Below are 71,933 nucleotides of genomic sequence, written 5' to 3'. Positions count from 1 at the left end.
ACATCTATGACATTCAAATCTTGATAGTCATACCTCCTGCCACATAAAAGTTATAAATGCTTCTAATGCATTTACTATGTGCAGAGGTTGTGGTTGTGAACAAGAGGCAAGCCCTGGCCCTCTGAGAGCTTACATTCCAGCAGAATGTGAAACCATGGTAAAGATATAAAAATATGAAAATAATAAGGTACTTGTTGATTAAGGAGTTATAGTCTAGAAGGGCAAATAAAATATGCTGTGGTATTAGGATTCTCCAGAGAGAACTGATAGGATGTACATATATACATGTGTATATATACTACGTCTACATGTGTATATATATATATATATATATATATATATATATATATAGAGAGAGAGAGAGAGAGAGAGAGAGAGAGAGAGAGAGAAAGGGAGGCAGGGAGACAGGCACATAGAAAGAGAGAGAGGGATTACTTATGGGAATTGGCTCATGTGATTGTGGAAGCTGAGCTGTCCACCATCTGCAATCTGTAAGCTCAAGACCCAGGCAACTGGCGGTGTAATTCAGCTGGGAAAGGAGGAGTTCTGAGTCCTGAGGGCAGGAGAAGATGGATGTCCTAGCTTAAGAGAAGAGAGAATGTGCCCTTCCTCCACCTTTTTGTTCTATCCATATCTTCAACAGATTGGATGATGCCTGCCCACATTGGCTGAGGGCAAACCTTCTTTACTCATCTGCTCATTTAAATGCTGATCTCTTCCAGAAACATCCTTATGGACACACCTAGAAATAATGTTTTTGTCAGCTCTCTGGGTATCTCTTGGTTCAAATTGACACATAAAATTAACCATCAGAGGGATCGGTCAATGATAGTTTATCTAAATGCCATGACCAATGTTGCCGGCCAGCCAGCCCTCTGTTGTGGGGAGGAACAATGGTCCCCAGTTCCCTCCTCTACTCCAACAAGGACATGTGAAGGAGATAGCTCACAAGCTCAGGGCCCACATTATGATTCTAAGCTCTGCCATGTGCTGGCATGAGGCTTGAGCAAATTCCTCAACTTTTGGGGTCTTGGGCTCTTCTTTTTTCATGTTTCCTTCACCCAATTGTTGTGAGAACAGATAATATTCACAAAACAGTTGGCAAATTATAAATAGAACCAAAGTATAGTGATTACTTTTGAAACAAAAGGTCAGTGTTTTAAAACATAAATTTTTCCAAGCATGATGCTAGTTCTTTTTGGATTCCTAGGGACTAAAGAGTTTGTTCATACAGTGACAAAAAAGGTATACTCAAATGCATCCACGTAAAAAGTATTGGGCCAATTGTCCTGCCATGACCTTCAACCAGACCAGGGGAAATTTTAAATAAAACTTGCCACCAGTTACATGGGAGTGATATCCAAACTGGTTACTGGCATTTGATATTTATAATGAGAATATTAACACTAAGTTAGGTGGGGTTTTATCACTTGCTGAATGAAAATACCTCATCTCAGTAAGAATGAGTTTGTAGACTTGGGCATAAGTTTTGGCAAAGTCATTGATTCACTCAACAAGCACCTGATTGGCATGAGGTCCTGGGAAGGCAAGGTGATGGAGATGGGTGTGTCTGCCATGCCTAAGAAGCTACTGTCCTGTGGAGACCCGAGGCATCAAATCAGTACCTCCAACAGAGAGATTTAGTACCAGGGTAAGGGGTACCAGGGTTGGGGGCTCATGGATAAATTAAGAACAACATCTCACTCAAATTTGGGGGGCTAACGTGGGGGTTTGGAAATGCTTTAGATAGGAAGGGGTGTTGAGGCTGGTAGCTCCAAGGTGAGTTCAAGTCAGCTGTAGGGTTGGGGCTGCAGAGGTTCCAGGCAGAAGGAACAACATATTGAAAGATACCCAGGTAGAAAGGCAGAAACTGAAACTAATATGGGGTATGGATGGTGGAAGGCAGGAGATGAAGCTCGCTATTGGCAGTATCGGATTATGGAGGATCCCAGGGGCCATGGTAAGTCTTCCTTCTTAGGTAAGGTGACCCTATACCCCACTTTGCCAGGGACAGTCATGGTTTGTGCCTCTTGCCTCAGTGTAATGATTAATAGCCCTGTCTCCTTTCACTCTTCAAAGCCTCCTGGGTTGGATGATAAATTATATGGTCTCCTATCCTTAAGGCAACAGGAAGGCAGTGAAGCAAGGCAGAGGTTGGAGTGGGAGAGAATTGTAGTCCCTTTCTAGGATATGGGTGTGTGTGGGCACAGACAGCCACGTCTCAAGACCTGAATGGAATCATTTCTGCCTTCAACTGTGCCTTAAAAACTAACACAAGTGGCTGAGTGCTTAGCCTCACAGATTCTTTGTGAATTCTTAGCCTCACCACCCACTCTGCTGGTTTACTCAAAGAAGTTTGAAGAGGGCCTCTTTGGGTGGAATATTGTGTATGGAACCCTCTGAAGGTTCTAGGGTTAGTTTTAAAGTAGCAGAGCCAGGAGAGGCCAGAAGCACACGGCAGCACTTCCTTCCAGAGAAGAAGCAGGAAGCAGAAAGAACTTTCCTTTAGTGCAGGTTGGGGAAGGATGGGCAGCTAAAGTTCCCTAACCTAGTGAGGTACCAACTCCAACCCTTACCCTCGTACCCCAACTCTTGTAAGAACAGAGGCTAGTACTTTGGGGTACATTTGAGCCTGCCTCCCCACCTTGGAAAATGGTGGTCTCCTGCCTCTGCACCTTGGAAAATGCCCAGAGCTAAGTTACCCTGAGAATCAAGGGCTTCCTGGGAGCTCAGCTCCCTGAACCCTTCTCCAGCAGAGGAGGCCTGTTATCAGCGTTAATGAGGGTTACTCATGGCTTAAGTGCTGTTTCCAGCCTGGAGTTGGCATATCTGCTCTGGGTTCTGCCTCTCCCACGGTAATTAACTAATTAACTATCAACAAAGGGATGATGCAATTATGACACAGCCAAGCTCCTTATCCTCCTACCAAGAACCCCCTGATGGCTCAGAATCTAGAGAGTTCCGCCTGCATTAGACAGGATTTCCTGGGCCCGGGATGGTCATTCAGCTGTGTTTCAGGCCTTTGCCCCACACCCGCCTCCATGGTCTCCAAGGCCGGGCTGGGGCTCTGCTGGCTCCAAGAACAAACAGTGGACACTGGAAAAACTTACTTAAAGACCGACTGCACTGTGTCCTTATGAAGTGCCCCAAGCTGCAGCCTGGAGTCAATCAGGAGGCTCCCCGAGCCTCTGTTTTCTTCTCAGTAACTAGACCTAACAAACACTGTCCCATGAGTGATTATAGAGTATTCTATGGAACACATTGCAACCCTTCCTTGAACACGGTTACACACCAAGGCCCTCGACATTTAAGGACTTGCAGGGAATGCCAGGTGGCAAGTGGAACTGGGGTCAGAATCCAGGGCATGTGAGCCCACGTAGCCTTGCCCACCACAGCTCATGAAGAAGGCTCTTGGCTTATGGGAGCTCTCCCGACACGGAGCATCTCTGGCGTATCTCCATTACTCTGCCTGCCCTGGCTTCCCAAGGTGGAGGCCCAAGAACTCCAAGGGGCAGAGAGCTGGAGACTTGGAAGCTGCGGATGGCCCAACTGGGGGACCCTTAGTCTAGTAATTCTTAGTGCTGAGGCCCATCATAGGGTCCCAGGATCCTCAGGGACCCAAGGACATTGATCCTGGGCTGGGGCCTGAGCAGCCCGCGGGGTGCAATTTGGTCCCCAGCTTTGTTTTTGCCATGTGCCTTACCAGCTTTCTCCCTTGTCCCTGAGATGCCTGATGGGGATGTTGTGTGAAAGCTCTTCCACACTAGGCTCTTGATACTCTGCCTTGGAATCTTGAGACAGAATAATTATGGAAGCAGCCATAGCCTTTGCCAGAATATTCTTTTTTTTTTTCCTTCTGTTTGGTGATGTATCCCCAGCTCTGCTGTGTGTCCTCCCAGGATAAGCTTCAAGCCATGTTCACTTCTTAATCCCCAAAGCATTTAGCACAAGACCTTGACTGAGCAATTGCTCAATCAAGCTCATATTATCAATCATAGCCTCTGTTTGCATTACTTCTAATTTCTATCCAAATCCTGTCAATGTGATTTCTAAACATGTTAGCATTGCTGCAATGGTATTCAAGTGTTATTTGATTCTCAAATTTTTTTATTTGACATTCTTTTATCTATTATACACTTCAATGCATAACCTACATACTTGTCATTGTTAATAGCTACACTGGATTCCATAGACCCAATGTCCCATGCTTTGTTTAAGCATTCCCGATTGTTGGGCATCTGGGTTGCATCCAATGTTTGAGCACTATAAATAGTGCTTCAGGGCCACCTGGCTTTTCTCTCTTTCACCTGGACATGAGGAAGTGGAATGGGATGGGGGAGGGAAACTCTTCTTTGCATTTCCAGAAAGGCCTATCTCCAAGTGTCTTTCTTGGGTTGGGGGAAGCAGAGGCCAATGCCGGCTGTTTCTGTCAGACAGGCTAGTATCTCAGACTGTCATTGGAAGCCTTCTTATCTGGCCTGTGGTGCCCCAGCAATGAGAGAGGGTGCTCAGCTGGCTGAGGCCTCTCATCCTGACTTGGCGGGGCTCCACAGTGAACTGTTTGCTCTGGAGCTGGCTTCTCAGGTATGGTGGCTCTGTTGGAACATCTTGTTAGACAGGCCCTGAGGGTAGACCTGATAGCATAGCTTATGGTTCCAGGCAGGTCATTTCAAGGTTACACTGGGAATCACACCTTATTCAAAAGTGAGCTAAAAATAGATCATAGCAGTGAGTGTGAAATGGGTAACTGTAAAACTCTTAGAAGAAAACATAGGAGAAAATCTTTGTGATCTTGGGTTAGGGAAAAAGCTCTTAGCTATGACAACTAAAGCATGATCTTTATAGTGTCAGGATTGTTCTTTGTCTTGTTGGTGGTGGTAATTCAAGAATCTGTGCATGTATTAAAACTCAGGACCATACATCCAAAACAAGTAACTTCTGTTGCATGTGAGTTCAAGACACAAAAAGCTGTCAAAGTACTTTTGTATCATTAACTATCTAAGTCTCCTAAATATCCACTAGTGAGTCCAAGCGTCACTTTGAAGAAAGCAGTCTTGATGTAAGAGACTTCCAGTTCCAGTAGGAAATTCTACTTCAGACTCAGGATGGTGACAATGAAACTGGACAGGAAAGGGCTGCTGTCCCAGACACCATTGTAGGGAAAGCACTGACATAACTAAGGCGTGGGTTCATGAGCAGCACTTTGAATGGGAAAAGATTCTGAGTGCACCACTTTCTAGCCCTGGGTGGGACCTTGAACAATTTGCTTCATTGTATCTGTTTCCTTACCTCGAAAATCAAGATAATTGTACCTTAGGGTTGTTGTGGGGTGTTGTAAAGTTTGCATGAGTCAATCAATCTGTAAAGGACTTAGAAGCGCACCTAATAAAATGCAAATACTCCAAAATGTTGGTTCTTACTATGTACTAAGCTCTTAAGATACATCCTCTCAGTTGTTAAAAGATTGTTCAAGGTTAATATTCTTATTTCATAGAGGAGGAAATGCAAGCTCAGAAGATAGGTGTACCACACAATTAGGATCTGAACCCAGGTCTCCAGGCTCCATAGTTTGGACCAGAAAGTCTCAACTGCTTCCTTCCTGTTCCCTTGGCTTTAAACTTTAAATCCTGGCACTGAGTGGGCCATCACTGCAGAGAGTGGCCGAGCTGGGTGCTCAGATAATGGGAGAGACAAGGAAGAGGTTAGGGAGGATGCTTGTGTGAGAACCTGGCACAGAAGTCACTCAGGATGCAAAGAGTGGGCAATTTTGTTGTTCAGAGGACAGACATGCAAGGTGACTCAATGTTTTGCCCACCCATTCCCTCTTTTATCTTGGCTGCCTCAACTGATTGATGTCATCAGTTAATGATGTGGCAGGTGCAAATGTATCACCCACTGATGGTTTGCACAGCCCTGGAAGATCCCCCTCCTTTCTGCCTAATATGGACAGAAAATCCAGCCACTGGACTTCAGCATTCAGCAAACACTCTCACACTGTGGATGATGAATCAGAGCACCCCCTTGCCCACATGGACTGCAATCTTCCACCCACCAACAGGAAGGATCCAGGGCAGCAGCACCACTTAGGGTAGGTGGGGAGTCTTTGTATTCATTCTAGTTGCAATCAGTTTCAATCATCATGTGCTTATGAACAAGGGCGGAAGAGTATACGTGGTGAAACCAAAGAGAAAACTCAGACACATATTTGGCCTTTGATGGGTTTATAGATTGACACCTGCCGCTCTGTATTTGCAGCCTGAATTCCAGCCTCTTTTGTCCCCTGGTCTAGATGTATCCACCTGGGTGTTCCCCACACTCCCTGTACTCACCATGTCCAAACCTCCCCTCAATATCCTCTTACCTCAGTTTGCACTTTCTCACATCCCCACTGTCTCAGTTGGTGGTAGCATCGACTGAGCACCCAAGCCCGAGTCTCTGAGAGGACTTAACATGCACTTTTAAATTTTAATTAGTTGATTGTATCTTTTTAGAGAAATTTTAGATTTACAGAAAATCGAGAAGGTATAAATAAATAGCTACCATGGGTCCTCTTTCTCCTCAGATCCCCCTCTTACTAACATCCTGCATTTAATGTGATAGTTGGTGAACCAATATTGTACGTTACTACTAACTACAGTCCAGGTTAACATTAGGGCTCACTCTTGGTTTGGGACATGCTATGTATTTTGACAAATGGGTTCTGTATAGTGCTGTAACAGGGGGAATATGCTCCAAGGTGCACGTTTGAATGCAAAGCTCATTCCTAGAGCTGACAGTGGGGTCCACGTAGAGCGTCCCCCAGAAGAGCATCAGACCATCCCTGAAGCACCTCACTGACCTTCACCTCCCCCACCCAGCCCACGAATACCCACTACTTCTGATTGGTTCCAGGTGGGGCCTGGCCCCGCCCTCTCTCAGAAGAAAGCTGCTGGTGGTTTGTAGATTGACCCTTATGGTCAATGAAGGTTGCACACACACTTTGGGATGACTGATGGATACTGTGTGTAGAGCACATACAATAGATCGACTGGGTTGAACCTGATCAATTTTTTTCCACTCATGGACTTCATTTCTATAGTGAGGGTCACCACCACAGCCCTAGATGATCACAAAAAGTGGGGAGGCAGAGGACTAGAACATGTGCAAGTCCTAAAAAAAAAAAAAAAAAAAAAAAAAGCTTCATCCTGATTTTTATTAATCATGTCTGTTTCCGTTGCTGGTTTGCTGAGAGGAAACTCAGCACTTTCTTCTCCTTCCATAGAGTCCAGGTGCTGTCTCAGGTGACCGTGGGATAGAGGGGAAGATGGGGAAAGTAGAAATAGGGCAAGAAACCGAGGAATTCAGCTGTCTTCCTCCTCTTCATGTTCCCACAACCAAAGACTTTTGTTAGCCTTTCAGTTCTTAGGTACGGAAACAGTTCACTTTATAAGAAACAATGGAATGATCTGGAATACCCCCACTGTTACAGGGTAATTCATCCAGGGAAAAGGAATGCATTGTTCAAATTTCTTAGCCTTTTTTTTTTCCTTTGAGTTTGAGTGATGTGGACTATTAAGCATTCCCCATGGCGGTGGGGGGAGCCTTCAAAGAGTTCTATGAAGGTAGTCATTTCAGTTATGCTTATACCTAGATTTAGGTGTGTTTATTGTGCTGTGGGGAATGATGGAGAGGCTAGGTCATCTTTGTGAGGAACATTCTTAACCCATCTCCAGAAAAATGCACTTTGATTAGGCACAGATATTGTGCATAGTTTGCGGGGGTGGGTGCATCTTGGATCCTCTGTGGGCCCCTCATAGTAGCTATTGGGATTAGAAATTTAGGCACAGATGAGTGAATCAATCCTATCCAGTCCCAGGCGGGTCCCAGATCTCTCATCTGTGAGATGTTGGCCTTAGACTAGAAGATTGGTCAGGACACCACTTGTGATGCCACATCTATGTTTTGGGGTGTGTGTTTGTGAAGCGATGGACTTTAATAAAGTTACTAGGCTATGCCTGCTGCTTTCTAACCTGTAGAAGTCCCAACAATATCCCTACTCTGCTTCTTTATGAACTTTAATCTTCCCATGACATTGAACTCTCTGGGAAGGGGGAGTCCCCCCCACCCCCGCAGAGAAACTGACTTCCCCTTAACAATCTTTTATGAATATTGTACAAAAGTTTTTGTGTTTCAGTGGAAAATGATGTACCGTCTATAGCACAGTCTTCTGGGTTATCAGATTCTACTGTCCACTGCCTTCAGGCTATTTTGCAAGGCTCTATAAATTCTTAGTGACAGATTGTAAATTCTGTCCTGAGAGTGATTTAATTGACTTCCTCCCCCTTTGGAAAAATCCAGTTTTGTCTCCATTTGCAATGCACCCCAGACAATTCCTTTACTCAATATAAATGTGTGTGTTTCTGACTTTTCCTTTGAACATCTGCCTGGTTTGCTGGTATCAAGAGTAAATTAAATTCTTTAAGATGTGTATTTTTATAACTATATGTGAATCATGATTTTATCTTTTTCTGAAAATTATCTTTTAATAATGTGTCTGTCTCTGCTGAGGCTTTCGGGAGATTGTTTCTATTTTCAGGCCGTGATTTGAATTGTGTTATACTTCATCTCTCTCTGATCCTCACCAGTGGCCCCGCTCGCCCCCTCCCTACCCACCCACACATGTCTCCTCCTAGATTCCTCTTCTCTTTTACCCCAGACTTGGGCAAAATCAGGCTTGCACACATCCGGACACTGCTGGAAACCAAATGTTTTGAGGTTTGTTGTGTTGGAAATTTCAGCTTCAGCGCTTAAGAAATACAGCCTGGGCATGTTTTGGTATTTAGGTTCACTTAAGTGCTGCCTCCCCAGTGCCAGGAGACACAGACCATAGTTAGCATTTTCCTGGTTTTGGAAGGCAGACTTGGGGCCTGCATCTTTTCAGATCATTGGTATGATGTTAAATATGCGAATAATTTAACCCTTAGCTTCAGAGTTTTTTTTTTTTTAATTTTAAAATAGAGGCAGTTTCATAGCAAGGTGAGTCTCTGTTTGTTTTTGTTTTTATTTTCAGTGGCTGTCATTAAGAACTACAACAAACCCCAGTGTGATTTTGCCAGTATATTTAGGCCGGCTTATTTGGGTGTGCACGCATGTGTGAAACACACACAGAAAATAGAGGAAATGAGACACAGCCCCACCAATTTGCAAAGTGTATGAACTGTGAGGCTTGCCATCATGATTTCCTTTTCTGCAGCTGTTCAGGTTTGGGTCCAAACATTTCTTATCCCAAGGAAACAATTGCCCCATGCAGGTAGCAAGTTCCATGGCTTTCCTGGGCCCCTGGCGGGTAGGAGGAAGATTTTTATTTGGACAAGTTAATAAGAGACAGTTTCCTCTTGGTCAAGTTCCTAGCCAAGGGAGGTAGAAGAGAGAGGAAGTGAATAAGCCTCACTTGTTGAACTTTCTTTCTTTCTTTCTTTCTTTCTTTCTTTCTTTCTTTCTTTCTTTCTTTTTTTTCCTCTTTAATTTAACTCTTTCTTTACACTGGTGTGGGAAAAGTACATTTTAATCCCAAAGGCCCCATGGTTCCAACTAAACACTTATTAATTGATGTCCTTGAATCTTCTATCAGAAAGCCTGTTGTTGCATCAGAGAAAGGAGGGAATTTCATGGGATGTAGTTTGGGGAGGAAGATTTTTTTCTAAAAATGAGGGTGAAGGATGGATCGCAGATCGGGATTAAGCATAGACTGTGTGGGCCTTGATGACGTTTATCTGGATTGCTCAGTAAGAACCCAGGAGGCCATTTCAACGTTTTATGAATGAAATTCTTCATTAACATTTTTTTTCATCAGAGACAGACTTGATCCTAGACTAATAGACTTCAGCACTAGAGCTATTAATGTGATTTTGAGGCATCATGTCGCATTATAAAAGCACAGTACTAGAGAAGATTCTAATTTGCCCCACTCTCTGAGCACCAGATGGTATGTGCACACAGAAAACACTGTTCTGCGAACAGGAGAAAAATCTGTGATGTCATAGGCTGGAGAAGTCATGGATGGTCAGGGTCTCAAATTGGACTCTGTCCAAGGACAATACCACAGCAATTTCGTTTAAAGATCTTAATTGGCTTTACTTTCAATTCTAGAATCAGGCAATATTTCATTACATAAAACAGAATAAGAGTACCAATAGGCTGAACTGAAGAGGTTGGTTTTACAGACAGAGGAGAGCAGAAGAAAGCAGAAACAAAGAACAGGAGGGGTCCCGATCATTCCAAAGTTACCTTCCTTACAAGGCAGGGACAAGGACCCAATAATAGAAAAATAACTAGTTAACATTAGGTTACTTCAGGTTACTTTTTTTTTTTTTCCTGGTGAGGAATAATTCAGAGATAACTTCATTATCTTGTTTTCCTGCCAATTGAAACAGCCTGTTTGGGAAGTTTGGCTAGCTCTCTCTTATTTTCCTAGAAGGTCAGATAACAGTTTAGTTTGGGTTTGATAACATAGAACGTTAGCCTGAGTGACTCCATTTTGATTTTCAGTTTGGTCTGTTCAAGCCCAGTACAGGAGCTAAGTCCAAAACAATGACCACCTATCATGCTAATTTAAAAGCACTGATATTCTTCTGAGATGGCAGAAGATAAAGCCCAGCAGACACAAAAACAAAGGGGAAGTGCTAAGTTGTGTGGTCCTGGCTCTGCCCTTTTCTGCCATCAGTAACCTGGTATTGATAAAAGACTCAAGAAGGGGTGATTGGAAACTCCCGGAGTCTGACATCACTGGAATCACAGGGGATCTTACTTTCTCAGAACCCACCAAAGGCCCATGTAAGAAAGTTCAGATCATCTCAGACTTACCCTTCTCCCTCTTGCTCTGCCCATAACAAGCCCCATAGATTCCAGCTCAGGTGTCCCAGATTCTGTCACTGGCTGCTGCCTGAGCTCCAGGCTTCTTCACTCCTTTGGCTCGATTAACAGTGAAGCCTGCCTTGGGTCTCTCCCCTCCGCACCTCTTCCACCCGTCTTCCTCCTGCTGCCAGAGTGGTTTTCTTACGTGCAAATCCTATCATGTTCCTTAATTGCTTGAAAATAATTGATGGCACCTCACTGCTGGCCCCAGTGATGGCAGAAATTGGCCCTAGATTAAAGGTTGCTTTGGCCCCACCTAAAACACTTGAAAGCAAATCTTGAAAGATCAAACTGTTTCCAAGTAGTTTAATTGAGTCCTAATCAAAAGTATTTTTTTAAAAAACTCTGACATTCAACAATATGAAATTCACATTACCTGCACCCGATAGGAAATGATCAGGCATCAAAGAACCGGAAACATAAAATCACAATAAGAAAGCAACTATATTAATGGAAACAAATGCAGGTATAACACAGATGACAGAAATAATAGACATGAACCTTCAAAATATGATACATTCTCTACATGTTCAAGAAGATAGAGACAAAATGAGTATATTAAGGAGAAACATGAAAAATCTGTACATATTAAAAAATCAAACTTTTAGAAATAAAAAAATGCTAGAGACATAATATCTGAGATGAAAAATCCACTAGATAAGAATTAGATAAGAAAACAAGCAAATAGCTTCAGTGAGCTATAGGAGAACTTCAAATAACTTGATGTATAAATAATTGTGCAGATCGCAAAGGAGAGTAGGAGAGTAGAAAAATAAAGGGAAGAAATAATAGCTGGACCATTTTCGCAATTTGATAGAAGTATCCAGAAAGCTCAATAGTCCCAACCACAAGAAACATACAGAAATTTTAAGAATTTACATAATCAAATTGCTTAAAAATAACAGAGACAAATCTTAAAAGCAGCCAGGGAAAGGGCATGAAGAACACAGAAAACAAAAGCAGATTTAACTGTTGAAGATGGTGGAATGCAAAAGATGGTCGACTTTTTTAATGAACTGAAGAAAAATGTTGTGAACCTAGATTTCTACACATGGCAAAAACTATCTTGCAAAAATGCAGATGAAATGAAGATTTTTGTTTTCAGACTGCAAAAGATAAAAAAATTGATCACCAATCCTACAAAAAAGGAGGACTTTTGAAAAGGAAGAAAAATGTAATCCAATAGGAGTCTTGATCTACACAAAAGAATGAAGAGAATTTAAGTGCAAAACACTGGGTAAATATTTTTTAAATTCCAATTTATTTTTCAAATCTCTTTAAACAATGGAGAAAAGATAGGCTTTTAAACAAACGGTGTTGGGAAAACTGGTTTTCCATGTGTGGAAGAATGAGGACAGATCCTTATCTCTCTCCCTGTATACAAAAGTCAATTCAAAATGGATCAAAGATTTAAGAGTGAGACCAGGAACCATGCAACACCTAGAAGAAAACATAGGGTCAACAGTCCAAAATATGGGAGCAGGCAACAATTTTCTCAATAGGATTCCTAAAGCTCAGGAAATAATACCAAGAATTAATAAATGGGACAGTATCAAATTTAAAAGCTGCTGTACAGCAAAGGAAATAAGAATGTGAAGACAGCACCTAAAGAATGGAAGAAAATTTTGCCAGCTACTCTTCTGATGGAGGATTAATTTCCAGAATATATAAAGAACTCAAAAAACTTAACACACACACACACACACCAAATAACCCAATTAGTAAATGGGCAAATGAACTAAATGGACACTTCTCCAAATAAGAAGTACAAATGGCCAAAACAATGTTCAACATCTTTAGCAATTAGGAAAAATTAAAATCAAAACTACACTGGATTTGGTTTCACTCCTGTCAGAATGGCTGTCATCAAGAATATGAAGATAAAAAATGCTGCAGAAAAAGAACGGTTTGTACACTGATGATGGGATTGTAAATTAATACAACCACTATGGAAATCAGTATGGACATTCCTCAAAAGACTAGGAATGGATTCACTATTTGACCTAGTTGTACCACTCCTTAGTATTTATCCTAAAGAATTAGAGTCAGCATCCTACAGTGATACCTTATAGCAGCACAATTCACTAGAGCCATACTATGGAACCAGCTTAGATGCCGGCCAATGGATTAAAGAATGTAGCATATATACACAATAAAGTTTTATTCAGTTACAAAGAAGAATGAAATTATGTCATTGTCAGGAAAATGGATGGAACTTGAGAACATTATGTTAATCAAAATAAGCCAAACTCAGAAAGCCAAGGGTGGTATGTTTTCTCTCATATGTTGAAGCTAGAGAGGAAAAGGGAAGAGAAATCTGTGTGGTGGAGGGCAATCTCATGCAAATCAAAGGGAGACCCATAAAGGAGAGGAAATGGACCAGGGGGAAGGAGGATGAGAAGGAAAGGGGAAATACTAGGCAAAGATACTGGCCAAATTTTATTGTAATGTCATGTGCATGTAACAACATATCCCACCATTATGTAAAATTATAATGTACTAATAAAAAACATGGAAAAAAGATTTTTAAAAATATCTTTAAATAATAGCTTATTGTTTAAAGTGAAAATAATAATAATGCATCGTGGGGTTTATACAGTATGCACAAGTGAAATGCTTAGAAGAATAGCACGAAGACCAGAAAGGAGGATGTAAGGAGAAGTACACTTTGAGGTTCTTAAGTTGTTCGTGAGTTGGCAAACTGTTGGCTGAAGGTAGACTATGGTAAACCTGAAAGCAAACATCTCAAAGTGAAACAAATATAACTACATATCTAATAAGTTAATAAAGAAGACAAAATAGAATTATGAAACATGAACACAAAAGAAGATGAAAATAGAAAAAAATTTAGGAAAACAAAACCAGATGGGACAAATAGCAAAGGGCAAGATGGTAAGCTTTATATTAATCATGTCAATAATCACATTAAATGTAAAATATATAAATACCCTATTTGAAAGGCAGAGATTGTCAGACAAAAAAAAAATTTTTAAAAGGCAGACTCTCTATTCTAACCATCAGAAATCAAATTGAAATAGGAAGACCCAAATGGATTAAATTTTAAAAAATGGGAAAAGATATGTCATGATCTCACTGATCAGAAAAGCTTCCCCTCCACAATGGGGACGAGTTAAGGGGAAATACGGTTGGGGGTGGGGACAAAGAAAGATGTCAGAAGTGTCCCATCTTTCCTTGCTGAGTCTCCTTCCTCTACCAGGTGCTGTGTAACTGGGCAAAAGCTGTACCCAACACTCACTGTGATCAGCCCTTTGAGAGCAAATAATGGGAGAATTGAGGGAGGAGAGAAGGCCTCCTGGCAAGAGACTGGTATCATGTTCATGTCAGGGCTGTTGGAAAAGTACCCACAGGGAGGGCTGTGGGTCGAATGATTGAGAAAGGTGCTGTGTCAGCCTAGCTTCCAAGCCAGGAGGATGTGGGAGCTGAGTATAGGACAGGGTCCCCTTGAGTGACTAGTGGGTTGGTACTATTTTCTGTTGTTAATCAGAACTTTAAAAAATACTGTTGGGTGCAGAATGCTAGCAAGTTAGGAGTGCTGAACCATCCAGGGGGTATAGACTTTGCTCAGGTCCTGGAGTAAGCTCAGGCCCAGTAAGAGGGTAACTCTCTGCTTCATTCAGATGGAATCAATCCTGCCCTTACCAAAGCTTAAAATCCACCTTCCTCGACCTGGGTGCCATGGCTGCTTGTGATCACCTTGGGGTTAACAGGAACCATCATGTCCGTGAGGAAGCTTCCAGGGTGCGGTTGGTGGGCAGGTGAACAGAGTAAGAATGCTGGGGAGGCAAGACAGCCAGACACCTGTAGGGTGCTTAAGCTGAGGGAGGAAGCCAAGGAAGACAGTGACAAGTTGAACCCGGGGGTCTCTCCTGTGTCCAGGCTAACTGGTCAGTGGCCCATGGGAAAGTCCTGCCTTGGGGAGGAATACCAAGACTAATACTTTCTGTTGGTCCTGGAGAGCAGAGAGCTCAAGACTCCAAGCAGCACTTCTGAAATGTTTAGTCATTTTAGGAAATGCTTCTTCAGAACTGGATTTCAGAGAAGCTTCCCTAGAATTCCCCCCACACCCGACACAGCTCGGGCATCTCCATGCAGATGAACCACGGGGGGCCCAAGGATCAGGGACACTTCCCTAGAGGTAACCAGTTCACAGGGACACATAGGCAGAGGACAGAGGAAGCTTCACAGATGGAAGTTTCATGGCTTTCCCTGGCTCACTGATTATTCCAGAAAAGAGCATTCTCCCACAGGTCACCAGACAAGTACCTCAAATTTGCTTGAGCAGCCCCAGCTCTACCCAGTCTAGTGCCGTAGCCACTCACCAGACCCTCTGCCTTGAGCCTCTATTTTCCACCCTGCTCTGAGTATTTACAGTCTTCCTACAAATCACACTTCTTATCACAGAACAAGTTCATATCCTTCAGCCTGGAATTGTCCACGAATCTGTGTCCCACCTCCCTTAACATAAACGATGTGCTTTCATACCCAGCCGGGATACCCTGAGCACACACAGACACACCACTGCTTTATCAGGGTGTGCAAGAAGCAAGAGCAAAGAAAGATGGGAAGCCAGGAGGGCCAGGGCCAGGGAGTGCTACGGAGCAGGCCCACACTTGTGCTAAGCAGACTGCTGGCTTGATACCATGGGGCCATCCTCCAAGAGGCTGAATGAATCCGAGTCTCAGAACTGTCCAGGGATAAGAAGGGGGCAAATTGTCTCCTGTGTCCATTGCTCAGAGGTCTGTGGGCTTCGTCCTTCAAGGTTGGGCACAGGAAGCCTGTTAGTTGCACCTGGCCTTAGAGACAGCAGGGGAGCCCAAGGCTGGGAGCAGAAGTGTGCAGAGCGGGTATGAGGTGAGGGGCTTGTCATTTTGTGCATATTGGGAGTTTGCATGGCCACTGGTCAGTCACTCAGGAGCATCTGGGGCATAGCCAGTAGATAAGGGACCCCAAAACCATGAGGCTGAGAGGGTCTAGGTGGCTCATAAGTCCCTCACCCTCCACCTGTGGTGACCTCAGCAAACACTTGAGGTGGTGGAGGCACAATTGAAAGAATTCGGTTCCTTTTGGTAATGAGCTAGGATCTTCTATAAAATGTTGGTAGGATGCTTAACCAACTGCTGGGAAATAAATGCTCAATGAAAACTCGCTTTCGTTATTAACTATCACCATCCATGAGGTCAACCGTGCTCCATCTCTCTGACCTGGGCAAGGTCTTTCTTGCCCAGCCCCTGGCCCTGCTCCTAACACAGAGCAGGTAATTCTTTTCCAGACATCTCCCCACCCACCCCCATCTCTCCCTTGTCACCCAGGCAGTAGAGCTGGTCAGGGGAAGAGAAAGTGGGCCGGAGGGCAGGCAGGGTGGGGCTGTACCCAGGGGGGAGACTTCAGCTGTGTCCCCCAGATGGCTTCCTCTGCCCTTGCCTGCCGGCTTCTCTCCACTTGGTCAGCAGACGTGAACCAACCCAGCTGCCCAGGCCAGGCCCTACTGTTTCACAGAAGTGGTTCTGGGGCTACGGGCTCTTCCTCCGACTGAGTGTGGCTGGCCAGGTTAGTGATCAGCCTCAATCAGGTGTGGAAAATTCCAGGAGCTCCCGTGCTAGGGCAGCTATCGTCTGCCACCAAGCATCTCTTCCTTAGTGCCTCACTCCCTCATGCCACCTCCTTACTCCCTCGGGGCCTTAGGCTCTGCCCTCCACCCCTCATCTGTGACTAGAGACCTGCTGGCTTTAACAATTCACTGGTTCCAACTTGGGGCCTAAAAGCAGAACCAGGCTTCCCCGGGAGAGGCTGTGACTTGATGTAACTATAAGAGTCCCATGGCCTTCCCCACTCTAGAAGCCCTCCTACAGAGCCTGCCCCCAGGAACTGCTCCAGAACTGTCTGCAGAGACCCAAGAGGAAAATCCAGAAAGCTCTGACCAGAGGGAGTGCGGCATAAGAGCTGAGCACAGACGCTGTGAAGCAATCTGTGTGTCTGTTCTTCACTTTAGAATTACTATTAAGTAATGTGACCCCTGTTAGCTCATTTATTTATTCATTTATCCATCAAATATGTTTCAACTCTAGAAGAAAGAGAGATGATCATGAAGTCCAGCTTCGGGAAGAAGAAGGTCATAAGCAAGCCACCAATATATCAAAGAGGACACATATTTTCAGCTTATGGAGAAGAAACTAACTCTGCCTGAGGGAACCAGAAAGGAATTATGGAGAAGGGCTTTTTAAACTGGGTCATGAAGGATGAGTAGGAGTTTGCGGGGGTGGGGTGGGGAGTCGAGAGGCTATGAACAGGATTGGTGCATTCTGAATAAAAAGAAAAATATGCCAAGCTACAGGGCACATGTGTGTTTTCATTAATAACCCCTAAAGTTTTATTAAATGCCTACTAGGTGCCAGGTCGTTGGTTAAGTGCCAAGAGTGCAGAAAAGAACAAGGCAGACATTATCTTTTCCTCTTTCTAGTGGAAAAACTAAAATTAAAAACAAACAACAACAACAACAGGAATTACACAGATAACTATGCACTGACAATTGTGCCAGGTCTGTGAAGGGGAGGAAGAGCCATGGGAACATGAAGGGGTAGGGAGGGCTCATTAGCTCTGGGGATCAAGAAAGGCCTGCCAAAGGAGGTGACAGCTGAGCTGACTCCTGAGGGCTGTGTGGGAGTGGCCAGGCCAGGCATCCCAGGTCCAAGGAGCCTGAGTCCAGACCATCTGAAGTGATCCAGCATGGAGGGAGGCCCAGGCTCTCTGGAGGCCAGAGGCGTGAGGTAGCAGAGGAGTCCGAAAGGCTGGAATCTTGATTTTAAAGGGCAGGGGAATGACGCAATGAATGAGCATTACAAAGAAGACTCCCAGACTGTGGTGTGGGAGATGGAGTGCAGCTGTAATGACTGTGGGGAGACCAGTTAGATGAGTGATTCTCAGCTCCAGGTGCAAGTTAGAATTACCTGGGGAGATTTAATAAGGATGTCTGGAGCCCACTCCCAGAGATTCAGCTTTCCTTGGTTTGGGATGAGGCTCCCATACTAGCAATTATTTTGAGTCTTACGTATATCCAGGGTTCAAAGCTGTTGGGTGAGAAGGAAATCATTCCTTTAAGGAAGAAGAAGAAGAAGAAGGAGGAGGAAAAGGAGAGGAGGAGGAGGAGGAAAATGATGATATTACTCTAAGTGATAAAAGATAACCTATGGTCCTACTCTAGCTTGGCCTAGAGTAATGGTGATAGATAGCAAGAATAAATAATTGGCCACCAAGAACTGCCATATTTTTGGTTTGGGTGGGGTGCAGACACAAATTCAAGTTTGGTCATGTTGGGTCTAAGGTCCCTGTGAGTCACCTAAGTGGACAGTGGGCAGTTGGACTTACAGACCTGGAGCTCAGAGAATTCCGGGTCACAGTTATGCATTTGAGAGTTACAGAGGTAAAGATAGTGTCTGCAGGAAGCAGGGGATTGCCTAGTGAAATGGCAAAGCACAGGGCTGGGAGGACAGAAGAGGGCCCAGGTCCTTGCCTGGGAGGCTGAGGAGAGGCAAGGAGCCAGCAACTGAGTCTATAAATGAGAGGCTGGGGAGAGTCCTGAAGCCCAGAGCAGTCAACACATGACATGTTCCTGAACATGAAGGAGGGGAGGTCTGAACACGTTGATTTGATTTAGTATCTTGTATGCCATTGAGGACTTGAGAGAGGCTTTGGCGGAATGGGCAGGGCTAAAGCCAGGACTGGAGTCCACGGGAAGGAAGGGAATACAGAGGCTCCCTCAAGAGTTTGGTTGAGAGAGGGGGTAGCAGTTGTTAGAGGGGATTGTGGCACCAAAGAAATGTTTGTTAAGATGGGAGGAGAGCCAAGTGACTTGAAATATTATTGGAAAGGAGAGGGGGTTGAAGATGCAGAAGAAAGATTATTAAAAACTTAGGGGGATGTGATGGGGTCTAATCCCTGGAGCGGGCACTGGGATCAGCTATCAGGACTCATCTTCTATTGCACCAGGAAGGGAGGATTGCCAAGTGGTTAGCGTTAAAGTGTGGAGCTAAGGGACAGCTTTGAATGCTGTCAGGTGGGAGTCACATCCAAGGCGGTCACATCCCTGGTCTGAGGGGAGTGTGTATGTTGGGGAGATCTTGAGAGGCCATTTGTACCAATGTAAGGATTTGAATTTCATCCTATGGACTATTTTAAGTTGGGGTGATTTTTAGGCAGGCAGGTGATAGATCAGTGTGTCAAAAGTCTCACTCCTGAGGACAGGGTGGAAGATGGTGTGGGGGGAGAGAGAAGAAGCATGAGTAGGGAGCTAGGAGGCTGGGGCAATACGTTTGAGAGAAGATGGTGACTGAAACTGGAGGATAGTGAGGAGGAAAACATGGTTGCAGGAGATCACGGAATGATATTACAGGTTTCTTAGCCAGCCTTCCAGGTTGCGAGCACCAGCCCTGATGAAGAATTGCACTGGGCTCTTGGGTTATTGCAAACCTCGGGAGGAAGGACCGGGCTGAGGCTGCACAACACACCAGGCTCTCATCTCCGTGGCAGGAGCACGCGCTGGGGTGGGAGTGGGGAGTTTGCAAATGGGCTGAGTCATCCAGCCAAGGGTGGGGGCTGAGCGTACAGGAGCCTTAGCAGGGGAAATGCAGGTTGTCGAGAGGCCAGGGATGAGTGGGCTGATTCAGAGTAACCAATTCAACAAGAAGGCTAAGAGAAGGAGGAAGCAGGAAGGAGGGGTTGTTGGGTGGGACCTGGGCTGGGCAGGCGGAGGTGGGGCTCAGCCACAGAGCTGAGTGGCAGGGCGACTCAGCCCAGGAAAGCCAGCTAAGACTGGGCTCAGGCTGAGGGGGCTGGTGACAGGCAGCCGATGACCACCTGCGTTTCTATGGCATGTGACACCTGGCAGATCATTTCCACAGAGGCTCCATTGTTAAAACCTCATGGTGGCCAGGAGAGCAGGCAGGGCGCCATATAGCCTCCATGGTAGAGGTGAAGGAGGAGAACAAGGGACTCCAGTACTTGGTTACGCAACTGGGACATGGCAGAGCTGGAGGGCAAACTTGTGGTTCCTCTCCACTCGGCCACGCTGCCCAGAGTCACTCCTTGGGGAACCCTGAGGGCCAAAAGGGAGAGCGTCTTCCAGGTCGGAGGAAGGGCCACTGTGGAAGATTCCCAGGAGTGACGCTTTACAACTCAGGAGAAGCCGATGCAGCTCTGTCTCCTGGAATCCAGGGGTGGAAGCACTGGGCCTCTCCTGGAGGCAGGGACCCTGGAGTCTGAAGTGGTTAGGAACCCAGAGGTGGTCTTCTTCCCAGTCCATCCTCCCACCCCACCCCCATCTCTATCTCTGTTCTTTCATCATCTCTTCACCAACTGTTTTCTCTGCTTCTCTGTGTGTATTTGTTGGGGGGTTGGAGGGGGGTGCAAAAGCGGCCATCTCATGGCTCCAGAGGACACATCACAGCTCTAGTAGCAACTGACCAGAGAATCCCTGGACTCTTCTGGAAGAGACTCTGAGAGACCAAGGGAGAACAAATGGCAACTGCCACCCCTGGTGGCTCATAGAAAATGAGGTCACTGTGAACTGGGACCCAAGAACTGCATCCTCATCAGGCAGTATGAGCTTGTTCTTAATGTTAAGAGGAGTCAGCCCACAGGGACACATCAGAGACCTCAGCCAGGCGTGGGCAGTCTCAGAGCCTTTTGTACATCCAGACACTTCTCTTTGGAGTATCACACATTCACAGTTTATTCCCTCATACTTTTCAGATCTTTACTAAAATGTAACCTTCTCCATGAGACCTCTGACGGCCCAAACAGAATTGCACCTGAAAGCTCCAATCCTTATTCCATGTTCCCTGCTTTCTTTTTTTCCACCACATACAGCAGTTAGGCCCACTGTGTTCTGCCATTTCTTTATGTTCTATTGTCTAGCTTCCTGTTAGAATATAAGCTCCATGAAGGCAGGCTGGGACTTTGGTTGTTTCCTTCACTTTGGTATCCCCAATGCCTACACACAGGGTAGGGGCTCAGTGGCGATTTTCTGAATGAATTCATAAATAAAATCCATCTTCTCTTCCCATATGCTTCTCCCTGCACAAGTGAATGTGTACGAACTGTGCCCCATGGATTTGGCAGGGGCAGAGTAGGACGGGGAGGGGCAAGTAGGTTTCCCTGAATTGGATACAAAATAAGAAAGATTCTGCATCAGAGGGAGACCCATAGAAAGGAACCCTTTCCTCCCTCCTCTGATTCTTTCAGGCTGGTAGAATTAGCAAATGGTTCAGGAATGAATACAAATAGAGCCCTTCTCATAAAATAAGAAAAATCACAGCTGCAGCAAACTCTATGGTGTGGAATTAGGACTAATGGCTGTTGTGGGGTGGAGTTCACAGGGGCAGACACCCAGCCTCTTTGTGACTACCGCTGGTCTTCTTCCACCTGACTCTTTCCCCCAGTGACACAAAGCATGCTTCCAAGTGTGGAACTCATGCCCCAAAACGTTCTTGCCCAGTGTGCCAGGGGGAACAATCCAGCCAGGTCAGGACTTGGGCAGGGCAGGCCTAGGGTGAGCAGCCAGGGGCCCAGGGCACAAAAGTTAAGGAGGCACTCATTCTGGAGTTCCTGATGGCACGGCTCAGTACCTGCAGGAAGCTGGAAATGAGAACTTCCTTAAATTTGTGCCCAGGGCTCTGCAAGATTAATAGGGGGCCAGGGATGCAGCTCAGTGGTAGAGTGCTTACCCCAGCATGGCAAACAAAACAAAATGAAACAAAAAATGAACAGGAAGCTCACTCTCAGAGCAAGGACCACTATGGCTTCTGGGGGCCCTAAGCACTTTTGCCTTTGTGGGCCACTTCCTCCGTTGAAAAAAAAAAAATGTGTGTATGTATAACTTCATTTCAGAACTGTGTTGATACAAAGACAAATACGATCCGAGATGGATTATAATTACTTTTTTCTGACTATTAAAATAAATTAAAACATGTTCAAAGGCCAGAATTATCCTGGGCTCTGGTGTTGCCATTGCACCCAGTGGATAAGTTGTCCTTTGCAAGGGGTGTGATGTGGAATATGGGAGGGAGTTCTCCATATTCCACACCCTAGGTGTCTCACTTCTCCCTTGTCTTAGTCCTGGGCACAGAGAGATTTATAATCCCAAAGTTAACAGCCTTCCTTGAGTGAACTAATTCCCTCTGTTTTTGTTTTTTTTTTTTTTTTTTTTTTTGAGCTTCAGTGTTCCCATGCTTAAAATGGCTGGAATAAAGGAACAGTTGGTCTGGGGATGGGTCACTTAGTGGTAGAACATGTGCTTAGCATGTGCGAGGACCTGGGTTCAATCTCCAACATCAGAAAAAAATAAATAATTGGATCACAATATAAATACGGAAATAAATAGAATTGCCATATCACCCAGCAATTCTGGATTAGCATATACACAGAGGAATTAAAAGTGAGACTCAAACAGATACTTGTATATCAAAATCCATGTCCATTGACAGATGAGTAGATAAACAAAAAGTGACTCATACACACAATGGAATAGAATTCAGTCACAAAATGAATGAAATGCTGACACAGCTAAAACATGGAAAAATCCAAACACATTATGCTAAGTGAACATAAACCATACACAAAAGACAAATGCTGTATGATTTCACTTGTATGACGACCTACCTGCAGTAGGCAAATTCACAGAAACAGAAAGTAGTTGCATTTCTGTTGGAGAGATGTGAAAGTTCTGGAAATAAAGGCGATGTTGTACAATATTGTAAATGGGCTTAATGCACTGAATTGTATACTTAAAAATAGTTTAGCTGGTAAATTATATGTATATTTTCCACAATAAAAAGACGACATCTATGTAAAAATACTTTCTACAGGGTAAATAGGCAGACAAATCATCATTGATATTTACTGTATTGCTATGGTGAAGAAGTGTTCCAAAGTTCACAGACAGACTGGCAGGCATGAAACTGCTGTGTAAACACAGACTTCTCCAGTCCGTACATGCTGCTCACCACCCACTACAGCCCACAGAGCTGATGACCAACTTGAAGAATGAATGGATGGTGGCCAAGATTCTGGAAGTACTGAGCATCACAGGGCATGCACTTTCCCCTGGAAATATATTATTCCCTATTCTCTAATAGCCTTCCCTTTGGGACCAGGGATTATGGTTTTGGCTGAGATATCTAAGATAGCCCTGATGTTGGAAGAATAAGAATGACCTGGGAGAGGCCAAGTGAGCCACCAGGCCCCAACCATGGGCACTTTGTGCTGAGGTTGATCTGGTCTGATTTCCTAGTTTGAAAAGAATGTCTTGATCTTTGAAACAGTTGAAAGGGAAGCTCCAGGGGAGGGGTGGGGTGGTCACAACTTGGGACAGGGACCCATTGGTCTCAGTACCTGAGCTGCTTCTCATTCCATCCAGCAAACCCTACTTTCAAAGATGAAGTGTTAAAAAGCACATATGGAAGGGGTGAAGTGGGATAAGGGATTCCAGGGTACCAAAGGCACTTCACAAACACATTCACCACAGGGTTCGCTCAGATTGAAGACTGTCAAGTACAATTTGGGTTCCAGGAATGCCCCACCTCCCAGGGGAGCCTGTGAACTCCCTGGGCTTTCTAAGCGATATGTTGGTTTCTGCAGGGAGAACGTCTATATCTTCCATCAGATTCTCCGTGGGATGCCAGCTCCAAATGCTCTGAAACAATTGTTTCTGTGAATTTAAAATGTGACCTTGGAGATGCACATTGAACTTATGCCCAGGTTTTGGGAGCATGTGAATTGCTTCACATGCTGTTTTGGGCTGTACACACCTGGGGGCAGGCCATGCAGTGCTTCAGTAGGGGCCACTGCTAAATCCTCCTACTCTCTTCTCAATAAATGTAGAGATTCATTTTTAAACAAGAAAACTGCGACGATAGAGCTGTTATTTCACTTCTGCATGAAAATGCCAAATGGTAGCCATGTGTTCTGGTTGACTGTGATTCCTCCAAAGCTACCTGGCTTTGGTATGTGTGTGAATGACACGCCCTACTCACCAGTTCAGCCCTGAGTATGGAGCAATTGTCCACAAAAGAATGACCCTCTAATCCCCACTGGTCTCTTTAATAGCTTATTGTGGTCTCTGTTAAGCTCACAGAGTTGTAGGTGGTCTGCAGCGTCTGGCCAGGTTGTGAAGCATCTGGCAAATGGCAGCCTGGATGGTTCCACCCCTTCCCCTGCAGGGAGGGCACTTGGTAAGGAGAAGGGTCACAGTGAACCGGTAATTCAGACTCTGAAGAATGACTCAGACATTCCAGCGGAGCCTTGATTTTTCCTTTGTGTTGATGTGTGAAATGTAATTGTAGTCATTTTTTCCAATGAGTTGATAAACAGTGATTATCCATGGCAGCTTGTGAGCAGGGGCCATTGAGAACAATCCATGTGCCAACATTTCTCCCCCCCCCCCCCAGCACATAAGATAACAGCCCCCCAAGCCTGGCCTCAGAGGTTTCTGGATCCGGAAAATTTGAAAACAAATGGGGAGATGGAAGCTTGTGAGCTCTGGCCCCAGCCCTACCAGACACTCCTTTGTTATCTGGGATAAAGAGAAATGGTTTGTTTGCCAAGCTGGTCATCAGGAAAGAGACAGAAGGCAATGTTCAAGGAGCACCTCTGTCATTCTGTAGGCCAGGTGCTGGGCTAATCAACCCTTGCCATCAGCTCATTTCATGTCATCCCCACAATCATACAGAAGTGGCTACCAGAATGGGCATCCACGCCTGTTTTACTATGAATGGTTGACCCTTTGCATCTGTGGGTTCTACATCCTTGGATTCAATCAACTCTGGATCAAAAAATATTCTATATAAAATTGCACCTGTGCTAAACATGTGCAGGTTTTTTCCTGATATTATTCTCCAAACAATATAGTATAACCATTATTTGTATAGTATTTACCTTGTACTTGGTATTATAAATTATCTAGGGCTGGTTAAAACATGTGGGAAGATTGTGTGCATTATATGCAACTAGTACTCCATTTTATATTAGGGACTTGAGTGTCCTCAGATTTTGGTCTCCCCGGGGTATTAGAGATCTTAGAATCAATCCCCTGCAGATACCGAGGAAAGGCTATTGCAATACAAAATACAGTACAAAATAAAATTATTTTACAATAATTCCTCTAATGAATTATTGCCTTTTCTTATCTTACAGATGAGGAAACTAAAGCAAAGAGAATTAAGTCACATGGCCACTTAGTGAGCAGGGAAGGAATCAGGATTTGGACTCAGGATTGTCTAACTTCAAAATCTATTTTGTCACCATCACACAAAACTGCTTCCTGTCACAGGCTGGCCTCACCAGCTCTAGTGGCCCTGTAAAGAAGGCAGTCTTTTACTCTCAGCTGCGGCAATGTAGCAGAGCCCCCAGGGAGGTCCCTCTCAGCAGCTGGAGTCACAGGCTGCCAAGGAGAACCTACCTAATCAATCAACTGGTTGCTTGTGGACAGACCTGCTGGGAATGGCAACGGTCAAAACTGGCTCTGGAACCAGGCTGGGTGTCACTGCTGTCTGCTGTCCTTTTACCTTCCCAAAGCAAGTGGAGAGGAGGGCAGCTCCTTAGGGTAGCATCACAATTGTATTAGTTAGAGGTCTTTAGAGAAACAGAACCAATATGTCCAAAGAACATTATCAGAGAAATTGACTCACACAGTTATGGAAGTCAAGGTCCCATAATCTACCATCAAAAGCTACAGAACTAGGTATAATTCAGTGGTACAATTCAGCTCAAGCCTGAGAGCCATGGGGCTGAAAGTGAATGTCTGAGTTTAGTCCCAAAGCCCCAAACTAGGATGCCAATGTCTAAGGGCAAGAGTGGATATTCCAGCTCAAGCAGAGAGAGAAAATTTACCCTTCCCCCACCTCTTCATTTTATCTGGCCCTTAATGAATTGGATGAGGCCACCCCCACCGGGGAAGCCTGTACTCATTTCACCAATCCAAATGCTGGTCTCTTCGAGAAACACCCTTCCAGAGAGATACTCCTGGAAATCATGTTCTGCCAGCTATCTGGGCATCCTCTAGTCCAGTTAGGTCGACATATAAAGCCAACCATCACAGCTATGCTGAGATATAGCCTTTATCTCCGTGGGGGAAATTCTTTTGGGTGGCATGTGGGAATAGCCATGCACAAGACTTCTGGGGGATGTCCAGGCTAGAATGCCAGCCCAAATCTCACTCCTGGTGCTGATAAAGGATGAAGAAGCAAGCTGGGCCTGGGGTGGTCCTTTCGGAGGCTTTTATGTTCTACCTGGACTCCTCTCTCTAACACGCTTCTTGAGTACCCCTCCTATAGTCTTGATGTGCAGTGGTGGTACACAGTGAGTGGACAGGATCAGGAGAGAAGGGACACTGGGAAAGGAAGAGTTGGTGAAGTTTGGGCTGGATAGGGCAAACGATTAGGGAAATCAGGTGTGAACAAGTGAACTGAAGCAGAGATTAGGAAAATGAAAGGACCTTAAGTTTATACTAAACATTAGATGGGGCTTGACCTCCAAACTAAAATTTTAATTAGCTCCCAAATCTTGCTACTCACAATTGTACAAAATAGATTGAGTAAGGGCAGGTAAATGATTTAATCAAAAGAGCTTGGGGTTGGGCTGGGGTTGTGGCTCAGCGATAGAGCACTCGCCTAGCAAATACGAGGCCCTGGGTTTGAGCCTCAGCACCACATAAAATAAAATAAAATAAAATAAAATAAAATAAAAGTATTGTGTCCAACTACAACTAAAAAATAAATATTTTGAAAAAAGAGCCTGGGGAACCTTGGGGTTAGAAATGCCATGAACATCATGAAACTCTGAGCTACTGTTTAATGTTATTAAAATAGGGGCTCTACCCCCTCAGAGTTGTTGAGGACAATATTTGGCACATAGAAAGCACATGATAAATCCTTGTATCGTTTCTGGCAAAGGCAGGTAAATAGGTAATTATTTAAGTGGGTGGGGAGCCGTATGTTTAAGAGACACTGAAAGATAAATCATTTGTAAAATATATTTATGTGGAGAATTGGGAAGGAAAAATACAGAATGGTTTTCTAGATTTTTTGCTGCTCAGAGTGTGGTTTGTGAATCAGTACCCTCTTCATCACTTTGTAGTTTGATAGAAATGAAGAATTTCAGACCTCACCCAGACCTGCTGAAACAAAAATCTGCATTTTAACAAGAGGTCCTAAAGATTCACAGGCACTGTAAAGTTTGAGAAGGGCTTCTCTTTCCAAACTTGGCTGGGAATGCTGTTATTACTTGAGGAGTTTTAAAAGTACCAAAGCCTGGGTCTCACTCCCAGAGGTGGAGTGGTCTGGGACTCAGCCTGGCCACTGATATAGTCTTAAAGCTTCCCAGCAATTTTGACATGCAGTCAAGGTTGAGAACCACCCCCCTGTATCCCATCAAGGTGCGAGGGGCATTTGGCAGGGGTGAGGCAGAGGAAACAGAGGGCACCCTCTCAGCCCAGGCAAAACTTCCTACCTAGCAAAAGTTGGCCCTTGCTTTCACTCAGAGGGCACCTGGGAACTATTAGAAAGGAGGTTGCCCTGGGATTCTGAGTTCTAATCTCAATTTTGCCTGCCCAGCTGGCGGTGCGTCTCTGCATCCCATCAAGTTCAAGAGTGATCAAGTGAACTGTCTCCGTCTTAATCCTCAGTGTCCTCACTTGAAATGAGGCCACTTAATTTCCCCCACCAAGACATCCTTTGTTTCCCCATTTTCTTTTATCCTGTTCCTGCTTCCTGGTCTCACTCAAGTGGGATAGCTCACAGCCTACAACGGATGTGTTCCCGAAGGTCACAAATGGCCTCGTTCCATTGACGTGAAGGTCAGCCTCAGCTAATGGTGATAGGATCCGAAGAATGGTTAACCCTCAGAGGTCTAGTTGAAGGTGCTAGGGAGGTTTCCGGAGTGGGAGAACATTCTACATCTTGAACCCAGGTAGTGGTTTCATGGGGTGTATAAATATTGGCTGAGTTAGTCACCTGGGAATTGAGCGCTTTATACAAATTATACCTCAATTATAAACAAAGCCTGAGTAGGGCTCCACAGGCCCCTAGGGGAAAGACAAGGAGTCAAAGCACTTGGCAGACATTGGTAAGCCTGGGAGCTAGAGCAAAAATTGGGTAGAGGGAGAGACAGAGAGAGACCCAGACAGACAGTAAGGAATAACTTGACCCAAATTCCAGGCAGTTGAATTAATCCTAGGTGGAAGGGTGGGGGTTGGCTTCTGAGTAGGGTGACCAGCTCTACTGGTCCAGCTTGTCCTGGTTTTAGCAAGTTCTATGTCCCAGGAAATCTCTGAGGCCAAGATTAATGGGGACAGTTCATCATCCTGTTCCCAGGCTGGGGCTCTGGGTGGCGTCTGTAATGTTGGGGAGGAAATGAAACAGGCCCAGAGAGCAGCTGCTCCCACCCAGGCCATGGAGTGAGCAGTGCAGGAGGAGACTGGTAAGCTACCGGGTCTACTCCTCCCCAGCTGGAAGTGGTCCATGCACCCACATCTGAACTGAGGCAATGGACACTCACTTCTTGACACTCCAGATCCCACCAGCCCCCATAGACTTTCCCCAGCCAGTCCTCCATCCTTCCATCTTCACCTGCACACCACCATCAGGTCAGTGTGCAACTCTTTATTTGCTTATGGGTATTTCTGTTGAGCTTTGAAGCCCTTGGGGTATGGGCCGGTCCTTTTCATCTTTGCACATGACAGTAGTTCTGCTTAGGACCACGCCAGCTCCTTGGGGGATTCTTAAATCTTTTTTTGTGCCATGGCTCTTTTTGTCAGCTTGAAGAAGTTGTACTCCCCTTCTCAGAATAATGCTTTAAATAAGATACAGAGGTGGCAAAGGAAATCAATTATGCTAAGACATGGCTGTCAAAACTTTTTTAAAAATGAAAGTATTTGTGAAAAAGTCATAAACATCCCTCTTTATTGAAGCTTTGCCTAGTGAGTTCCAGCAGCCGGTGTATATTGAGGTAGCCATGACTACAAATGATATTTCATGATACCTGCAGCAAGTGCACTGTGAAAACGAAAATACTCGTGATTTCTATTGGTGACAGTGGCAAGTTCTGCTGACACTACTGTTTTTTGTTCCCTACACTCCTAATAACAGGAAATGTTACACTTTACTTGGTAGTGTGTGACAATACAGATGTCATTTTTTGTTTCTTCCAATTTCACGTGCACCTCTGAGTTCTGTGCACTCTAGTTTAAGAAATGCCTAGAAGGGAGTAAAAGATAAGAAGCATGCTTCAAAAACTGTACAGTACAGTGTCCTGGTGAACACGGTTGGTCCTTGCTGGATGTGGGTGTGGTCTTTCCTATCCTGGGATAGGAAAGCTAGGCTAAGAGTCAGGCTTAAAATAAATTATTAGAGCTTTCTGAGACCAGAAGAAAGTAGCAGACTTGGTCTCTGTTTCTCAGTCACCTGCTGATTCTCAATAGGTCTTGTAGTGATGGGACATTTGTTGTAACCTCCTCCCCACATGGTTCACTAGTGTGCAGAGCTCGGGCACTGGGAGCACAGGAGTTTGTCTTCTTGGTCTGAAGACAGATCTTTGGGGACTAGAGAGAGGTATGCTTGGGTCAGCAGGGTCAGAGTCAGAGCCCACCATGGCCAAAGGACAGGCAGGGCTTCTGGGAGAGCCTTGTTTCTTCATGATGCCTTGTTTCTTCATGATGTGAGAAAATCCTTTGGGAAGAAACTATTGGGCTTTTTGTGAGGCTCGTCCATCCTGGAGAGGGATGCATCAAGACCTCAAGGTCTTGGCATAAGAGATTTTTTTTTTTTTTTTTTTAAATATCACCCTGAGCAAGAGAACAAGGGAACAGAGACCCTGTGAGCAAGTAGCTTTATTCCTGGCCCCAGCCCAAATAACCCTGGACAGGAAAACTGCCCTCTCATTAGCAATCGGGAAATGAAGGCCCAGCACAACAAGTGACATGACCACAGCCCTAACTTTGTGACATTTCAGCCCTTTGGACAGTACACCCTTTCTCACTTGTACACAGCAGGGCTGAGACCCCGGGTTATTTTTATCTGATGGTGCTACTGCTGGCTGCCTGGGAGCGGCTGCGGTGGGCTCAGCCTAGCAGATGTGCAGCCAGGGGGCCTGTGCAGCCTCTTTCTCCTTCCTCATGTGAGGCTCCCTCTCTTCTCCACGGCTCAGATCAGTTGCTCCCTGGGGCCTAATCTTGGCCTGGCAGGAGACCAGGGGCATAGTGGCCTTCCTAGACTTGTTCCCTACACACGGGCCACCCAGGCTCCACCCTTGGTTGCCCCAGCTTAATTTCCGCTGCAGAAAAAGCTATCAAAGTACTTTTCATCGTTGCTTCTCTCCCACCCACAACTCTACTAAGTCAAAGTACAGCTTCCTGGAAAGCCAGATTTGCCAGGCTGGCTCTTTGCCAGTCTGTCTTTTGACCATGAGCCACAGGAAAATAAATGTTTTTTTTTTTTTTTTTTTGTGTGTGTGTGTGTGTGACCCAGTACACATATTCATCCACACGTAGGAATAAAACAAAACAGAACAAAAAGATAGGGAATAGCATGTATTCTTCCTCTATCTGCTGCACTCTGACCTTTCATCTTCTATTCTAGTCTTTTCTATTTGTTCTCTTTTAAAAAAAAAAAAATTCTGGTTGCAACCTGCAAATAAATTGATTTCACAATCTAATAATGAGTCATGATTCAGTTTGAAAAATACTGGGCCAGATTAACTTTCGGGAGCTGTTTCTCTGTTTGAATAAAGGAAAGGCACTGGAGTTGATAGAGGCCCACCGTCCTAGGCACTGCCCTGGCTTTTGAGGTTTGCTCCCTTTGACAGAAAAGGAATCGGAGCCCATGTTCTTATAGTTTGGAAGGGGAGGATCAGAGTTTGAGAGACACATTGAGCAGGCTTATTTCAACCCCCATCTGACCTCAGTTCCATTAAATCAGTCACGGTGGGAGCTTTTACACCATGGAAATGGGCAAAGAGTGCTCTCAGAGAGTTGGCTGTTGCACATTTACGAGCACATCATCCATTCGAATCCTGTTCTTTCTGGTTCTAAATGCAGCATATTATGAAGCCCTCTGATCTCAACTTCCTAGTCTGTAAAATAACATTAAAAAAAATGCCCACTTCATGGGGGGGAAAAAAATTATTCGTTGAGTACTTTCTGGTAAGTAGGAGGCAGAGTGACTGGAAGGAAACCAAAATGCAAATAATTGATTTATTATCATAAAGGGATTTTTATATACATGAAAACTCACAATTTGCAGAAGTGTGGCAAGAATGAGAAGACATGGAAGGAAAAGATCACTCAGAAAATGGCAGCCACTAGTGGAAAAGAGTGAATTTGTGTTTTTCTGTCTGAAAACGGCAAAGGAAACCTAGAAATGAATTGCATTTCAAAGTAGGACTTCTCTGCAGGTAGACAGAGAGAAGGGAGAAGTCTGATGAATATTCTGGTTCAACGACTAAACTGATGAACACGTCAAATTGTCAAAACTCTAGAGAAAGGACTTTACAGTCTCAAAGTTATCCAGTACTAGACAAAGGCACCAAAGTCATACATTGGAGAAAAGATAGCCTCTTCAACAAACAGTGCTGGGAAAACTGGAAATCCATATGTAGCAAAATCCATATGTGGCCTAATAGAAGAAAAAGTAGGCCCAAATCCCCACCAGGTCACCTTGGGAACTGACTTCCTTAACAAGACTCTTAAAGTGCAGGAAGTAAAATAAATGAGATGGAATCAAACTAAAAATCTTCTTCTCAGAAAAGGACACCATCAATAATGCGAAGAGAGAGCCTACAGAATGGGAGAAAATCTTCATCACATGCACCTCAGATGGAGCATTTATCTCCAGGAAATATAAGGAACTCAAAAAAGTTCATACCAAAACAAAAACAAAAACCAAATAACCCAATCAATAAATGGGCTGAGGAACTTAACAGACACTTCACAAAAGAGAAATACAATTGATCAATAAATATATGAAAAAGTGTTCATTATCTCGAATGATTAGAGAAATGCAAATCAAAACTACACTGAGATTCCATCTCACTCCAGTCAGAATGGCAATTATCAAGAATACAAACAACACTAAATGTTGGCAAGGCTGTGGGGAAGAAGGCACACTCATAAATTGTTGGTGGGACTGCAAATTGGTGCAACCACTCTGGAAAGCAGTACGGAGATTTCTCAGAAAACTTGGAATGGAACCATCGTTTGACCCCATTATCCCACTCCTAGGTTTATACCAAAAGGACTTAAAATCAGAATACTACAGTGATACAGCCACATCAATGTTTATAGCAGCTCAATTCACAATAGCTAAACTATGAAACCAACCTTGTGTCCTTCAACAGATGAATGGATAAAGAAACTGTGGTACATATACACAATGAAATATCACTCAGTCTTAAAGAAGAATGAAATTATGGCATTTGCCAGTAAATTGATGGAACTGGAGAATATTAGGCTAAGTGAAATAAGCCAATCCCCAAAAACCAATGGCCAAATGTTTTCTCTGATATTCTACTTCACAATAAGGTGGAGAGAATAGAAGTACTTTGGACTAGACAGAGGGGAGTGAAGGGAGGGGAGGGGATATAGGGGTAGGAATGATAGTAGAATGAATTGGACATTATTACCCTGTATGCCTATAGGATTACACAACCTGTTTAACTCTACATCATGTACAACCAGAAGAATGAGAAGTTATACTCCATTTATGTATGATGCAGCAAAATGCATTCTACTGTCAGATATAGCTAATGAGGACAATAACAAAAAGTTATCCAGTCTTGGGAAGTGTTGCCCATTCATCTGACAGATGCCTCTGCCTGCTGACAACCGCAGTTCCCTGACAGCTGGAGAGTGGTCTCAGCCCTGTGTCATTTTTCACCACACTGCTCTCTGAGCCATACAGGAAAAGTCTACTGCACTTTTATCACCATAGTTACCATGACCACAGTTGAAGCTGGTTTCCTATTGTGGCTGTAACACATTGTCTCAAAATTTGTGGATTGTAATAAAACAAACGTATTATCTTATAGTTCCAGAGGTCAGAAGTCTAAAATAAGTGTCACTGGGACAGTGCTGAAGAGATTGGCCAAACATAGAAATGATGAAAGAACTTTTCTCAAATGAATCGTTCTTCTCCTTAAAAGGTTACCTGGAGAGAGCGGGAGACTGAAATGGAGACTCATGTTTCCATCCCCAGGGCCTCTTTGCCTATGGATGTCCAATTTTCCCAGAACATTTGTTGAAAAGTTTATCATTTCTCCATGGAGTTGCCTTGGCACCTTTGTCAAGAACAGATTGAGCCGAGTGTGGTGGTGCACACCTGGAATCCTAGCATCTCAGGAGGCTGAGACAGGAAGGCAAGTTTGGGGCCAGCCTGGGCAACTTAGTGAGATCCCATCTCAAAATTAAAAGTAAAATGGCTCGGGATGCAGCTCAGTGGTAGTGTATCCCTAGGCTCAATCTGTAGTACTGCAAAACAAACAAACAAAAACCCAATTGACCACATATGTGTGGGTTTATCTCTGGCCTCTGTTTCATTGATTAATTTGTCTGTTTTGATGCCAATAGTACACTGTTTTGACTAATAAGTTTTGAAATCATGAATCGCAAGTCCTCCAACTTCATTTTTCTCTTTTAAAGTGATTTTGGCTATTCTAGATCTTTTGCATTTCCATATGAATTTCAGAATCAAATTGTCCGTTTCTACCAAAACATCCAGCTGAGTTTTTTTGTTGTTGAGTCTAGAGATCACAACAACATCAATGAACATGGTATATCTCTTTTATGAATGTCTTCTTTAATTTCTCTTAGCAGTGTTTTAGAGTTTTTGTTAACCTGACTTTAGCTGTCAGACCCTGGCCTACTCAGGTTTTATATATCATTTATTAGATTTATCCCTAAGTAGTTTATTATTTTTGATGCTAATGTAACACTATTTTAAATTTCAAATTGTTCATTACTGACATATAGATATATAATTTTATGTATTGAACTCACATCCTATGACCAGGCTACCCTCCCATATCAGTTCTCATAACTTTTGTTTTTTGGTAGTTTCATAGAATTTTATTTTTATTTTTTTTAAAGAGAGGAGAGAGAGAGAGAGAGAGAGAGAGAGAGAGAGAGAGAGAGAGAGAGAGAGAGAGTTTTTAAAAATATTTATTTATTTTAGTTCTTGGCGGACACAACATCTTTGTTTTGTATGTGGTGCTGAGGATCGAACCCGGGCCGCACACATGCCAGGTGAGCGCGCTACCGCTTGAGCCACATCCCCAGCCCGTTTCATAAAATTTTAACCTAGATGATGTTATCTACAAATAAGGACAGATTTCTGAGGGACTGTGTTCAAGAAGTCTACACTGATAAACTCCATTCTTAAGTTGTTGGAGAGAAATAAAGGAACAATCCAATATGAGGATGGACAAATCCTCTAAGTTATTCTCAGGGCAGCAGATCCATAAGTCTAGTGGCCTCATGAAGGCTAATGTTAATATGGATTGTTATTCTACTAATATCGGGAGACACTCTCAACACAAATCACTTGATGATCTATGCTCACCATGATTAGGAGCCTAGATGAGTGAAGGCAAAAATATCCAGGTGGGGTTAGAAAAATGTCCACAATTCCTCCTGCAGTATCACCTTCTCTCATTCTGACCTTCACGAAGCCCCCTTCCTGGACTTTGGCTTCTCATTTTGTCCTCTCCCATCCCATCTCCATTGAACCAGGTTGTGTAAAGTGCTAATCATATCATGCTGGGCCTTGCACTTCAGATAGAATCCAAACTCCTCACCCAGTCGAAGGCTTCCTGTGACTTTCCCATCCACGTAGGTCAAGTTCACTCCAAGCTGTTCTCCCTGCCAGAAGCATCCTCTCCATGCACTCCAAACCCCTCTCCTCGCTGCTACTCACTACCTGCTCCCCTTGCCAACTCCTCCTTGTCAATTCTCCTGAAGCCCTTCCTGACCTTCTCAACTCAGAGCACCTGGCCTTTTCCTTCCTTCCACTTACCATGCTTATTACTCGATTTTACACTCAAATAGTGCCACAAGAGCCAGGACCAGCTCTTGTGCTCCCCCCACCCCTCTCTCTCATTTGAAAAGCAATGGGCCTTTATGAATGGTTTGGACGGCTGCTTGACTGCTTCATTTATCTATATCTGTGCACAACTACCTGCCCCCACTCCACCTGCCTTTGTGAGCAATCTTAGGATGATACATCGGGGGTTTCTCTTCCTTAGGAAGGGTAGTTCAAACCATAGCTGCAGGCTAAAACCTCTCCAGGTGATTCCAGAAAGTAGTAATGCTTAGACCCCACCCCAGACCACTGAAACCCAAGTCTCAGCTGTAAAGCCTCAGCATTTGTTTTTAAAACTCCCCTGATTCTGATGTGCATCCAGAATTGAGAACCAGTGATACTTAAGAAAAGAAAGGCTGCTTTCATTCAGCCAGGGATGAAAAGCCTTGGATGGGCTCATGTGAAACTGGAGGCACCGCACTGGGGACTTCCCCACCCCGGCCTCCTGCGCGCATTCATCTTCCTCCTGAGCCAACTCCATTCCGATGCAGCAGGAAGGAAGAAGGGCACCAGACCAGAGTGGAAAGCATTTTCAAACTTTATTTACAACTGTCACAGTGACAAAAAGTAGTTTGGAAAAAAAAAATATGCTAGTTTCTCCCTGAGCCTCAAAAAAGAACAGATAGAAGTTACAGGAGGTTCATCTCACAACAGGCGTTTTACTGAAATACTAGGATTTTTTTTTTTTCAATACGATCAGTTAGAAATACACACAAATTACTAAAAAAAAAAAAAAAAAAAAAAAAAGAAAGAAAGAAAAGAAAAAGAAAAAGGAGGCCAGACAGGAGCTCAGCCACTTGTCCACCCCCAGCAGGCTCAACTGCTGAGAGGCCTGACTTTAGGTGTCAGCCCCTGGCCTGCTCAGACCACGCAGGGTCGTACAGAGTGGTCTAGTGACCAGCAAAAGGAACAAACCACCCCCATAAACATACATATACACAAAGTCGATTTGATACGCAGTTTACAAGCACGTTCCCATCACACAGCAAGACCGGGACAGAGGATCCAGGGTGGTGGATGAGAGAGGGAGAGACACTGATACACAGGAATTGAAAAGGCAAAACCCTCATCCACAAAGGGAGGCAAGAGATGAGGAACACCGCGGGGGGACGAGGGTAAGGGGGAACAAGTCTCTGTAGCCCAGACAGAAGGACAGGGGCAACAGGAGAGAGAAGCCCCTCACAGCGCAGACTGCAGGCCTCTCCCGCTTCTGCCAGGAGCTGGAAGAAGTTATTGCCATCGGTATTTGTATCACAGGCGGACGACAGAAGGAAGGGGGAGGGGGCAAGGGGTGGGGGGGACCATGGGCTTCCCAGAACCAAATCCTGCCGACTGCCTGGTCAGCCCCCATGCTCCTGCCCCCATGTGCCTCAGAGCCACACTGCCCTTGAGGTATTAAATACAGCTAGACACACAAGTCCAAAACCGGGGGTCAACCTGGACTGTCCAGAGACCTGAGGGGACATTGTAGATGCCTTGGTTGGTCGAGCGCAACCCAAGAAAGGTTCTGGGTCCACCTCTCGGCTGCACAGTTCTGCTCGGATACAGAGATGTGGGAGAGTCTGTCCTGCAACCTGCTGCTGCAGAAGGTTTTGAGCTATGACGAGAAGCTCTAAGTCCACAGGCTGATTTCTTCAGGCAGCCGCTGCCCTTGCCGGAAACAGGTGGGAGGAGGACAGGGATGAAACGCCATCTTCCACAGGGACACAGAGTTCTCCACCCGCACACCTTCCTCCCACCTGCTTCCAGGAACTCCAGGGGAGAAGCAAGGATCTCACGATAACTCTGATCTCAGCCTGGACCCCACTGTTATTCCTGGGGAGCCTTGGTACCCCTGTGGAGTAATCCCAGGCTGTGTCAGTCCCTGGGATCTGCACAGAGCTCCCCCTCCACCAAGGAACACGCTCTCCTTCTCCTCCCACAAGAGAAACAGGCTAAGAACCTACATGGGAGTGGCTGCTAGTGGGCAGGCTGCAATCCACAGCTGGGGAAGGTGCTGGAGGAGAAGGAAGGGCAGGCTGGGAGCCCCCCTGCTCTGCTGCCTCTGTCCCCCTGGCTCCATGGGACTCTGAGAGCAAGTCTTGGGAGGGGGCAGTGGAAGGAAGGGCCTTCTTGCCCAAGCATCAGCCTCGGGGCCTCCAGCAAGGGCAGGAAGTGCTCTTGCCACTCTGCAAAGTGCCGGCAGGCAAAAAGGGTCCTTCTGGGGAGTAAAGCTCAAAAGCGCTGCCTCTCACAAACCTCCAGTCTCCTGGGCTCGGAGAGCAAGCTGCAGCGGGGGGCAGAATCCAGGGAAGGACAGGGTTCCTTTCCTGCACATCCCTCCAGCTGGCCCTGCAAGCAGCCCCTTTCTCTTTCTCCCTGTCCTCTCCTCTCTGTCACTGACCAACACTCCTGAACTAAAGGGGAAGGCTGGCAGTGGGTGAGACAGCAGAGCAGAGTGAGATGAAGACTTGGTTTTTCTGATGCCCCAGCAGCCAGCGCAAATCCGCCAAGCACTTCCTGGGTGCAGATCTCTGCTCAATGCTTTCTTAAAAACCCGTATCTTTCTCTCTTGCCTGGTGTTGGCTTTCTTACACCAAAGGTTCCTGGCCGGCTTGCCCATCCCCCTCACCTTCCTGGACCCCCCACTGCCTCTGGCTGTTGGAGTTCAGATACTGATCTCAGAAGCAGCACCCCTTCCCCACACCCCGCCCCCTGCTCTCTGCAGCTTCATTTCTCAGAAGGCCTTGCAAGTTTTTGTCAGAGGGCTCCACTGCTCAGCGGATTTAAAAAAAAAAAAAAAAGAAGACGACAAGAAAAGAAAAGAAAACCAATTTGGTGATTTGCAGGTGCAAAACGGAAGCCTCGTTTGACATTTTCAGAACGATTGTGGCTCACTCTCTTCTTCCATCCAGATGGGAAAAAACACAGTTCAGGAACAGATGCTGGCTGGCACGATCGACCCAGGGCACCCACTCGGACCCTACTGCTCCTTATTTTCTTTCGCTGTCTCTTCGCAGTTGTCGGGCTCATCCTCCTGAACCAGGAACTCCTCGGGGGGCCACCGCAGCTCCCCGCTCTCCACCTCCCCCTCGGTGGGTTCCACCACTATGGAGGGCAGGCGGTCCTTCAGTTTGCAGCAGCGGTCAAAGTCTGACGGGTCCGGGAAAATCTGAAATCAAAGCAGAGCAGGCACCTGGTCACACACACATCTGAAAAGAGAAATTCAGTCCCTTCCTTTCACACACACGCCTGGCAAGCTGAGTGCTGGCCCTCAGCCAGTGACCGTGCTAAGCCTTTGGGACCCTGGGAGGTAAGGCTGGAGCCAGGGGAATAAGTTTTGAGGGAAACTGTCCCTCAGGCAGACTTTTAGTCCTGAAGCTAAAAGTTTGCGGGGGCAGTAAGAGAGAGCTGGAAAGAGGAGTCCTGGTCTGGGGAACTGGGGCTCACCAAATCTCAGACACTCTGCACCTTCAAGGCCATCTCCTCTCATGGCTCCATTTCATAACTGAGGAAACCCAGGCCCAGAGAGGTCAGGAGATTCACTCAAGGTCACACAGCTTGTTCATAGTAAGAAACCAAGTGGAGTGGGAGGGAGAACACATTAGAAGAGATTCTGGCAGGTTTCTCGCTCCTGCAAGCATGGAGACAGGCCCATGGCAGCCTGAGATTCAGTGCTGAATCTCTAACTGGATTCTTTCTTTCCAGATAAAAGAATTAGAAATCATGTCACCACAGCAAGCCAGGTCTTTCTTTGTAGCAAGTATTTTATACCTGCAGAGCAAAGCAGGCAAGTACCCAAACATAAAGCTCCTGCCAGAATCGTTAGGGGCACCCAGTAGAAGCAGACAAACTACTGGGTTCTTTACATGGATAATTTCAAACCAACACAGTTGAAAACAGGTGTTACCCATGCTGTCTTAAAGAATCCCAGGCTTGGGCAAGTAAGTTGACTAAGACCATACAGCCTGGAAATGAATGGTACTCAAACCAGGTGTGCCTGACACCCAAGCCACAGTACTGCCCCGTCCCTCAAGTAGAGGGGTCCTGACCTCATTGCTACTACCAAGCCAAAGCCAAATCCGGATGAAGGCAGGGCCCCCAGTCACAAGCCTGCTGGAAACAAAATCCAAGGCCCCCGCCTTCTGCACCTGTGAACAACCCTTGGCTTCTCGCCAGCCCCACACCTGGGCGAGTCCACTTCTCCTCCCAGAGTCCCATCAGGAAGGCTGCATTTGTTAACACCTACTGTGTGTCCTGCCCAGAACTACAGGAACCCCCAGCCACGCTATAAAATCAAGGGCCAGTCTGGCTCTGTGGATCCCTATGCGAGCACTGCCCTATGACTGCAGCTGACCCAATTTCTTTGTCCAGCAGCTTAAGTACTTAATCCACCGGGCTGCTGGTCCCTAGCCATTCACAGCCCTTGGTGACACACCTGAGAGCAGGAGAGAGGAGTCCTGGTCTGGGGAACTGGGGCTCACCAAATCTCAGACACTCCACACCTTCAAGGCCATCTCCTCTCACCTCTCCATTTCATAACAGAGGAAACCCAGGCCCAGAGGGGTCAGGAGATTCACTCAAGGTCACACAGCTTGTTCATAGTAAGAGAACAAGTGGAGTGGGGGGGGGGGGGACACATTAGAAGAGATTCTGGCAGGCTACTCGCTCCTGTTGGATGGAGACAGACCCATGGCAGCCTGAGGTGGAAAGATTCAGGCCCCCCGCAACTCCTGAGCTGCTCCAAGGACCTACAGACTTACTGCACCCCAACTCCAAGCAGTGCTTTCCCAGCCAAGTCACACTCTGCCCATGTCACAGGCCATGTGGGGCTTCTGGGAATCACAGGCCCCAAGAAGCCTCTCCAATCCCTGCAGACCAGTGATTATTAACCATTTATCCAATAAAGGCCTATTGCTGGGGATTAAGACTTAAGCCAGCTGCACAGCCAGGCATCATTAAAGACTTAACAAGCCTCATAAAAAAGGATCCTAATAGCAGCCAGAAAGAAAACAAGTAGAGGAGGGGCTGGCCTGGGGGGTTGGGGAGGATGGTCAAAGGAGGCCCAGGGAAGCTGACCCCCATTCTGGGCTTTTCCTTCTGCCTGGCCAACCCTAACGCTCCACCCTTGGACTGCACTGTGCACAGAGGAAGGCAGGTACAGAGCAGGGAGTGGATCAGGTGGGCTCTTTGGGCCCTTTGTTCCTTCTCCTGGGGAGTCGAGCCCCTCCTGGGGCTCTGGGCATGAGCCAGGGCACCTCAAATGAGTGGAAGGCACACAAAGTGCTTTCAGAGATCACCTTGCTGAGGACTCATGGCCACCCCTGGGGCAGCAAGACCCTGGGATTCTGAGGGTTGCATGGCAGAGCCAGGATTCCAAACTTGGTCTGCTTGTTTCCTGTGCCTGTGCCTTTTGGAAAATGAACAGAACCACAAAACCTAGATGCCACTAGGTCAACACCCCATTTCCCAGATAGGAAACTGATTGGGAAAGGTGAGCAGGGCTCTGGGTCTCCACTGCTCAGTCAGCTTCTGGATGCCCCAGCCTGGTCTCCAGGATGACTGTCTGGCCAGCCCAAAAGATGAGCTACTCAGTCTGGACACTTGTCCTCATCTCCTAGAACCCGAGGCAGAGCTGTGTGATACCAAGAGGACATGGTTACCCGGCCCCACACAGCCCCTTTGCCCTGTCTCCACCCTCTGGGGCGGGCCTCTTGTGACAAGGCTGGGAGACATGAAAACTCGATTCTAATTATGATCACCCCAGCCAAGGAAGAGCAAAAGGACAAGAGTCAGGGCCAGGCCAGCAGGAGCCAGAGGACTTTGAAGTGTGGAAAGCATGTGATTTCATTACAAGCTGGGAATAGGTTTTTACCTAAAATAAGGGGAGGAAGACTAAAATAACGTTGATGATGATGGATGAGATTTGTGCTAAGCAGAATCTCCATCTTCACAATAATTCTATGAAGTATGAAGTACTACGATCTTTATTTTATAGACGAGGAAACTGAAGAACATAGAGGGCATATGACTTGCACAAGGCTAAGTCCCTAGAAGGTGGCTGTACTGGGACCCAAATGGCTATAGGACTTCAAAGATGTGTTCACTTGAGGACACTGGGTCAAGCCACAGAACGGAGATCCTCACTATGTCTTAACATCCATTGCATTTCAAGTCCTCTCAACCCCTCACCTCAGTTTCTCCTTTTGAGAAGTCAAGTGACCTTCTCGTCTCACTAAGTGAGTACAAGTTTTTGACACGTATAGAGACTATAAAATACTTTGAAGACATCAGCAAAATTCAAATCGTAATACCTTCTTTGGAGTAGTCCCAACAGACTACAGTAAGTGTCCAATCTCCAAGCAAGAGGCAGTAATACTAACACAGTAATTAAAATAACTCCAAACAATGCTTTTCATACCAAGAGCTCCACAATTAAGTCTTGGGGGAAGTCTGAGCATTGAACTTCTGATACTGCTTCATTGCCAAAGACCTTTGCTCCCTGCATTGCTCAAAGCAGCAGCCATTAAAAAAAATTGGGAGTGTGGGGGGGGGAGACAAAGTTTGCTAATTATATACTTTAAATCACTGTAACAATTACTCTAATCCATCAGATTTTATTTTATTATCAGATTATAACAAATTGTGCCCCTCAAAGTTGTAGCTCTCTCCAAAAATAAACAGAAAGCACTCAGAACCAAACAGTGCTATGGTTTCCTTGCAAACAGACAGAAAGCCGGGCAAAGGGTTGCTGAGTCTTTTTCCAGCACAATCTTATCTCCGACAGCTGCTTAAGAGGCTGACCCCAAGGAGGTCAACATTTTTCCACTAAGTCATGCTTTTTAATCATCTAGGCAGCAGAAAAATGAGAGGTTGCAACTGCAATCTGATGGGGTGGGGAAGGCAGTGGAAAAAAGAACTCCTGAGCTGGACTTGCCAAGCACATGACAGGTAGGGCGAGGCAGCCGGCCAGCCCGGCATGCTGCCTGCCTGCAGGAACTGGCTGGGAATGAAGAGCTGCCCCTGTTCCAAAAAGAAACAGCTTCTGGTTAGACCTCCTAGCTCCAAGTGCCCCCCCACTTTTTTTTCCTGGGATGAAAAAAAAATCCTTCCTTCCCTCTGAAGCAAAGGCTCATCTCTAAAAGGGTCAGAAGGAAAGATGGAGAGGCTCTAAGAGGCATTTCCCACCTCATCCCTGGGCAGGGCAGGTCTAGAAGCATCGGCCCTGTGATTCTCCCAGCCCTTTACCTCCTCCTCCTGCCTGCACTTCCCTCTCTATTGCATTAGGTTTCCCCAGCCAGTGGCTTACATCTAACTAATGGCACCAAGTTCCCTCCTTTCCAAATAGATAAAGTTTATCAACCACACACACCAGGAGCATCCAGGACCTGCATGCCTGCGTCCCCCATGTGTGGGACAAATAGGCATTCAACTCTGGTGACTGGAAATTTCACAGGGGACCCCACTGCAGAAGCATCCTTTGCCAGCTGGCCTTCAATCCCAATAGGTCCTGAATGTTGAGGACACAAACAGATGCTCTTAAAAGGTCAAGGGAGCTTCGGGACAATTTAGGAGGAAGAGACCACCTATGAGACAGAGTTTGGATGCCAACGTCCTGGCATTTCTGGCTGTTGAGGGCTGCACCGTGACCGGATGTTCTCAGTAACGAGAGCATCCCTATGCTGTCCCATTCAGCAGCCACTGGTCACTGTGACTACAGAGCACTTGAAATGTGGTTAAAATTCATGAATATAAATTTATCTATTACTTAGGTAAATATATAAACACACTTTAATAAAAATTTCCATCGCTACCTGGGACTAGCGGCTACCACATTGGACAGATGATTGGTCATGAGCATTATGAAACCAGGACTGTCCTGGAAGACTGAGAAAGTTTGGTTAGCTGACCAAGATAGGTGGCCCCGGAGCAGAGAACTATAGGGCGGAGGCAAGCTCCTTCTGAAGATGAAGGATTCATCAGCAGGCGCTTTTTGAGTGGGCATGGAAGTCCCTGGTGAGCCAGCTCCCATTTCGTGCACTGAGGGAAACTGAAAGGCAATACCCAGGCTCCAAAGGCCCCAAATTTGGAGACCTAGCTATCAACTGTCTGCCTTTAAGCCAGGTGACCTAAACCTGGCCGCCTCTGGGGTGGGGAGAGGAGAGAGATGTCTGGCATCTCGTGTGGAAAATGTGAGTGGTACGGGTCGGAGCCGCCCTCCCCTGTGTGTGCATCGCTCAGCCATCGTCTCTGACAAACAACCCGAGCTGGCCACAAAGAGGGCGGAGGACTCTGCAAAGACAGGAGAGATGCTAATAGGGAAAGCAGACACCAGCAGGTGCAGGAGATGAAAGGTGCTTAACTGGACACAAAGGGCTAATTACCAGCTCTGCAAGCTGAGCCCCTGGCAATGTGGGCACCCTGCTCCTCTTTGCAGGGACGAACAGAAGAAAGAAGTGCTGGGGGTTGGTGGCGGGTGGAGGGTGGGGGGTAGAGGGCCTGAGACAAATAGCCAAGCCAGCTCCCCAAGGCACTGTGCACAAAACCACACAGTAAATCTCCACCCTCTCTAGTTGCAGAGAGGAACAAAGACTCAACCCCAAAACTGCTGTGGAAAATCACCATTCCCACAGGTGAGCAGGAGTCTGGAAGATCAGGCATTTGCCTTGCCCCTCTGTCTGTCTGTCTCTGTGACCTTCGTGGAGTCATGGTAACTTCTCTGAGCCTCAGCTGCCTCCTGAGTGAAACGAGGGAGTCACTTCCACAGCAGTATTGTGGTGTTATACTGTGCTGGGTATAGAGAGCCAGCCCCTTGCCCTCCTTGCTTCCTCTATAAATTGGAATTAATGCTAATTCTGATCTTACAGGGCTTTGGAGAGAATCACATACAGGTAGGTGTGAACAAGCTCTGTAAACTCTGAATTCCTAATGCTGGTTCTTATTACGTAAAGCTGGGGTCCCCAAGGACCCTTTAGAGCGAGAGCCTGGAAAACTGACAGCTGTAGCCTGGGACAGGAGCACAAGAGCAGCACTCTGGGCCTGTACTTACATAGCCCAGGCCAGGTTCTTTGGAGAAATGACTGACTTCACTGCTTTCCTCCCAGAGCCCCTGTTTCCCCAGGGCAGGGATGGGGCCAGCTGGAATGGAAACCACTGCCTTCTCCAGACCCTAGCCGCTCAGCGGATGGTTGGTAGCCAGAGGCCTTCCCGCTACGGACCTCCCTTAGCCCACTCCAGGGACCTGCACCTAGGTAAGTCAGGTCCCTCCTGACCCCCAGGTTCCTGAAGTCTAGATTTCTTATTTTTCCTGGACAATGGATTGGCCTTGTATGTTTATTCCTTCCTAGTGGGGGCTGGTTTGTAACAATGGGCAGATCTCTCCCAATTCCTGCTCTTCCAAAGGTGGAATGAATGAGCAGCAGCTAAGACGAATGAATAACCCACCATGCAGTTTGCCCCCTAATAATATGTGAAGGCAAGAAGTACTGTCTTTGAAATGCTCACCTCCTATTCTCTTATTAGCACTACGTTGTTAGTATGTTTTGGGCATCTTGCTGACTTTTCAAAGTGGCATGTGGCGGGTAGGAACAGAAATAATGGTGGCTCAGGAGCAGAGGGGCAACTGAAGGGGTTCAGGGAGGGACGGGCCATCTCTAGCTCTGCTCAGAGGCCACTCAGCTCACTGTCCATCTCTGAGACTCTCATCTTGTTTTCACTCTTCTCTGGCCTGGAGCCATGGAACACCCGCCTCACCCTATCCTGCCATATCCTGGTGTCTCTAATCCTACAGGGCACTTGGGCCGAGATTTGGGCTTTAGAGCAACTCTGGACCTCCTTCCTTTGGATCAAAGATGCTTAAGCCTCTAGCCTTGAAACTTAAAAGAAAAGGAAATCCTTGGGATAAACACCATCTTTCATAAACATCTCTCAAACACACACCCATCCTGCAAGTCCGGGAGTTCCAAATTCCAATTAATTAGCACTAATTGCTACTGATAATGCTGGGCCCAGGGAACTGATGAAATTTTTAGAATGTTAGAAATTTTTCTCCAAGTTCTCTGGGGTAGTGAGGAAAGACTGCAGTCTTGTGGCACAGATGATTTCAAATGCTTGTATCTTATTGACCACATCATCCCCCCTCTTGACAACAGAATCCCCAGTCTTCTGGACCCTTCTCTCTGTCTTCCACTCAAATGTCCCATGGCCACACCACCTCTCTCTTTTAGAACGCTCGGACTGGCCTAGCTGCCATTTCAACCAGCCCCTTATTGTTTGTTTTGGGGACAAAAAAGCTTGAATATTTAGCTGGTCCCGAAGCTTTCTCATCCCCGTCTGTTCTCTTCCTCACCCCTGCATGGCTTCCAAACCCACCCCAGAATAGAAACGACTCTTTCTCAAGTCTCTGAGGACTTCCTTGCAGCCCTGTCCCATGGCCTTTGCTCAGCTTTCGGTCACTTCAGCAGCACCCTGCCAGGACAATTCACCTTGTCCCCAAAGTGAGGTCATCAGCTAATTACCCATCTTTTGTCCAGTTTAAAATAATGTTTCTCCCCCTCAAACAAAAACTGCCTGATGGTATAGTTCCTGTCAAAGACACCTGGAGATTTAGTTAACCCCAACACAGCACTGATGCTGACAACTGAAGCAAACAGGGCCACATCCAAGAGGGACACCCATCTCTTTAGCCAAGAGTCCTACTATGCTCTCATCAGATGGATTTTATGTAGGCTAAAGAAGTGGTTCTCAAAGCTCAAATCTCCCAAGGTCCTTCCAGGGAGGGATGCACATGGTATTAAAATATTTCCCGAATAATACTAAGAGGCCATTCCTCTTTCACCATGTTGACACTTGTCCCGATGGTCTAAAAAGCAATAGGGACTAAAACCTCTGGCACCTTCCCAAGGTTTAATGCAGTGCCTTCAAATTGTACTTGTTGTCATTGTATTGCTCACCTCTTTCTGACAATTAAGACAAGAGCCAAACAACCAAAAACACAAAACAAAACAAAAACCTTAATGTTCTTGGTGAAGCAGTAAAGAACAAATTTTTATTTAATACGAACTCTAAAATAAATGTTGTTTTAATATTTGGAGGGATGAAATGAAAAGTACTTCTGCTGCTTACCAATATACAATGTCATCTCCAGAGAAAGCCTGATTGAGTTGCCAGCTGAACTAGCCACACTGACCAACCAACAAACTACTTCAACTTGGGTACGGAAGGTATATAAAATATATATATATATATATATATATATTTTAGAGCAGCTATCTATCTTCTTTTCAAAAATCTCATTTATTTTGAGCTCTGGATAGATTTTTTTTAAAAAAAAATGAACAAAATAAGTCTGTCACTTTGAGGAAAATGACTGTTAGTATTTGTCACCAATGATAAAAATAGAGCTTTAAGTGAAAATTATAATTCTGGAAAACTTGTATCAGTGCCCATGAGCTTGATAACTTCCTAGTACTTGAGGCTTTCTGATGACATTGGTAGACATGTTAACAAATTTGACATTTTGCTACTGTGTAATGAAACATGTCAACATTTGGAAGATCTGCATAACTCAGTGAATCTATATTTTCCAAATGATGAATACAATACACCACAAAACCAAGCATGGGTAAACAAATCACTCCAAATGCCAGATAGAGCAATGAATTTTAATGTAAGAGTAGAAAAAGCTCACTGATAAGATTTCTGCTATCACACAATGGGTAAGAAAGTACCACTTGTTAAGTTTTGGAAAAATATTTAAAATTTTTTTAAAAGATTGTTAAGATATTTCTTCATTTTCTAACTACAGAACTGCATGGTCCAGATTTTCATTTACTTCAACCAACATCTATTACAATGGATTGACTCATGGAAGGCACACATGAGAATCTAGCCAACTTCCATTAAACCAAACACAAAAGAGACTCACAAAAAAATGTAAACAGAGCCTCTCTTCTCACTGAACTTTTTCTTTTTTGGAAAAATATAGTTATTTTTATGAAAAATTGTTATTTATATTAACATAATGGTTTCATTGTTATTCTGAGTGAATTGATATATAAAAAATGAAAAATTCTGTTTTGATTTCTAAAACAGTAAATATCCAGACATACTCCACATACACAAAAGATCCTTGGGAGATCATAAATAATTTTTAAGAGTATAAAAGGGACTAAGACCAAAAATTTAAGAACTGTTGGCCTGGAGGAAAAACAACAAAAACAACAACAACATACGGAGACAACCATGCACGCCAAGACATGGAAAGACAACATGTATTTTAAAAGTGAAAAAGACTTGAGGGGAACAGCAAATATGCCCTCAAAGCATCTAAAAGCAGATACAAGAGAGAGGGCACATCAATCCCATGTGAACGTGAACCTCCAGCAGCGGGACGGAGGATTTCACCTCATTATTCAACCTTCTAACAAAAACAACCGAGATTAGAGGGAAAATAAGGTCCAAAGAAGTGACGCAAGTGGCCTGAGATGGCACAGACAGCAGAGAAGCCAAGATCAGAGTCCAGTCCCAGATTGTTAGTCCACAATCCCTCTGAGCTGAGGGATTCTGAGCTCTGAGTCCCTGGCAGTGTCCAGAGAACCCCCGGGTGACCCAAAGTCATGCTACCATAGAAGATGTTTCTTGTCAACACTACTGTCCAGTCTCCAGGCTGCCCTCCTGCTCTGAAAATCAGCAGTCCCGACTCCAAGGGGGACCTCGACACCCAGGGATCCAAACATTTTGTTTGCAAACCCCCTAAAAATTTTTGAATAACTGCGTCTCCTTTCACATGTCCTAAAAGTCCTAATATAAATAATAGCACCTGAAAATAAAACACATATACCACTCTTTTTTTCAATGTACTTGCTGGGTTATAAAAACTACAGCAGTTTGATATCAACCAACTCCCACTGGAAAACCCCCGACCAAGCTCCTATATTTCATAGTACTCCTTCCTCTCCTTGAATCTATATTTCCATTCCACTTCTCCATAAAACTTTTTCTTAATGTATTTTTATTTTTGCCAAATGTTTAGCCATTAGCTTTTCATACTTCTTTGCAATAAAAAAGTAAATTTTTATATTTAAATGGACATTATTAAAAATATTCTGTGACCTTAGGTTTTGGTTAATTAAAATCTGGATTGGCTTATTGCAGCTATTAGTATCAACCGATTGATGAACGTATCACAAACAATTACTAAATACAAGAATTTTTTTTTCCTTTTTTTTTTTTTTTTTGGTACTGGGGATTGAAATCAGGGATGATTTACCACTGAGCTACCTCCCCAACCCTTTTTATTTTTTTATTTTGAGACACAGTCTTGCTAAATTGCTAAGGCTGGCCTTGAAATTCCAAACCTCCTGCCTCAGCTTCCCAAGTCACTGGGATGACAGACATGTACCACCATGTCTGGCCATAAGGGTAAATTTTTACTATACTGCTTTCTTACTGTGAAGGAGGGGTGGGACTTATGGGGCTACCTGGACAGTACACTCTGAGTGGTCCATGTGTTTGAAGCCCCTAAAGTTTCCATCCTGGGGAAGGCCACTTGAAAGAACTCAGGAGGGTAGGCGGCAAGGGCAATCTCGACAGAGAGGTAGGAAAGGGACCCTGGTGAGGCCAGTCTGCAGGAACTGCAATTTGAGAAAAGCCACCAGAGGAAGCTAAAGGTGTAGACATGGATTTCCTGAAAATGCTTCCTGCTGTCATGTCCCCTGGAAAGTGTCTGTGAACCCCTGGGGCAGCTGCCTTCCTGTTTTAACACTTTGTTCAAATGTGAAGTAGTGTATACACAGACACATTATCAAGAAGTAATTTGGCACGAACATCTCCAATACGACAGTGCCAAGAAAAACAGCCAGGAAGGATCCTGGTACTTCTACTGCCACATCGGAGGGGGCAAATGACCCAAGAAAGACAGAAATCGTAATTTAATATCAGCTGTCTTTATGGATGTTTCTAAGGGGACTTTTGAAGAAAACAAATTCCTTCGTGATAACAACAGTGAGGTCCCCTAAAAGAACTGTGCTGAGGAATTTCACACACAAGCTCTTGCCTGGGTTTGCCAGCCTCAAGGGACCACCTTGGTCATCCCTATCCAATCCACATGCCTGTTAGGTTTTTTCTTTACTCACTTATTTAAATCATATTTGCTTAAAAATAAAACTCTATCACTACATGAATGGGAAACTAATATTATAGATCATAAGTGGTTATCATAAAATGTACTAACATTTAAAAAAGTTGTCTATGTAACATCCAAATTAACTTTGTAAACCACGAGGAACATGGGGACCCCACTGGAACACTGGCTGGGACTGTTCACATGCTTCAAACACCTGCAGCTTCACAGGCTTATCAGGTAGAAGGTCCTTGGATGGGGTACAAGATGTCCTTTATGTTTCGTTCTACATCTAAGAGTCCAACCCAGTCTTAATTCCAGGGAAGCACTATTTTTCAACGATGAGCATTTCATGAACCAGATACAGGGCCCCAGGGATGCCAAGAGGGGCAGGGGCTAAGTATGCCTCTGGTCAAATCTCGGGGTTCTTCAGACCAAATCGATTTCTCTGGTTTTTTCATCGTTACATGGTACTCCAATGTCAAAGAAAAATAGAGACCCATACACATTTGGAATCCAGAGTGCATCAACGTACCTACCATGGGTCAAGACTATCATCATTAGCAGACAGGGGTGATGGTGCTCACCTGTAATCTCAGCAACTTGGGAGGCTGAGGCAGGAGGATCTTGAGTTCAAAGACAGTCTCAGCAAGTTAGTGAGGCCTTAACCAACTTAAGTTAAAACCTGTCTCAAAATTTTAAAACTATAAAAAGGACTGGGGATGTGGCTCAGTGGTTAAGCACCCCTGGGTTCAATCCTGATACTTAAAAAAAAAAAAAAAAAAAAGAATATCATCACTAGCTATTTTGCAATGCTGGTTAAATGGCGCTTAAACATCATCAATTATTACCATCATGCTTGAAATAATTAACCATGGGAAGATGTATAACACCTTCTAAAATGCTAAAATTCCCAAGCACTTTTCTAACTCTAGCTTCTCCACTGCTCCATCTCTATAGATGTTACACCCCTGTGATGCTATTTGCTAGAACTTTCAATGCTGGGAGCATAATAAACTCTTTTATTTATATTTTCTGTTTTTCAGGGAATATAAAATCAAAAGCCTAAATGATGTTGAATCTCTTTAAGTCAAGTAATTCTACTTCCAGGAATTTATTCCAAGGAAATTAATTAGACCCGTGCAGAGGTTTATGTAAAATGATGTTTCGGAGCAGTGTTCTTTGTAAGAACAAAATATGCCACAACCTAAATACTCAGCAGTAAGAAATGGTACATAACAAAATGCTATATTACAAAGAAAACCAAATGACAAGAACATAGTCACAATATGTTAAATGACAAAAGCATTCACTACAGCACACACGCTATTATTTCAATTTTATTTTTTAAATATAAGTACACAGAAACCTGTTGAAAGAAAACATACCAGAATGTCTCAGTGATAGGAATATGGGTTATTTTTCTTTTTTTGGTACGAAGGATTATTGAACCTGGGGTACTTTACCGCTGAGCCACATTCCCAGCCCTTTTTATTTTTTGAGATAGGGTCTTGCTAAGTTGCTGAGGCTGGCCTTGAAATTCCAATCCTTCTGCCTCAGCCTCCTGAGTCATTGGGATTATAGACATGTGCCACCATACCCAGCTAAATATTACCTTTTAATGATAATGTGCACTCACAAACTCACATTTTTACCTTTGGACTAAGATTATTCTAAAGAAACAGTATAAATTATGCACAGGTTGGTTGATAGAATTACATGTAAATTATCATATCATTTATAAGGAAATAATATGACCTAAAAATTTCAACAATGGAAAATAGTGAAACAATCTTATAACTTTATGCATATATTAAAAATGATAGCTTTGGGTTTTTTGTTTCATTTTGTTTGTGCAATGCTGGGGATTGAATCCAGGGCCTCGCACATGCAAGAAAAGGGCTCCATCATTGAGCTATATCTCCAGTTCAATTCTGGAGTATTTTTAAGGTTAAGTTGTAATGACATGGTGCTGGTGATAGATGCTGTTAAGACTGCAGAACAGAACAACGTATAATTATTGCTACATAGAGTTCTAAGTACATTGGAAAAAGAAAGCAAAAGATGCTCAAGTGTTAACAGCTGTGATTTACACATGGTAACTGGAAAACAAAAAGTTGAATGAAGAAAATAAAAATTTTATAATGGGCATAAAAATTTGAAAAGCACAAAAATCATACAACATGCACTATATCCAAAATGATATGAAATTACTAACAAAGAGAGAAAGAGAAGGAAAACATTTCCTATAACTACAACACTCTAATCTTTAACAACTGTGTTAACATTCTGCCTTCCAACTGTGTGTGTTAAATGGCTCTTAAACGTGTGTGTATGTGTGTAGTGTAGAGTGTCCGCAGGCAGCGGGTTCCGTCCAAAGGGCTCGACAATTGCTTTAAGCTCTACAAAGTAAAATTAGAAGATGATTCCAAGGTATATTTACAATTCTGTCTGGAAACCACCCCAAGTGAAGCCAGGAGAAAGTCAGGCAGGCCTAGAGACCAACCATCTCGGGAAAGACATGTGACACCTTCTTTGCTCGGATCTACCCTGCTTTATGTGAGAGATCTGAAACCTAAAACCGTCCTTCCTATTGACTCCAGTAAACTTTCTGTTCAAGAAGCAAGTGGTCCATGCTGATTCAGCTACAGGTTTGGGGGCCTGTTCTCCAGTTCACCTAAGATGAGCTGCCCACGGAGCAAGACAACTAAGCCCAAAGGGGAGAGGGCCAAGGGAGCTCCCCAGCTCCCCAGGGCTGGCTTGACAACAATTTGGAGAAATTTCAGGCAAATTGTCTTCAAGATGGATCTGTGCAATAAGAAACCATTGCCAAGTCAAGGGGAGGCAGATGGCACAAGGTTTGATTTGCTGACACAGAACCTTCCTAAAGTGGGAAGGGCAGGTGGGGAGGTGAGAGGCAGACAGAGGTGACGCTGTGGCTACTAGACTGGAAAGAAGGGAACCTCAGCGCGTTGGGGCCCTGTGTGAATGAAGGACCTATCTTCATGTTCTCTGAGGATTATTTCAGGATCAGGCCTGAAAGATCACTTCAGGACATTCGCCAGACACCCAGGAATAGCTCTTGACTTCAATCACAAGACTCGCCACCCAAACTTATCCCTTTCTTCACGGTACAACCCTCCATTCTATCCTACGTGGGGGACTGGGTCGACTCAGAAAATGCTGACCCTATACAAATCTACACTAGGGGACTGCCAAGGCACAGGACCGGTTCTCAATGCAGGGAAAGGAGAGAAAGGCCCGGTCCATCATTCAGCGCTCATTAAGGGACTGTTTATAGGACACCGTGGCCGGTACTGTAGGAACAAAGACAGTCTAAGACATGGCCCCTGGCTGCTCTGTGGTGTGACGAACACCCAACCACTGTGAGCCGGAGGCGGCAGGGCCAACACGGGCCCTTTGAGAGGAGGCTGTATGGCTGTAGTGTGCAGCCGGCTGGCTGGGCAGTGAAGGAAGCTTGTTCTCTCCCTGGCTGGGCACAGACCCACTGTTGTGCCCACAGGGGAAGGGGGAGAGGGAGACTTCTCCCATGGGAACAATTCCAGCCTTCTGCGGCCTGATCCAGGGGCCTTCCACAGCAGGCTCTGAGTACAGAAGGAAAGTGCTGGATCCTCATGCAAAGTGGACTTGAGGGGAATAAGGATGCAGTGTGTGCAGAGGCAGCTCCATGCCACTCAGAGAAATGGGCTCCTTGTGATTCCAAACCCAGCAGCCAGAGCTGCCTCTCATACATCACACTGGTGTGATTTTTACCCAGGAGAGCGGTGGAGGGAGTTGGGATGGAGAAAGAGAACTTGCCATGATTCCAGTAACATGTCGTGTCTGTGGCTGGCTGTCTCCTGCCAAGTGTTTTGGAATTTTAGCTTTATGTCTCTCCAGGGACTCCTGTGCCTTTTTAAAGTCTGATGTTGTGAAAGATGGTTTCCTGGTGACCATGGGACTTGTGTGCAGTTGCTCAGTGGGGCCTCTCGAGCTCTGGGGGACATGCAGGGGTAACCAATGAGACAAGAGGACTCGGGAGGAGGACACAAACAGAGCTGATAAGTTATTCCCAGAGTGACCTACATGCAGGGGCTTGAGGGGGACAGCAGTATGTTGCTGAGCAGCAACCTTCCTGAGGCCCTAACCCAGGAACAGGGAAGCTAAGCTCAGCCCTTGTGTAGACACATGCACCCCACCCTGATGGGAGCAGCACAGTGAGCCAGGCTCAGGACATTCATGAAGGTGGCTCCGTGTAGGGTGCATAAGGACAGTTCCGAAATGCTGCTGTTCAGTGCTCTCCTGGACCAGAGAGGAATCACTGTTCCTGGTAAAGAACAAGGGGCTCTGAAGAGAGAGCAGCTGGCTGTGGATGAGCCTCTGAGACAGAAGGGGCCGCAAGACCCTGTCCAGGGCCCAATTCCCTGGGAGCTGATTCCCAGCTCCCATGAGTCCTCCCCAGGACAGAGTGAGACTGAGGCTCCGAGACCTCAAGAAGCAAATAACAGGCAGAGGCAAAACCGTCTGGGCCACTTCTATCCCTCCTCCTCCCTTGGATTACTCCTTCCTGCCCTGGGAGATGAAGGGGAAGATGGAGAAGCTCTCTGCTCAGTAGATCAAAAGGAACACACAGGGAACTGGAGCAGTGCATTCTGTGAAGAAATTGCTCCTTCTGGTTTGAGAGTGGTGTCCCTTGACTCCCTGAGAAGGAAAGTCTGCTGCTTGCCTGCCTAGTAGATGATATCAAGTAGCAGAAGTACATGACCAAGAGCAATGGCAGGTGGAATACCAAGGCAACCAGTCAGGGGCGTGCTCTGCTTAGGAAGGGATCCCCAGAAAGAGTCCCCAGGAAGGATACTGATATCAGATCTTATTGGGATGCTTTAGAAAGGACAGTTTAAAACTAAGAAGCCATAGTTATGTCTTGACCTTGACGTGGGTAAAACTGTGGAGGCCTACATGCACTGGGCTGGGGGGAGTCAGGCAGCAAGACCGGAATCCCAGTGCCTCTTGGGTTTCAGCACCAAAAGAGCCCAGAAGCTCCTCTAGGATGCTTCCCTGTACAGAGCCCAGACCAATGCAAGCCTAGCATAAAAGGAGACCCAGTCGGAGATCCCCAAGCACCACATGCCTAGAGTCCTGGAGCCATGGAAGGAGCAGGCTTCCCAGGCAGCCGCTGACTTGTGTTGATGGACAGCAGACATTCCTGTCCCACAGGTTGGTGACTCGGGGCCTACAGTGTAGGCAGGAAGCTAAAGCCTTCAGGGTCATAAATGTCCTCAGGGAGACCTCCCACTCAGCTCTGAGAGTCAGCTGTCACCAACAGCCTGCTCAAAAGGTACTCAGACTTTCTAGTAACTATTTACTCACCCAACCTGTGGGATGACATAATTCTTGCCAAATAAATGTGCAGACATGGATATCGCTTATCTGATGTGATATCCAAATGGTACTGGCTCGCAATATAGTACTATCAAAAGACAACAGATGGGGCTAAACTGGATCTTTTGGGATAAAAAGGGCATTCACTTGGAACCCTTATAGGCATGGGCCTGAGCAGATCTAGGAAAGAGATGAAAGTGGCCAGTTTCTGAATCAAGAGACTTGCCCACCATCCACTTAGCACCTGCTCTGTGAAGGCACTGAGCCAATAAGTGTGGGGGCAGGGTACAAAGGTGATAGTAAGTCATCTCCTGCCCTGAGAACCCAGGCAAGGAGAAGGTAAGGCAGGACGCATATCCTCAAAGCCCAGCACAACATCCTGGCAAAGTACAAAATGCCACAAGCACTGAAAGAAAGGTCACATCCAGTACAGAGAAATCAGGAAAGGTTCATTCTCAATAGGTCTGAAAGGTGGGGGAATGACTGACAAAGTCCAATGGGCCATTATTTGATGACCTTGTTTCAAGGTCAAACCACAAGCCTGAGATTCTATTTCATCTGCCAAGTTGGGATTGATGTCTCTTTCCCACTCTCAGTTCCTTGGAAAAGCAGGTCTTAATAAAAGCCACATACTATTATTATCCTCAGGAGGAAAGCCAAGAGCAGAGTTCTGAGATTCCCACCCCCAGATCTGAGCCAAGCCCAAGCATGCAGAGAGACCAGCTCCGGCCAAGAACCAGCACAGCCAATCCCCAGAGCTCTGGTGGGAAAGCTTTTAATTGGATAGCACTAATTTGAGTGGGCCCAGAGAAATCTGTCACGTGAGAATCGTTAGACCAGCTCACTACAGAGTCTCTCACTTGGCACATACTGGGGTGAGCCAAAGGGTGTCTGCTGCTGTAACAATTACATGACACATGGTGTGGCCTCCTGAAAGCCTTCATTTTATTTCATATCCCAGCCCTATTCTGCCTTCCCTCTTCCAGACCTTCTTAGATTCTACAACTCAGATTTGATCATTGCTGCCCATACCTGGATTGACCATAGCCTCTGTATGGCCCATATCTAGAATGACCAGATTGCCTGTGTACTTGGTCAAACAGTATAATTTCTCCCCTTTCTCTTCATTACACAACCAAGAGCCCTTTCTGAAATCATTTTGTTGACAAAGTGCTTTGAAGTTCCAGGCAGGATCTTTTGGCACTGGGCAATAGTCCTCACCCAAGGGGCAGGGGCAGATTTCCTGGGGGCTGTGAGAACTGGGCTCTTGGTCCAGCACCTTAAGGGAAGACTAGAGTAATTTTTTCTTATTGGTGTGATATCACAGGAGCCCAGAGGTGACTTTATTTTTCCTTCAGCATTGCAGCCCCAAGTAAGACTTCCTCACCCAGCATGGCAGCCCCGTCCTCCATCATCACCTGCACCCACCCTCAGATGCTGCAGAAGGGCCTGAAGCACTTGAAGGGCTGAGAAAATTGTCCTGCAGGGCCTGGCCCTTTATCCTGGGACTTGTTTAAAGGAGAGTGTAAAAAAAAAACACATGCAAGAAGTCAATGACTGTGTTTGGAAAGGTTCTGTGATGGAAATCTAAAACCCTGAAATGAAAGAAAATCTCACCTGTAGCCACAAAAAGATTCAGTCTGACTCACAGGCTTGGAAACTGATATCCACAAACAGCCTAGTTGGTAGGCCAGGAACTTCTCCACCTCCCACCAGACCCTGGGGCTCTCAACTGCCTTCCTCAGACCCACTGGGGGAAAGAGCCTTTTCAGCCCTTCAGGCTAATGGAATCCTCATTAACAGCCGGCAGGAGGGGCCTGACTCTATTGATACAAAACAAAGGGGCCTCCTTGAGCCTCCTAAGGGAGTCCATGCTGTGTTCCCAACCTCAGCTTTCATCCTGGCCCTTTGATCACTCTCCCCTCATCAGTCTGCACCTACTCTGGTTTTCTATTTGTTTCTTTCTTTACAAAACAAATGCCCCTGGAACAGCTCTAAGGATGACCAGCCAGAGTGAGTCTAGACTCTAGCCAGAACCAGCCCAAGGTGGAGGTATGCCATGAATCAGAAGAGCGAGACTTGGGGCTGGAGAGAGCCCTGTCTCCAACTCAGCTGGGGGCTGTGTCCTCCTCTGTGGAGCAGAGTGAGAACTCCCACCTGAGCTGTGGCACAGCAAGCAATGTGTGTACAATGCCTGGTCCACAGCAGGCATGTGGTTCAGTCCTGCAGCATGGCCCCTCTCACCCCATCTGTCTTCCCTGGACCAGCAGCTCCTCTATAAACTCCCCTAGCCTCACAGTCTTCCCTTACAAACAGAACTCCTCCTTCCCCCAAATTTAGCAACCTAGGAACTCTCCTAGACTATCCAAAAGCAATTTGCCCCAGGGGTAACAAGTGCTCTGTCACCAGCGTGGTAAGACCCCTGGGGGTAAGAGAGTGAAAGTGTCACTTTGTTCCTTTTCATGGTCTTTATGCATTTTGGATCCACCAGACAGGTGATCTCTAAGCCAGTTGGCAGCCACAGCAGCTAATGTCTGCTGGACTCTTTGTGTCCCAGGCACTATGAATGCCTTAAACCTATCCTCTCACCCTGCTGACTTATCATCACAATCTTATGAGGTGAAGTCTATTGATACCCCACTTTACTGATGAAGAAATTAAGGTTTCCTGGCATTTGGGGACTGGCCTTAAGGTCACACAGCTCTTACAGGTGGCTTTGGGACACAAAACCAAGTGTGCTTCTGTTAGGAAACAGACATATGAGGATGGTGGGAACCCAAGATTAAGGGCCCCTTCAAACGGGCCCACTGTACTGAACCCCACATGCTTTCCTTTCCAAAAGGCAATTTACTGCAGCCCTGCCTGGCCTTAGTGGACAGGATATGTTACATTCCTCAGCAAACTACCTGTTAACTGCAAGAGAAACGCAGGCCCAAGATAATGTTGACAAGAGGAACTCAGGATATTTTTGTGACCAGATCCTGAAACTCTGGGAGATAAGGGTCATTCCTCCTAGCCATAAAATCTGTAAGAATGCATGGTTAAGAATCCAATTAGACAAAGAAAAAAAAATAAATAAATAAATAAAAAAAAAAGAAGAAAAAGAAAAAAAAAAAAAAGAATCCAATTAGAACCTGCCAGCATGGGCCAAGGTGACCTAGAGTTACCATGACAGTGAGATCTTGAAAGTCTGATGTCATCCTGCTGTCAGTCAAAAGTCAAGAGGTGAACCTGGGTGGGACTCTCTGGAAACTTCTCTGGGATCCCCAATAAAACTGGAGTGCAGGACAGGCACACTGCCTTTCTCCTCTCTGAGAGGACCCACTCTCTCCCTTGAGAATGTCCCTAACCCCTTTCCTATTTCTTCAGTAAACTCATTCCTATTACTCTGAGCAACATGTCTAAAATCTTTCTGATTTGATCACATGAGTCAGGGTTTGAAGAGAGGGTCTTCACGCTGTCTTAGTTTTTTCTAAAGTCCCCAGCTCTGTAACACTTTCAGCCCCAGCAAAAGCCACCATACTCTAAGCAAGAGTACTTAACTCACCTGATAGGAAAGGCCATCCTTCCGGGGGTTGAGGCCAATCTCCTCCATGGATGGGGTGTTCATCATTACCTCAGTCATCTCGGCCGATCTCAGATAGTCAGGGCTGCCAAGAAATCCAGACCAACAGTCAACAAATGCATGCATTTTCCTCCTCTGAGCCTTCACTTGCTGTGAGACCAGGGGAATCTCTGGAGGCAGGATAAGAGGTGCTCAGAACAATGCTTGCACCAAAACAAGCTCCCACGCTTCCAAACCTTCCAAACCCATAGCACCAGGGCCCTTGTCCAGTCCACTGACAAAGCTCCATCTGCAAACCTTCTTCTGACCCTCCTGAATATTATAGTCCCATCTAAGACAGGGCAACCCTGAATTTTTCTTTAAAGACAGAACTAGAATAAACCACAACAGTAGGTGGCTGAGTCCATGTATCCATATTAAACCCAACTCAGCCAGGTCTTCCCTCCACCCCTCCACTTAAAAACAAAAGTAATCCTTGTGTGAATTTCCAAAGGGGAACTGCATGTTATTATTACATAATAACAATAATAGGCCAGCCTCAGGGAGACAAAGTCCAATCCTGCTGCCTTCCTAAATGTCTCTGTCTGTCTAGTGCTCCTTTTGGCAAAATGTCCCACTTAAAGCCCCAAGGGGTCAGCTTTTCTGCAAGCTTCACATCTGCCATCCAACCCCCTTCTTTAGCCCCAGCAGCAGCAGCTGCAAGCTCGCAGCTTGAAAAACATCCCCTGGATTAAAAAGCCTTAAGGATACTGGGACTCTGATTGCAAAGGAAATTTCCAGAGGGGCCAAGCTGGCCCACCAATGGCAGACATGTGAAAGTGCTTTGTACTCTCTAAAGCAGGATACAAATGTTCCATTATCCTTGCACAAGCCATGGGCACACACAGGGTCCTGTATGCATAATGCCAAACCCACATACCAAATCCAGGTACCCGCTACACAATACCCAGCATTTTCACCATTATGTCTGTGCACATGGTTTAAAAAAAAAAAGTGAAGCATGCTTTAGAGACTATATCTAAGGAAGCAGTGATACCAGACTCCTTCATTTTTTAGTTACTACACAGAGTAGAAATGACATTGGTTTTGGAAGCAGAAGCAATAGGTTCTTGTCTAGGCTCTGCTGCTGAAGTGTGCATGATCCTGAACAAGTGTATAACCTCTGAGCCACAGGTGCCCTGTTTGTTACTAAGATGTTATGTTAAGGGCTAAGGTCTGGGTAAAACTGTTGCAGACTGTGAAGACCTGATCAATAAAATAACCCTGAACTTTAATTTTTCAGGAGCTAATATCCCTGAGGGGCATTAACACTCACCTTGCAAAATTTTGACCAGAGGCACAAAGCCTCCACCAACCTTCAAAGTCTCACCTATAAGACACCTGGATACCTGCACATTATTAGGGGATAGAAGGGTCCGGCTTCCGGAAGAGACGGGTGTACAAGCCTCAGGGGTGGGGGGATTTTTACTTTGTTCTAAGAGTTCAGTCCCCTCTCTAAACAGAGGCGGGTTGTGATGGGGGAGGGGAGACTAAGAGAAGATGCTGGGTTTAGATTGAAAGGCTGGAACCTCCAAGAGGCAAGTCCCTCCCAGGTCTTGGAAAGGCTGCCGCTGACCCTCAAAAGAAAAAAAAAAAGTACCAGGGAAGCACCCACAGGGCTAACGCTCGGTTCTTCACCTGATATGAGGCGCTGTCCTCGCTCGGGGCTGTGGCGCGGGCCCCAAAAAGTTGAAGTGAGAAGTATGAACTTTCTGGTTCCTGGGCTCGGCTGCGCTTGGGATAGGGCTGCGCCGAGGCTGGAGCCCGCTTTCCCCTGGCTGGGAGGGAGCCTGTCCCTAACCCCGGCCGGGCTTCGCACGCCCGCACCTGAAAGCGTGTTCCGGGGCCACCCGCACTCGTCCCCCCTCCTCCACCTCGGCCACTCCTCCACTTTGCTTAGCTCAGGAAGGAAGAAGCAGCCGGCGCGCACGTCCCAGCAACCAGGGGCCTCTCTGCATCCTTCCTATCTCCCATCCCCGGCCAGGGGCAAATCTCTGCCGCCCCCAGCCCCCGCCCCGGCTCCTTCCATTTCTGCACCGCGAGAGAGTCTGCTCACTTAAAGGCGAGTGGGATCTCAGGGACTATGCAGAGGGCAGGGGTCGAGGAGGGTGCAGCGTGTGCCCTGCTGCTTGTGGCTTACGTGTGGGGAGCGCGTCCCCCTCCCTTCCCCGGAGCTCTGCAAACGCCACGGCTGCACCAGCTCAGCCCCGCTGCAGCCGGCCTCGACGCCGAGACTTGCATGCAAACAAAAAGAAAAAGGGGAGGGGCTCTGGGAGAGAAGAGCCCCCTGCGCCAGGCTGGGCGCGCGCTCCTGCAGACTCCGCATAAGGGGTTTCATTACCCGGGTTTCGTTGGGACCCCAGGCTCTCCCCACCCACCACCACCACCACCACACACCCTCCAGCCGTGAAGGTTCCGAGTTCACTTCCTTTGTCTGGATGCTCTCAGCACCACCTCCCCCCACCCCCACCTTTGCAACCTTGACGATGACTCCTTCAGGGGCTCCCGGCGGCGGGTTAGCGCTAGGCGCTAGTGTCACCGGAGTCCGCACGAGCGGATGCCCGGGCCCCGAAGCCTCGGTCGTTAGACCGGCGCCCGCCGCAGGCGCAGGATACTCACCAGTGAATGGGGAAATATACAGACATGAAGTCCTAGGGAAGGCTGACCCACGCCCTTGTGATTTAAAAACGGTCACTGCGTCCCGAGTGAGGATGACACGGGCGCAAACGGGCGCGGCAGAGGCCGAGCGCGAGCACTGGGCTTTCGCCGGTCCGCCTTTCCCAGACAGCCCGGCTGCCAGCGGCGTCGGCGGTGCAGACCGAGCGCCCTGCTCTTCACCGAGCTCCGGCTCCCACAAAGAGCCGGGGAAGCTGTATTTATAGGGGAGGGGGCGGGGTTTGGCCCCGAGAGGCCCCGCCCTTCCTCGCCCACTCCTGGAATAACGTCACCAAAATCATGAATGGCTTCAGCGCTCGCAGCTCCCGCGGGCGGCGACTCGGGGGCGCGCTGAGCTCTGTTCCCCGAGGGCCGTGGTTTGCTGCAGCCCGAAGCACTGCCCCCTGCCCACGACTCACACACACGCACACACGCACGCACCCGGCCGGTGTTCAATGTCAACGCCGCTTCCTGCTCACAAACCCGTAGGCATCCGCAGCCCCCTTCCTGCGCACACCCGGGGACTCCAAGGCAGCACCGTGGAGCGTGCGGAGGGTTCGGGACATGACTGCCCAGGTTGCGCCGAAGGAGGGCGCCATTCCTCCACCCCGCTTGGCCCCGCGCCCTCCCTGGCACCCACTCACCGTCCCCAGCCCACACTCAGAACCCCTCTTCAGCGGTCCTCTCCCAAAGTAGGCCTCCCTTTGGAATCGTCCCCTGCCGCAGCGCGATCGCGGCGCCAGAGTTGCGTCCCTTCCATCCTGGACTAGCAGCGTGGAAAGGAGAGCATCACTAAAAAACGCTGTGGGTAGGCAGAAGAGACAGGGAGTCGGGGACCCACTGCCTGCGGGGTCGCAAGATTTGCGAGGAACTGGTCCGAAGCCTTGGGATCCATGGAGGGTTTTGTTTGTGGGAGAAAGGATGTGGTGTCATTCTTGGGTTATTTCACTGGACACGAGCGCGCGGATACACACACACACACACACACACACACACACACACACACACACACGGTCTACGGTGCGGGTAGGAGGTGCGAGTGGGCGGTGCTCGAGCACGCACCACTAGTCTTGGATCCCGTATCTGCTCCAAGGAGTCGCTGTATAACAGCGTAAACAAAGAGCTTCAGAGCAAAGCTTCCCACACTGCCCAGGAATTACATCTCCGGGTCTGTCCAGGCCTTCGCGCTGCTTAGCCCCCACAGCCACTGCACGGGAGTCTGACTGCCATTCTGCGACCTCTACTTCAATTACTCCTACAAAATAGCTTTATGTATTTTACCTATAAAATAACTTGAGCTATGTGTACACAGGGCTGGGAAAGGGTGGGGGGGGTGGCTCTCAAAAAACTGAGCAAAATTAAATTATCTTGAAAGTATAAGTCAGCTCTTTGAAGAAAAGGTAGTGAATGTATTGAATCCATACACACACGTTCTTAAAAGTGGGACGAGGGAGTCATCAGGTAAAAGGATGATGGGATTATGGTAAGGGTTTAACAGTGTCTGGGCTTGAGGAATCTGAAAGATGGGGCCCTCATAATTTTCATCAGTTTTCCCCAAACTCAATTTCAATAAAAATAATCATTAAGAGTAATTTTTAAATAACGGTGCTATTATCAGTCATTCATATATTCACCTGGAATAAAAAGTGTGCTTCTTGATAAAATATGGCTTCAACCAGAAAATTTAGGATCCTGTCCCTATCCCCCAAATGAGAGCAAGAGCTGGTTTGTCCTGCAAGGCACCACCTGTGTGCAGCAGGGTTGGGGTTGGTGTCCTGATGGAGGGCCACTCTTTATGGTCAGATGCTAATGGAGATGTTCCAGGTGTGGGGTTACTTCGAAGAGAAGGGCTTTATGCCTTTTGTAAAGGGTGGGGAAGCTCCTCAATGTCACTGACTGGGTATGACATGTTGTCATCTGGGGGTGTCAAAAGGGAAGCCATTGCTTGAAGATCTGGTTTCCTACTGGGACTTTCCAAGGCCCTCAGAGGAGGATGCCTGAACCAGGCCCTGGGGTGAGCAGGATGGAAGCCTTCTGCCATATCTCCCCAGGAGCATTCCCTGGCAAGGCCTGGGATTTGTGGATGTGTAACCAACGTGATTCTGCAATCTGCATTTGGGGTAAAATTGGGAGTTCATAACCCACTTCAATCTAATGTATGAAATATGATATGTCAAGAGCTTTGTAATGTTGTGAATAACCAATAAAAAAGGTTGTCACATCAATTTTACATATAATAGATACACTTTCATATTTATGAATATCATAAAATTTTCAAAACTTAGAAAAACCCTCCTCATTTACTCCCCCCACACCCCCACACGTATCTTAAGTTGAAATGGGCTCCTTTTGGAGAAGAGGGTAGGAAGGAAGGCCTTCACCAGCAGTGATCTGGCCTTTGGGAGAATTCCTTACATTGGAGGTCATTGAGGCAATTATCTGATGCCTACACTTTAGAAAATTTTGCTCACTTTACCTAAATTTCACCGGTCAGTAAATTAAGAGTGGAAAATAAGCCTTTGGTTATGTCCCCTAAATGAAAATATGGAGACACGGTACTGAACTTGATACAACTAACAAGCAGCCATTTCTCAACCATACTTTGTATAGCGCTTTTCAGTTTTGCAAAGCATTTTCAACACTTTGGCTTTCAAAGAATGTAAGAATGTGACAAGATTACGGCTGCACCACTTCAGAGTCCCCAGTTTACATATGTGCAAACTGAGGCTGAAGTAAATTAGGACACTTGCCAAAGATCAATCAGTTAGAACGGGTTGGTCTGGCTCTGGCCCTCAGGAGTTGCAGACACACCTAGGTTTCCACTCTGTTACATGCTCTCCATCATTGAATTTCCTTCATTTCTCTGAAGATACAGAGCATTTTAACAGGCACAATAACCTTTCTTTCCAGTGCCCTAGGAGATAAGTTTCTATCCCTGCTGCCTTTGAATAAATGAAGGAATAGAAACTCAATCAAATGAAGTTGCTTAGAGTTCCAGAACCTTAGAGCTGAAAGAGACCTTCCAAATCACCTCGTCCAGTCTCCTCATTTTACAGGTGAGAAGACACTTAAGAGATTAAATGGCATGTCCAAGGTCACCAGGCTATTAAGTGGTATAGGTGGAACCTGGGCTTTCGAACCGCTGGTCAAATGTTGTTTCCACTCTAACACTTCGCTGTGCACTGTGTTTGCCAAGGAATCAGCAGCAAAGGTCAAACACCACCTCCATCCGTCACCCACATTTATTGAACATCATCTACTATATGCATATCAGTGAACTCAACACCCAGTCAGAGTCCTCTGACTCCCTCCCTTCTCCCACATTTGTCCTGAGGGATGGAAGGGTTGATTTGCAATTCACTTTCAATAATAATCCAGGCATAATCAGAAGCACCTTGCTTTCCAATATTACACAAGTCCAGTTGTTGAGCTCCTTCTCTACCTTGCCGAAATGAATACTTTTTAAAAGAAGACTAAAGCTAATCTTAAGATCTTATTAGAGTTATCTTAGTTATAACTGTGCCGGTATGCAAGGCATGTAGCTATTTTTCAGCTAGTTAAAAAAATAGAGATCACTATCTAAATTCATTTAGCAACATATTCTCACATGGTATCTCTCTCTGACTTGCAAAGACAGTATTGTATTAAATTTTTCTAGTAGCAGTGAAGCTGGTATTTTGGTTAGTACTTTGGGTGGGTTATAAAGGACTTCACGAAGTAGCTTTTGACCTTAGGAAAATAGGAAAGGAAGGGGTGACATTTGCGGCAGTGCACCCAGATCTGTTACATTTATGCCTCCCTACAACTTGGACACCGTCACTACTGCTCCACTTCACAGATGAAGAAGTCAAGGCTCTAGAAAATGAGTAATTGGTTATGGCACCTGGCACTCAAATGGCTGAACCAAATTTTGACTCTGGAGCTTCCTGGTTACAAAGGCTATGTTTTTTGTTTTTTTTGTTTTTCACAAAACAACACTTATTGTGGCCTCTGTGGTTTTGTTTGTTTTAATAGCTAAACTAAGAATTTTACACAAAACTGTTGGTTCCAAGAGCAAAGATCAGGATTCCTGGTATCCATCCAGTAGGGCAGGGAAGGCAGAATAAATGAGTTTCCCACTCTGGGAATCTGGGAGCTTCTTAAACCTTCAGTCAAAGGTTTGAGGTTTAAAAAATAAAAGTGAGTAGGAGAGGGGAGTTTCTAGCCAATTTTTGGTGAAACTCATTTGAGTACATAAGAAATCTGAAAGGCAAGAATGTGTGTGGGTTGATGTGGGGATAAAATGAGACAGTGTTGTGAAAACACTTGGTAAACTGGAAAGCACTGAGCAGATGAGGGCTTGTTTTTAGGCTGTTTGGGGGTAACAGGGAGCCCAGCAGAGGTAATTGTATCCGCTTTGGATTTTTTTAGTCATGTCAGTCACAGGCCACCCCCTTTCCCTCTGAAGTCCCTTATGGATGTTTCCAGGTTTTAGGAAGCAGACATCAGAGGCAAGCAGCGATGTTCTGCCTGGTGGCCACTACTGTGGTCCCAGTGTCCCAGCATCTTCTTCAAACATCCTCCAGTATCTCGCAGATACTGTGTCCATCTGGATACAAGGCATGCAATGAACACACAGGTCTGAGAATATGTGTGCCTTCCCACCTCAGCCATTGGGCAATTAGCAGTCAACAACACAAAGCAACCCAATTCCACCAGACTACACTCCTCCACCCTTCAACTTACTTTGCTGATCGTCTTCAGGAAAGATGTTGGAACTCTCTGTGTCTCACACCCCTAAAGCAATCCAAGCAGACAGAAGAAATCTATTTTTTAGGTATCAGGGTGCTGATCTGGCTGAAAAAAAAAAAGCTGCTTCTATAAATGCTCAAGCAAGGCCAGGCATGGTGGTGCATACCTGGAATCTCAGCAACTCCGGAGGCTGAAGCACGAAGATCTTGAGTTCAAGGCCAGTCTCAGCAACTTATCAAGGCCCTAAACAACTTAGTGAGACCCTGTCTTAAAATAAAAGATAAAAAGGGCTGAGGATGTGGTCAGTGGTTAAGCACCCCGAAGTTCAATCCCCAGTACCAAAAGAAGGAAAAAAAAATGCTCAAGGGAAAGAGTTCTTTGCATCTTAGCATCAGGACTCTGCAGCCCAATACAAAGCCTGAGGATCCTCCTGCCATATCCCCTCTCCTAAGGTGCTGCTTTCTTTCCATCCAGACTCCTCTCACCCCCCAAAGAAGCCTGGGATCTGGCTGCCTATGAACTTGCCTTCCCAAATATCAGAGAGATTCAGCCCTGGGTTTTTCTTTATTTCTGTCAAGGGGCCTTTGAAACAAAGGGATTTTCTGAGGGGAAAAAAATAAAAAACTCTATGGAATCTTTAGGGTCCAGGCCCTAAAAGAAAACACTTCAACTGGAACCAGTTCAAGGCTCTCATGTCCAATTAAGGAAAGACTCACATTCCTGTGCTAGCTCTGGCTCTGTCTTGCTTTCTCTCTTTCCACATCCACACAGGAATGCAGTTCCACAGCCAGAAAAGAGAGGTTCCTATCACCAAGCGACGGATCGCATGGCAAAGTGATCCCTGGGCTGGCCGGGTCCCTCCCCAAGGAGACAAAGAGCACCAGATTACAGGACAACGCAAGCTCCTTCCTACCACCCGGCTGCCCCCTTACCTCCCCCAGGTCACTGGTGGACCTTCACCGTACCTGTGGGGTTATGAAATAAAAGAAGAAAACACCACAGCCGTTTCCCACGGAGAAGCACACTTTCAGTTTTCTTTTCAAGTACACGGGGTGTCAGCTAGCTTCCTCCTGGGCAGCTAGTCCCCGACGATTTCACACCCACCGCCCCTGCTTAGAGGAGCGAGCAGGGTGCAATGCCCCAGAGATGGCTCCCCCTGAGCACCTCACAGGTGCCTGCCAAGCCATAACCAGTAACCCGAGCCCGCTGGAGTCCCCGGTGTGTTTCACACCCACACTGCACCCGCCCCGGGGATCCAATAGCTGGGTCCATATTATACCTTCCTGCCCTTTCAACACCAATTCCACTCTGCATTAGCACCTCCTAAGTGGCAGGCAGGTGGCCCCGTTCACAAGGAATTAAGTTAGGAGGACTTACTTTCTCTCCCATCTTTATTACCCTCAAAACAACCCCAAATAAACACAGAATCTGCATGAGCATAGCTTGTCTGCCGGGTGGACACGGACTGAGGACAAATTCCTAAGTTGAGTTAGTGATGCCCCCAAGAATTGGAAAGCTAAGGGGAAATGGCACAGATGTCATGCAAGTGCAGTCAGTAGGAGAGTCCATCCCCTCTGCCTTTCCAACATGATTTGCCACCTGAATTCCTGTTGCAAAGAAATGAGGGACTGAGTCTGCTGCTCAGCATGGTGTCAGGTACTGGGGAGATGGGACTGAGATGCCAGCTCCCTCTAATACCCTATGATTGCTGCAAAAGAGACACGTGACCATGGGTGAGGCAATAATTAGTTTTGACTCAGCACAGGGTCAGGGAAAAGGGTGCTGACCATCAGAGTATAAGCTCTGCAAAGGTAAGAACTAGACCTGTTGGTATACTGCTATACCTCACCACTTGGCACACAGTAGGTGCTCAATAAATACCTGTTGACTGAATGGTGGCAGGAAAAAAGGGAGAGCAGTCTTGCCCCCCAAAACAGCAGAAGCAAAGGCTCATGCATAAGAAAGTGCTGGACCATGCTGGGAGCTAGGAGTGAGCAGAGAAGTATCTAGACCTTGGGAGGAAGCAGTGGAGACTCCTATGACCCCAAGTCTACATGCTAACAAGAATAGCCATTAGGAAAGGGCCTTGTCCTCTGCAGAAGGGACAAATCAATGCAGTTTCCCTGCCTGCTGTGTTACCTGGGCTACTACCAGCTTCTCTTCCAGCTGGAAGGGGCCTCCCCAGAAGTGTTAAGTAGGTCAAATTGAGTTGATGTGACACATGTCTTCTGAGACTTCCCCTCTGGTGTCACACCTCTCTGCAGCCCGTCCCAGGTGCCTGACCTCAGGAACTTGCTGTTCCTTTCAAACAGCCTCCCAAGCTCCAAGGCACCCTTTTCTCTTCCACTGAAATTTCCATCCTGCAGCTTCCTAAGCTCAGGCAGCTGCCCGTCGAGAGAACTGGATCTGACAAATACATTTGCACTATTGGGAGAACCACGGGCCACCTACCTCGGAGGCTTTGCTTGGTCTAAGGGTGGCGTTTCAGGCAGGGTGAGTGCAAGAAGGGAGAACTCTCTGGTGCAGGAGGTGGTTGGTGCCATGATGACAGAGAGAAAGGAGGGAGTCACTTGGAAGGTCTGGGGCAGGTGCCAGCAGCTGGCACATGTGTGAGACAGCTTTCCTCATTGGTCACTGTCCTTCCGGAGGGATCTGATTGGAATCCTTGACCCTAGCTCTAATGTGATGACAACATTTTAGTGCATTAGCTCTAATGATTAATGGAGGAGGATAAAAGGTCCAGGCAGATCATTTTATTCCTTCTCAGGAAGAAGAAGCAGACCAAAGGAATTCTTCCAAGTGAGCCTCCAAGTGCCCAGCCTCTCACCCAGGGACGCACCAGCAGAGGTGGCTCTGGCCTCACTGTGGAACTCGGGGCCAGTCTGAGTAGATACCAATGACAAGTCATTCCTGTGACAAGGTACTTGCCTTGTCGCAGCTCGAGGATGTTTCAGAGCCCAGGGAGCAGGTGGAGTGGCAGACTTTGCACTGAGCTAACTCTTTGGCCCTCAGCTTCTGAGGATGCTGGGGGAGCTGGCCACCCACACACCACCCACCTTTACAGAGGGCTTTTACCTTCAGGGCCCCCTGGAGAGACCTGCCTTGCACTTGTGAGCACCTGGCTGTCCTACTGGTTCTCATCAGGAGAGAAAAAGCAGAAAGATGGAAGGTGATGTTCCCCAAGCTGTTTCTGGTCTCATTCTTTAATGCCTCTGGTGTTAGTACTGGAAAAGCTGGAACATTCTCTGATTTGAGTCTTCCTGGGTTGGGGGATGTTCCCTACTCCTAACCACCTGCCCTGCCCCCCTTAACCTGGTGGCTACAGGGTGTACCCATGAAAGCAATGGTTCACTTTGCTTCCAGCTCCTCCCATCATACATACTCGTTAGTGTTATATTCTCTTTTCTTGCCTTCATATCCAGACTCTTCTACAACCTTCCTCAATGCTTACTTCTTTCTCCATTTAAAAAGAAGAAAATATAAAAACGAATGGGTTACACACCAGATACGGTGTTAGTTACCTGGCATTCCTGATAAGGACCAACAGGTCCCTTCCCTGGTCAGGCCCCAGTTTCCTCATCTGTAACTTGGGGCTGATATTCCCTGACCTCAGCTTATGAGGCAGTAAAGGTACCATGTGTCAAGCTCTCGGCTTCCTTAACAGAAAGGTACAGTATTAAATTATCCTCTGTTGGACTTGCTTGAAGGCAAACGGCAGAAGGAAGGAAAAGTGAAACCTGCAGTGACTCTTTCATTTTGCTACTTGCAGCAGGAAAGCATAGCAAAGGCTGAAACGCGCTCTTTGAGGAGAGGCCAAGCCAGTTCTTTGAGAAGATGAGGATGCTCAGCAGAACAGCTGAAACCCCTTCTCTCCCCTGAAGCACCTTTTTGGGTGTTTTTGTCCTGGGTTTCACACTTGCCAACACCCTGTCTACAAGCACACAGCACCATGACATGCTGCATCTATGTGACAGTACAGGGAGGCTATACTAGTCCATGTTGGCAGGTATGTGGTCCCCCATCCCCACAGTCTGCCTCTCTGGGCCCTGCACTGGGTCATGAGCATTTCCTTCGGCATCTTAACAACTCAGGAGTTATCAAGAAATACCCCTGTATCCAGTGCCAGAAGTCACCCGGCTCTTCTTTTGTTCTCAGGACCTCCGTGTGTCTGCACAGGCACAAACACTTACACGCCAGGGGCATCTCAGCACTTGAACAAGTGCTCTATTTTTCTGGGCCTAAACTAGGGGAAGAACTCTGATCTCAATCCAAATAGAAACAGAAGCTTCTCCAGTTCACGTTTTACCACCTTCTGTTTGTGTTTGGGTATCTATTGCAGGCAGCAACCAACACCAGTGTCTTCGGGAAACAGGTGCAAGAGAGAGGCCTGGCTCCAAAAGAGCATTCCTGTCCTCCCGGAGAGCGAAGCCTCCCGTGATGGGCAGCAGCAGGGGGCATGAGTGTCTGATAGGAAGAAAGGAGGGGGCTGCCAAGGGGACTGTAGCAATGCCCCATGAGGGACAGAATGTTAGTGGGGGATGTGGGCAGTGGTGGGAGGTAATGCTACGACAGAGCTTCAGAACTTAGGACATGTTTGGATGTGGCTACAGGAGGGAGAGGGAGTTGGAACAGGCTTGGAGATCTTGAGTTTGGATGGCTGAAAAGTGGCAATCCCACCTGGAAAAGCAAAGTCCAGAGGGGGCTGGTTTTGGAGCAGAGGGTCAAGTCTATTCGAGACAGGTGGAGCTTCCATATGATGACCATCCACAGAGTAGCAGCTATGGGTCCCGGTGTGGTCAAACCTCTCACGCTCACTGGTCCAGCTCTTGGGTCCATGGCGCTGAGGCTTCGGGTTAGAGGTCATGGGCCTGGCAAGTGTCTGCACCATGGATGCTGGGACTGTGGTGGTGCAGGCTGGTTTCTGCAGAAGCAGATGATGAGATGAGGCTTCGGATTGATGCCTGCAAAATGGAGGGGAAGAAGCCAAAGGCGGCGCAGAGAAAGAGGTCCGGTTGAGATGCAGGCCTAGCAAGTGTCGGCCAACTGTGCAAGGAGCTTTGAAGCAAATATTAGCTGTCAGAGTGATCTGCACTGGGGTAGAGTGCCTGGGCCTTTGTGGCCCTGACACCCTCAGTCCATGGCATGGGCTCTCCTGAAAAGGGAGGCAGTTCTCTGCTGCTGACAGACCTGGAAGGAGCTGACAGCTGGAGGTCGTCGGCTGACCCCAGGCCGATCACTGCCAGCAGGTCCTCCCTTGAAAGGGATCTGGGTGGCACATTTCATGTCCTCCACAGAAGAGGACATTGCCTCTCCTCAGTCTGCCATGCACAGGGGGAAACAGACTCGATGCCAGTCCAACCCTTCCACCTTGCAGGTGACAGGAAAGAGGCCCAGAGAGGGGAGTTTCCTCTCCTGGGTTCCGACAGCGATGGTGAACCCAGGACCAGCACAAAGTCCTCCTGGCTCCTCAGCCTCTGCTTGACCTGAGAGAGGAGACTGTTTTGTGCCGAGGGTCATAAGGAGAAGACTGTGGCTCCAGGCTCTGGGGTGTGCCCTCCTTTTCAATGTCTGCAGCTCTTCTGGGGGTTCCAGTGACTTACTCCCCAAAGCACCGAGTGAGGCCAGCACAAGACTTGAGGAGAAGACTGAGTTCACATTCCCAGACAGAATACTTCAAAGTCCCCAAACATTTTCTTTTGACCTGGGATGAAGTCATCTTCATCTGGAGTCATTCTGGAGTCTTCCATAATCATTCTTGCTGGACTAGGCATTGGTGAGGCCCTCAGCAGGTCGTGGGACCTTTATAGGAAACATGCCATGGGACTCCCTCTCGGATTTACTGAGGGCTGGAGGACAGCCCGTGACATTCCCTTTCTATGGGTGCAGTTAGAAGGCTCATGGAGTCCCAGAGCTCGACTTGCTGAATGGTCACCAAGAGTCAGGTCTTCCAAGGGCCTGGAGGGAGTCTCACACCGTTCCTAATTTTCCTGAGTGAAGTGCAAGGCCAGGATCAGCCAGTCAGGCTGCCCCACCCTTGCCATGCAGAGGTGATGCAAGTTCCTCCTTGGAAGCTGGGCTTGCACATCCTGGTTCTTCCAGGTATTTAAATATCTCCAGGTGGGTCATTCTGGTTAGAGTTGCCTTCACTGGAGAGTTTCCACAGCTGGGGCATTTGTGGCTGCTGTTGTCCTCCAGTCCTGAATGGCCCTCACAAGGCATTCTTTCCTAGCTGACACATCAAAGCAACTCTTCCTGGTTTTAAAAATTTTCTCCCTGGGTGTGTCCTACAGGTGAAGACATCAGCACAGGAGACTTGCAAACCAGACACATCCACCTTTCTGAGCAACTGTCTTTGAAGCCAGAGCTTCCTAGGCCAAACAAGGATATCAAGGTCCCTGAATTCCTGTACTTGGCCCTGAAGATTCTGTAC

At 46.3% G+C, this 71,933-nt stretch overlaps 1 protein-coding gene across 1 annotated transcript; it reads right to left on the bottom strand.

The window, feature by feature from the left end:
- Nucleotides 1–37,737: 37,737 nt before the first annotated feature.
- Lbh (LBH regulator of Wnt signaling pathway) lies at nt 37,738–60,949 on the bottom strand. Its single transcript, XM_026408061.2, has 3 exons — nt 60,737–60,949; nt 58,061–58,163; nt 37,738–38,181 (listed from the first exon to the last, which is right to left on the bottom strand). The coding sequence occupies exons 1-3, from the start codon at nt 60,760–60,762 to the stop codon at nt 37,993–37,995; spliced, it is 318 nt and encodes a 105-aa protein (XP_026263846.1). The 5' UTR covers nt 60,763–60,949; the 3' UTR covers nt 37,738–37,992.
- Nucleotides 60,950–71,933: the final 10,984 nt, after the last annotated feature.

This window comes from Urocitellus parryii, chromosome 12 (assembly GCF_045843805.1).
Source record: "Urocitellus parryii isolate mUroPar1 chromosome 12, mUroPar1.hap1, whole genome shotgun sequence".
Classification (NCBI taxonomy): domain Eukaryota; kingdom Metazoa; phylum Chordata; class Mammalia; order Rodentia; family Sciuridae; genus Urocitellus; species Urocitellus parryii.
The sequence above is the reverse complement of the archived record's forward strand: the minus strand, read 5'-3'. Positions and strand labels throughout refer to the sequence as shown.

Coding starts and splice junctions, on each gene's coding strand:
- Lbh (XM_026408061.2), bottom strand. CDS start 60,762: ATGTCTGTATATTTCCCCATTCACTG. Junction 58,164..60,736: donor GTATATTTCCCCATTCACTG/GTGAGTATCCTG, acceptor ATTTCTTGGCAG/CCCTGACTATCTGAGATCGG. Junction 38,182..58,060: donor AGGATGGCCTTTCCTATCAG/GTGAGTTAAGTA, acceptor CTTTGATTTCAG/ATTTTCCCGGACCCGTCAGA.